At 48.5% G+C, this 68,574-nt stretch overlaps 7 protein-coding genes and 2 pseudogenes across 11 annotated transcripts; 5 read left to right on the top strand and 4 right to left on the bottom strand.

The window, feature by feature from the left end:
• Positions 1 to 17,460: 17,460 nt before the first annotated feature.
• LOC109939264 (3-ketoacyl-CoA synthase 11-like) lies at positions 17,461 to 18,138 on the bottom strand (annotated as a pseudogene).
• A 65-nt stretch (positions 18,139 to 18,203) lies between these two features.
• LOC103639473 (amino acid transporter AVT1C-like) lies at positions 18,204 to 19,799 on the bottom strand. Its single transcript, XM_020544801.1, has 5 exons — positions 19,760 to 19,799; positions 18,812 to 18,948; positions 18,525 to 18,687; positions 18,395 to 18,438; positions 18,204 to 18,290 (listed from the first exon to the last, which is right to left on the bottom strand). Exons 1-5 carry the CDS (start codon positions 19,797 to 19,799, stop codon positions 18,213 to 18,215), a joined length of 462 nt encoding a protein of 153 aa, XP_020400390.1. The 3' UTR covers positions 18,204 to 18,212.
• A 1,647-nt stretch (positions 19,800 to 21,446) lies between these two features.
• Positions 21,447 to 29,774, top strand: LOC103639472 (UPF0496 protein 1). 2 transcript variants are annotated; one of them, XM_020544014.3, is made up of 3 exons: positions 21,447 to 22,003; positions 25,129 to 25,859; positions 28,237 to 28,594. In XM_020544014.3, the coding sequence occupies exons 1-2, from the start codon at positions 21,566 to 21,568 to the stop codon at positions 25,831 to 25,833; spliced, it is 1,143 nt and encodes a 380-aa protein (XP_020399603.1). In that variant the 5' UTR covers positions 21,447 to 21,565; the 3' UTR covers positions 25,834 to 25,859; positions 28,237 to 28,594. The 2 variants fall into 2 exon arrangements, 1 of the variants encoding a protein (XP_020399603.1); XR_004852855.1 differs by lacking the exon at positions 21,447 to 22,003 and adding an exon at positions 28,886 to 29,774 and having other exon boundaries at positions 25,109 to 25,859; positions 28,237 to 28,412.
• Positions 23,954 to 24,984, bottom strand: LOC103639471 (uncharacterized). Its single transcript, XM_008662221.3, has 2 exons — positions 24,583 to 24,984; positions 23,954 to 24,494 (listed from the first exon to the last, which is right to left on the bottom strand). Exons 1-2 carry the CDS (start codon positions 24,820 to 24,822, stop codon positions 24,150 to 24,152), a joined length of 585 nt encoding a protein of 194 aa, XP_008660443.1. The 5' UTR covers positions 24,823 to 24,984; the 3' UTR covers positions 23,954 to 24,149.
• Positions 29,775 to 31,404: 1,630 nt separating the features above from the next.
• Positions 31,405 to 32,936, bottom strand: LOC100272662 (uncharacterized). Of its 3 annotated transcripts, none has more exons than XM_023300956.1 (3): positions 32,645 to 32,936; positions 32,074 to 32,359; positions 31,405 to 31,967 (listed from the first exon to the last, which is right to left on the bottom strand). In XM_023300956.1, the coding sequence occupies exons 2-3, from the start codon at positions 32,339 to 32,341 to the stop codon at positions 31,813 to 31,815; spliced, it is 423 nt and encodes a 140-aa protein (XP_023156724.1). In that variant the 5' UTR covers positions 32,342 to 32,359; positions 32,645 to 32,936; the 3' UTR covers positions 31,405 to 31,812. The 3 variants fall into 3 exon arrangements, with proteins under 3 accessions (XP_023156724.1, XP_023156725.1, NP_001340471.1); XM_023300957.2 differs by having other exon boundaries at positions 32,074 to 32,369; positions 32,645 to 32,856; NM_001353542.1 differs by having other exon boundaries at positions 31,406 to 31,967; positions 32,074 to 32,362; positions 32,645 to 32,765.
• An 812-nt stretch (positions 32,937 to 33,748) lies between these two features.
• On the top strand, positions 33,749 to 36,444 carry LOC103639470 (probable dual-specificity RNA methyltransferase RlmN; annotated as a pseudogene).
• Positions 36,445 to 46,747: 10,303 nt separating this feature from the next.
• LOC100282353 (uncharacterized) lies at positions 46,748 to 52,020 on the top strand. The gene is given in 2 exon segments (NM_001155265.1): positions 46,748 to 47,090; positions 51,629 to 52,020. Coding segments are annotated over 2 exon segments (396 nt in total). The 5' UTR covers positions 46,748 to 46,871; the 3' UTR covers positions 51,806 to 52,020.
• Positions 52,021 to 55,017: 2,997 nt separating this feature from the next.
• On the top strand, positions 55,018 to 56,418 carry LOC100274154 (uncharacterized). Its single transcript, NM_001365818.1, has 3 exons — positions 55,018 to 55,284; positions 55,665 to 55,825; positions 55,977 to 56,418. Exons 1-3 carry the CDS (start codon positions 55,116 to 55,118, stop codon positions 56,166 to 56,168), a joined length of 522 nt encoding a protein of 173 aa, NP_001352747.1. The 5' UTR covers positions 55,018 to 55,115; the 3' UTR covers positions 56,169 to 56,418.
• A 1,753-nt stretch (positions 56,419 to 58,171) lies between these two features.
• Positions 58,172 to 64,397, top strand: LOC103639468 (cysteine-rich and transmembrane domain-containing protein WIH2). 2 transcript variants are annotated; one of them, XM_020544195.3, is made up of 3 exons: positions 58,172 to 58,531; positions 58,605 to 58,866; positions 59,232 to 64,397. In XM_020544195.3, exons 1-3 carry the CDS (start codon positions 58,300 to 58,302, stop codon positions 59,284 to 59,286), a joined length of 549 nt encoding a protein of 182 aa, XP_020399784.2. In that variant the 5' UTR covers positions 58,172 to 58,299; the 3' UTR covers positions 59,287 to 64,397. The 2 variants fall into 2 exon arrangements, with proteins under 2 accessions (XP_020399784.2, XP_023156809.1); XM_023301041.1 differs by lacking the exon at positions 59,232 to 64,397 and having other exon boundaries at positions 58,605 to 59,168.
• The last annotated feature ends 4,177 nt before the right edge of the window (positions 64,398 to 68,574 follow it).

Below are 68,574 nucleotides of genomic sequence, written 5' to 3'. Positions count from 1 at the left end.
TGTCGAAATTTTTGTTAATTTTTTTTTTACTTCCATGCTATGTATTGTCATGCCTTTAAAAGCCATGTTCAAATTTAGGCTAAACCGTATCAACATTTTTTCAAAAATCAGGGGCGAACCTAGGGCTTTATTGGAATTTTGTAAATTTTTTAGTAAAACATTGTTAAAGTTAAAAAAAATTGTATCATATAATAAGCTGACCTAGTGACTTCAACACTATTCTTGGCTAAATTCGTCAATGCCACAAATATGTACATTCAATATATAGTCTAAATCAAGCTAGTGTATCGTTGACGCTCCGACGATGCTGGATCCTCTATCCATTTTAATATTTTAAACAATAAATTTAATAAAACTAAAATATGGATAATGCATTTGAGAGCGTGATTACTACATCCATACAAAGATTAAAAGTAAAATACATATCTAATATAGATATAAGTATTATGTATAAAGAACGAGATATAAAAGACATTGTTGTAAAGGAAGAAGATATAAAGGAGACGGTAAACGACGAATATAGAAAATGAACTATGGTTTCTATATATGTTATATCTTTTCTCTACTACCTCCTTAGTTGCAATTTATAATTCGTTTGACCTTTTTCTCTAAGTTTGATCGGATTGTCTTATTAAAAAGATTTATAATTATTATTATTTTTACTATGACATCGTTTAATATGTAATATACTTTAAGTGTGTCTTTGAATTTTCATTTTTCAAAAATAATCATAAGACGAGTCGTTCAAACTTGGTAAAAAAAGTCAAACGAATTAGATAATAAAACGAGAGGAGTACTATAAAACTTCGGTTTCAACGATTGTCCTGCGCCATCACTTTTACAAGAAAACCTCTAGTATTTGTTAGAAATCAATTTGTAGTTTCTACAAGTGTCGGCGTTTCGAGACCGGGGGGTCCCTCGGGCCGACGAGTGAGTGTCGCCGCGTGCCCCAGCCCAGATGGGTCGAGCGCGTGGGCGAGCGCGAAGGGGGGAAGGAGTGTGGCGGCCGGAGACCGGCGTGAGAGAGGTGGGAATCCCGCGGCCTTCGTGTTCGTCCAGCGCCCGGGTCGGGTGCGCTTGCAGTAGGGGGTTACAAGCGTCCAGGCGGGAGAGGGAAGCGAGCGGCCCCAAGAGAGCGCCTGTCCCGTCCTCGTCCCCGCGCGGCCAACCCTCTCTAAGAGGGCCCTGGTTCTTCCTTTTATAGGCGTAAGGAGAGGATCCAGGTGTACAATGGGGGTGTAGCAGAGTGCTACGTGTCTAGCGGGGGAGAGCTAGCGCCCTAAGTACATGCCGATGTGGCAGCCGGAGAGATTTTGGCACCCAGCTGGTGTGATGTCGTGGCCGTCGGAGGAGCGACGGAGCCTGGCGGAGGGACAGCTGTCGGAGCGGTTGAGTCCTTGCCGACGTCCTCCTGCTTCCGTAAGAGAGCTGAGAGCCGCCGTCGTCACAGAGCATGCGGGGCGCCATCATTGCCTATCTGACGGAGCTAGCCAGATGGGACACCGGTCTTGTTCTCTGCGGCCCGAGTCAGCTCGGGGTAGGGTGATGATGGCGCTTCCTGTTGACGTGGCTGGCCTGCGCCCTAGGTTGGGCGACGTGGAGGTTCCTCCGAAGCCGAGGTCGAGTCTGTCTTCCATGGCCGAGGCCGAGTCCGAGCCCCTGGGTCGGGCGAGGCGGAGAACGTTCGGCAGTGGCCAGGGCGGAGTCCGAGCCCTGGGGTCGGGCGAAGCGGAGTTCGTCGTCTTCTGGGGCTGAGCCCGAGTCCGAGCCCTGGGTCGGGCGGAGCGGAGTTCGTCGTCTTCTGGGGCTGAGCCCGAGTTCGAGCCCTAGGGTCGGGCGGAGCGGAGTTCGTCGTCTTCCGGGACTTAGCCCGAGTCCGAGCCCTGGGTCGGGCGGAGCGGAGTTCGCCGTCTTCCGGGACTTAGCCCGAGTCCGAGCCCTGGGTCAGGCGGAGCGGAGTTCGCCGTCTTCCGGGACCTAGCCCGAGTCCGAGCCCTGGGTCGGGCGGAGCGGATTTCGCCGTCTTCCGGGACCTAGCCCGAGTCCGAGCCCTAGGTCGGGCGGAGCGGAGCTTCCTATGGTGCCTTTGGCAGGGCCTGACTGCCTGTCAGTCTCATTCTGTCAAGGGGCACTGCAGTCGGAGCGGCGCAGGCGGCGCTGTCCTTCTGTCAGGCCGGTCAGTGGAGCGGTGAAGTGACGGCGGTCACTTCGGCTCTGCCGGGGGGCGTGCGTCAGGATAAAGGTGTCAGGCCACCTTTGCGTTAAATGCTCCTGCGATTCGGTCGGTCGGTGCGGCGATTTGGTCAGGGTTGCTTCTTAGCGAAGGCAGGGCCTCGGGCGAGCCGGAGATGTGTCCGCCGTTGGAGGGGGGCCTCGGGCGAGACGGAAATCCTCCGGGGTCAACTGCCCTTGTCCGAGGCTAGGCTCGGGCGAGGCATGATCGAGTCGCTCGAATGGACTGATCCCTGACTTAATCGCACCCATCAGGCCTTTGCAGCTTTATGCTGATGGGGGTTACCAGCTGAGAATTAGGAGTCGAGAGGGTACCCCTAATTATGGTCCCCGACAGTAGCCCCCGAGCCTCGAAGGGAGTGTTAGCACTCGCTTGGAGGCTTTCGTCGCACTTTTTTGCAAGGGGACCAGCCTTTCTCGGTTGCATTTTGTTCCGGTGGGTGCGCACGAGCGCACCCGCCGGGTGTAGCCCCCGAGGCCTCGGAGGAGTGGTTTCACTCCTTCGAGGTCTTAATGCCTTGCGTAATGTTTCGGGTGGTCTGGTTGTTCCCTCATGCGAACTGGCCGTAGCCCGGATGTACGGTCGGGGCCCAAGTTCTCGGGCTAGTATGTTGATGCTGTCAACGGTTCGGCCGGAGCCGGGTTTGCGAGAGCAGCCCCCGAGCCTCTGCACAGGGCGAGAGGGCGATCAGGGACAGACTCAGCTTTTTTACATACGCCCCTGCGTCGCCTTTCCGCAAGGAGGAGGGGGGAAAGCGCCATGTTGCCCTCGATGGGCGCCGAACATGGTGTCTCCGGTGAGCTGCAAGCGGGTAATCCGAGTGGACGTCCGTGCCCCGGTCGTTAGGGGTCGGCTAGGGGCCCAGAGGCACGCCCAAAAGTACCTGCGGGTGATCTGCCGGACCCGGTCCCCTGGCGACGGGGTCCGAGGGCTCGATGCCTCCCTCTGATGGGATTCCGTTACAAGATCGCTCCCGCTGGTCTCGGAAATGTCCTAGGGTACCTCGGGAGCGCAGCCTGAGCCTTGGTTATGTATCGAACGTACCCCTGGTCATCCCTCGCTCGGCGTCTGAGGCGGCTGTGAACCCTTCGGGGGCCAGCCTTCGAACCCCTGATCAGTAATGGGCGCGGAGCCCGGGTAGCCTGAGGCGGCCGTGGAACCCTTCGGGGGGCCGGCCTTCGAACCTCTGACCAGTAGTGGGTGTATGGCCCACACGATCTGAGGCGGCTGTTGAAACCCTTCGGGGGGCCAGCCTTCGAACCTCTGATCAGTAAGGAGGCTCGGAGCCTGGTTCCTTCACGGGGAAGGATCTTTTTCGGGGTATCCCCTTTCCCGGTCCCTGTTGCAAGAGATAGAGAAAGAGGAAAAAAGGAAAAAGATACGAAATCAAACGACGTGGCGTACCTTTTTTGGCGCGGTTATTACGGCGAAGGCGAAGCGTCGCCCACTGCTCCTGCCGGAAGCGCCGCCTGTCCTGCCGCGGAGTTAATGCGACGGGGCGAGCTGTTGGCGGGGCGGCTGTTGTGCGTGCGCGAGCCATTCGAGGAACGGTTCACGGGCGCGTTGTCTTCACGCCGCGAGAGGGGGTTCTCTTGCTGCCCCCGGATGGGACGTGAGCTTGGCTGACGACGTGACCGCTGCTCCCGCCCGCCTGCTACCGTCATTACCGCCGACCCACTTTTGGCTGCATTGACCGCCGCGTCGGGCGGGCGCTGCTGGGTCCTGCGCTGGGTCGCCTCGAGTCGCGGTGGTGGCGCAAGTGGCGGTGCAGTTGCTTGCATGCAGCATCCGGCGCGCCGGTTGCGTGACGCGTGGGCCTGGGCCTCCATGCTGGCGTGTCGGGAGTCGGAGAAGCGCGTCCACTTGGCGCGGTTGCATGCCGCCTGCATGGCTGCCCGCCTCTTTCGCCCGTTGGTCTGGGCAAAAGTGGAGGGTCACTTGTAACCGCTGGGCGGTTGTGTGCACCACGCGCGGTGGTTTGGCTTCTTCTGCTCTGAGCCAGTTTGCATGACATGCGGGACCCAGCCCCCGCGCCGCAGGGGAGGGCCTTGGAGCGTGTTGGAGAAGACTCAGCCCGTGACGGCTGGGGGCGCAAGTAGGGAGAGTTGCCTTTAAAAGGAGGGCGACCCCTTTCGGAAGGCGACCATGTCTTCTTGCTCCCTTATGCATCGCGTCTTTCCACCTTCCAAGCCCCCGGATGGGGGATACCCGCTGTCTTTTCGCCTCATCGTTGGAGGAACGCAACTCCGTGGGAGTTGGTACCTTTCAGCCATCGTTCGGCTTCAAGGATTTTCATCAGCCAGCCCGGCTGTACCCCCCCCCCCCCGCCGGCGGTCACCCGAGACGGTGTCCACCAGCTCCTGGGTGGGGAGAAGCAAGCGGGGCTGCGATCTTGGTCCCACCCTCAGCTTCAAGGATGTTCATCATCCTCGCTGGGGTGGGGGCCGGGCTGAGCCGGAGCTCTACCTCCCGCGCGGGTTCGCGGGTCACCCTCTCCTGCGGCGTTCGAGGGAGAGGGCGCTCGCTGACCCCGCGGGCGGCCCGGACTTCGACAACGCGGGGCTGGTCGACGGCGGGCATCGTCACCCCCAGCGTGTCGAGCTCGTCGGCTTGGCTCCCGGCGGCCCCTCCTGTCGGAGGGCGGCTGCCGCGCCGTGTGCACGGGAGGACCGCCCAAGATGCTGCGCGCTGCTAGGGCGGCGTTCGTGTTCTGGGGTGGTCCTGCCTTTGCACCGGGATGGCGCCTTCACACGGAGGCCGGTGCCCCACTCGTCCGGGAGGATTTGAGTGGGGATCTGCCGGAGGGCTGATGGCCCCTGCCGTCGGTGCCGAGGCGGAGGCGGCTCGAGAAGTCCCCGTTGCCGACGGGATCACCGCCACCATCCGCGCTTCGGGCCTCCGGTTCTTTGTACTTGTCCTCGCCCCTCGAGCGTCGGCGTGGGCGAGGGCAAGATTGCAGCAGCGCCCACCCTGAGGCCTGCGCTACTGCAGCTCGGCCATCCGGAGCGGGGGTCGTTGTCGTCGTAGTCAGAGCGGGCGGCGGCGAGCCGCTCGTCAGTCTTCTGTTGCTCCGCAGGCCCACCCCTATCGAGTGGGGTTGTTCGTACCTGCGGAGGGGGAACCGGAGTTCCGTTTGTAATGGCACTTTGAATGCCAGTGTTTTTGTTCATTATGGCTGTCGAGGCCTGAACATGTATGTAATTTTGGCACGGAGCCGTGTTTTTTCCTCATTTTCGAGCACTAAGACTCGCATGTTGATTATCTGAACCGCTTCACCAAGCATGAGTCGCCCCGTGTCAAGGTGACGAGTGAGGTATCCGTATCCCGGAGGCGTGGGAGTCCCTCGGCTCGGTCGGCCTTGTTATCTGAGGCTCCTCTAGCTTAGTTAAAGGGACCCCTTGGCCGCTCTTCGACGAGCCGAGGCCAGGGGTAGCGATATCAGCATGAACAGAGGCGGAGTTGGCTCGAAAATGAAACCTGGTTGGCCGGAGCCTAGCCGGGTTGTCCGTTAGCGGGACTGACGCGGGAGTTGGCCAGCCGAGGCCTCGGGTCGGGCTGGCGCCCTTGGGAGATGGTTGGCCGAGGCCCCAGGGGTAACCGGCCGAGCCGCCTGCTCGGGCCGGATTCCCGGGGAAGTCCCTAGCAGCGATTGTCCGGGCGTGGCAATGACGTCGTCCTCCAGAGTGGGGATCCCTGGACCGCGTCGCCGTTCGAGGCTAGGTCGGACCTCGCTGAAGGTGTCGTCGATGCCGAGGGTGCTACTGCCCCCTTCCAGCGTCAAGACCCGAGCCTGCAGGATCAGAGTGTCTTGTAGCGTGTGCCTTCTGCGGCCGCCGAGGCCAGAATACACACCCTCGCTGTGTTGTAAAGTTGCGTCTCCTTTCCTCTTGTTTCGAGTATCTGGACTTTTTTGTCGGTAGTAGGGATGTTTGTGCGAGCGAGAGTTGCTTCTCGCGGAAGGTGATGAGTGAGGTATCCGTATCCCGGAGGCGTGGGAGTCCCTCGGCTCGGTCGGCCTTGTCGTTTACGCGCACTTTCACCCGTCCATGAAGCCCTGTCACCGACTCAGTCGAGAAGGCTCGAAGGATCGCTTCGGCAGAAGAGCTTCCGATCGTGAAGACTTGTTCGGTCCGCGGAATCACTTTATCCGAACGCGTGTTACTTATCGCAGAAGGTGATGAGTGAGGTATCCGTATCCCGGAGGCGTAGGAGTCCCTCGGCTCGGTCAGCCTTGGCTGCTTACGTGTACTCCGTCGTTTTTAGGATCCACTTTTCGAAGTAGTCAGAAAGCATGAAAGATATTCTGGCAGAAGAGATCTTTTTTCGAGGAAAATTTCAACGCAGAGGGGGTGCCCCCCCTTTTAGCCCCCGAGGGAGGGTCGGGCTTTGCCGAGGCGAGGCCGACCCTTCCTTGATGACTAAACTTTGCGTGGGTGCGAGGTATATGAACAACTTGAAAACATCTTAAGGGTAGAAACGACGTAGCTGTTGGATGTTCCAAGCGTTGTCGTAGACCTCGCCTTGACTGTTGGCCAGCTTGTACGTTCCGGGCTTCAGAACTTTGGCGATGACGAATGGCCCCTCCCAGGGGGGCGTGAGCTTGTGCCTCCCTCGGGCGTCTTGCCGCAGCCGAAGCACCAGGTCGCCCACCTGGAGGTCTCGGGGCCGGACCCCTCGGGCGTGGTAGCGTCGCAGGGACTGCTGGTACCGCGCCGAGTGTAGTAAGGCCTTGTCCCGAGCCTCTTCCAGCTGGTCCAGCGAGTCTTCTCGGCTAGCTTGGTTGCTTTGATCGCTGTAGGCCCTCGTCCTCGGGGAGCCGTATTCCAGGTCAGTGGGTAAGACGGCCTCGGCCCCGTAGACCAGGAAGAACAGCGTGAAACCCGTGGCTCGGCTCGGCGTTGTCCTCAGGCTCCAGACCACCGAGGGGAGTTCCTTCATCCATCGCTTGCCGAACTTGTTGAGGTCGTTGTAAATCCGAGGCTTGAGCCCTTGTAGAATCATGCCGTTGGCACGCTCTACTTGCCCATTCAACATGGGATGAGCCACGGCGGCCCAGTCCACCCGGATGTGGTGATCCTCGCAGAAGTCCAAGAATTTTCTGCCGGTGAACTGGGTACCGTTGTCGGTGATGATGGAGTTCGGGACCCCGAAGCGATGGATGATGTTGGTGAAGAACGTCACCGCCTGCTCGGACCTGATGCTGTTCAGAGGTTGGACCTCGACCCACTTGGAGGATTTGTCGATGGCGACCAGCAGGTGCGTGTAGCCCCCGGGCGCCTTCTGCAAGGGGCCGACGAGGTCCAGACCCCACACAGCAAAGGGCCAGGTGATGGGTATCGTCTGCAGAGCCTGAGCGGGCAGGTGGGTCTGCTTCGCATAGAATTGACTCCCTTCGCAGGTGCGGACAATTCTAGTGGCGTCAGCCACCGCCGTTGGCCAGTAGAAGACTTGCCGGAAAGCATTCCCGACAAGGGCTCGAGGCGCTGCGTGATGGCCGCAAGCCCCCGAGTGTATCTCTTGCAAGAGTTCCTGACCTTCGGCGACGGAGATGCGTCGCTGGAGGATGCCCGAGGGGCTGCGGTGGTAGAGCTCCTTCTCATCTCCCAGCAAGACGAACGTCTTGGCGCGTCGCGCTACTCGCCGAGCCTCGGCTCGGTCGAGGGGTAGCTCTCCTTGGCGGAGATATTGCAGGTACGGGGTCTGCCAATTTCGATCAGGCGTGGCCCCGCTCCGCTCCTCCTCGATGTGCAGTGCCTCGCCCTCGGAGGCCGAGGTTACCTCGGGCTGCACCGAGGGCGCCTCGGGCCGAGCTGAGGGTGCCTCGGGCTGTGCCGAGGGTACCTCGGGCTGGATCGAGGGCGCCTCAGGCTCGGGCGAGTCGTCGATCTTGACAGAGGGTTGATGCAGATCCCGGGAGAAGACGTCCGGGGGAACCGTTGTTCGCCCCGAGGCTATTTTTGCCAGCTCGTCCGCAGTCTCGTTGTAGCGCCGAGCGATGTGGTTAAGCTCGAGCCCGTAGAACTTGTCTTCCACGCGCCAAACCTCATCGCAGTAGGCCTCCATCTTCGGGTCGCGGCAGTGGGAGTTCTTCATGACTTGGTCGATGACGAGCTGCGAGTCACCGCGGGCGTCGAGGCGCCTGACCCCTAGCTCGATGGCGATCCGCAACCCGTTGACCAGAGCCTCGTACTCAGCCACATTGTTGGACGCCGGGAAATGGAGGCATAGCACATAGCGTAGGTGTTTCCCGAGGGGCGAGATGAAGAGTAGGCCCGCGCCGGCTCCCGTCTTCATCAGCGACCCGTCGAAAAACATGGTCCAGAGCTCCGGTTGGATCGGAGCCGTCGGTAGCTGGGTGTCGACCCATTCGGCTACGAAGTCCGCCAATACCTGGGACTTGATGGCCTTCCGAGGGGCGAACGAGATTGTCTCGCCCATGATTTCCACTGCCCACTTTGCGATCCTGCCTGAGGCCTCTCGGCACTGGATGATCTCCCCCAGGGGGAAGGATGACACCACAGTTACCGGATGAGACTCGAAGTAGTGTCGCAACTTCCGCCTCGTCAGGATCACTGCATACAGCAGCTTCTGAACTTGTGGGTAGCGGATCTTGGTTTCGGACAGTACCTCGCTGACGAAGTAAACTGGCCTCTGAACGGGCAATGCATGCCCCTCTTCTTGCCTCTCGACCACAATCGCGGCGCTAACCACCTGAGTGGTCGCGACGACGTAGACTAAGAGGGCTTCTCCGTCAGCTGGAGGCACCAAGATAGGCGCCTTTGTGAGGAGCGCCTTCAGGCTCCCGAGAGCTTCCTCGGCCTCAGGGGTCCAAGCGAAGCACTCGGCCTTCCTTAAGAGGCGGTACAGAGGTAGGCCTCTTTCACCGAGGCATGAGATGAAGCGGCTCAGGGTCGCGAGACATCCCATGACCCTCTGTACGCCTTTTAAGTCCTTGATGGGCCCCATGCTGGTGATGGCTGCGATCTTCTCCGGGTTGGCTTCGATGCCCCGCTCGGAGACGATGAACCCCAGGAGCATGCCCCGTGGCACCCCGAAGACACACTTCTCGGGATTGAGCTTGACGCCTTTCGCTTTGAGACATCAGAATGTCACTTCAAGGTCGGAGAGGAGGTCGGGAGCTATCCTCGTCTTGACTACGATGTCATCGACGTAGGCCTCGACCGTACGACCGATGTGTTCGCCGAACACATGGTTCATGCACCGCTGATACGTCGCGCCCGCATTCCTCAAACCGAACGGCATGGTGACATAGCAGTACATGCCGAAGGGCGTGATGAAAGAAGTCGCGAGCTGGTCGGACTCTTTCATCCTGATTTGGTGATACCCTGAGTAGGCGTCGAGGAAAGACAGGGTTTCGCACCCAGCAGTGGAATCCACGATTTGATCGATGCGAGGCAGAGGGTAGGGAACCTTCGGACATGCTTTGTTGAGACCAGTGTAGTCTACACACATCCGCCATTTCCCCCCTTTCTTTCTCACAAGCACAGGGTTGGCAAGCCATTCGGGATGGAGTACCTCTTTGATGAACCCGGCTGCCGTTAGCTTGTGGATCTCCTCGCCTATCGCTCTGCGCTTCTCCTCGTCGAATCGGCGCAGAGGCTGCTTGACGGGTCGGGCTCCGGCCCGAATATCCAGCGAGTGCTCGGTGACATCTCTTGGTATGCCGGGCATGTCCGAGGGACTCCACGCGAAGACGTCGGCGTTCGCGCGGAGAAAGTCGACGAGCACTGCTTCCTATTTGCGGTCGAGCCCGGAACCGATTCGGATCTGCTTGGAGGCGTCGCCACTGGGGTCGAGGGGGACGGCCTTAACCGTCTCGACTGGCTCGAAGTTGCCGGCATGACGCTTCACGTCTGGCACCTCTTTGGAGAGGCTTTCCAGGTCGGCGATGAGGGCCTCGGACTCGGCGAGGGCCTCGGCGTACTCTACGCACTCCACGTCGCATTCGAACGCGTGTTTGTACATGGGGCCGACGGTGATGACCCCGTTGGGGCCCGGCATCTTGAGCTTCAGGTAGGTGTAGTTGGGGACGACCATAAACTTCGCGTAGCATGGCCTCCCCAGTACCGCGTGGTAGGTTCCTCGGAACCCGACCACCTCGAACGTCAGAGTCTCCCTTCGGAAGTTGGAGGGCGTTCCGAAGCAGACGGGAAGGTCGAGTCGTCCGAGGGGCTGGACGCGCTTCCCGGGAATGATCCTGTGGAAGGGCGCAGCGCCTGCTCGGACGGAGGACAGATCGACGCGCAGGAGCCTGAGGGTCTCGGCGTAGATGATGTTGAGGCTGCTGCCCCCGTCCATAAGGACCTTGGTGAGCCTGACGTCGCCGACGATGGGGTCGACGACGAGCGGGTATTTCCCCGGGCTCGGCACGTGGTCGGGGTGGTCAGCTTGGTCGAAGGTGATGGGCTTGTCGGACCAGTCTAGGTAGACTGGCGCCGCCACCTTCACCGAGCAGACCTCCCGGCGCTCTTGCTTGCGATGCCGAGCCGAGGCATTCGCCGCATGCCCACCGTAGATCATGAAGCAGTCGCGGACCTCGGTGAACTCTCCTGCTTGGTGATCTTCCTTCTTGTCGTCGTCGCGGGCCCTGCCACCCTCCGCGGGTGGCCCGACCCTGTGGAAGTGGCGCCGAAGCATGACACACTCCTCAAGGGTGTGCTTGACGGGCCCCTGATGATAGGGGCACGGCTCCTTGAGCATCTTGTCGAAGAGGTTGGCACCTCCGGGGGGCTTCCGAGGGTTCTTGTACTCGGCGGCGGCGACAAGGTCCGCGTCGGCGGCGTCGCGTTTTGCTTGCGACTTCTTCTTGCCTTTCTTCTTGGCGCCGCGCGGAGTAGACGCCTCGGGAGCATCTTCCGATGGGCGGCCCTGGGGCTGCTTGTCCTTTCGGAAGATAGCCTCGACCGCATCCTGGCCAGAGGCGAACTTGGTGGCGATGTCCATCAGCTCGCTCGCCCTGGTGGGGGTCTTGCGACCCAACTTACTCACCAGGTCGCGGCAGGTGGTGCCGGCAAGGAACGCGCCGATGACATCCGAGTCGGTGATGTTGGGCAGCTCGGTGCGCTGCTTCGAGAACCGCCGGATGTAGTCCCGGAGAGACTCTCTTGGCTGCTGCCGGCAGCTTCGGAGGTCCCAGGAATTCCCGGGGCGCACGTACGTGCCCTGGAAATTGCCGGCGAAGGCTTGGACCAGGTCATCCCAATTGGAGATTTGCCCCGGAGGCAGGTGCTCCAACCAGGCGCGAGCGGTGTCGGAGAGGAACAAGGGGAGGTTGCAGATGATGAGGTCGTCGTCGTCCGTTCCACCCAGTTGGCAGGCCAGGCGGTAGTCCGTGAGCCACAGTTCCGGTCTCGTTTCCCCCGAGTACTTTGTGATAGTAGTCGGGGGTCGGAACCGGGTCGGGAACGGTGCCCGTCGGATGGCCCGGCTGAAGGCCTGCGGACCGGGTGGTTCGGGCGAGGGACTCCGATCCTCCCCGCTATCGCCGCCGCCGAGTACAAGAACGCCTGGGGTGGTAACCTCGGCGCACCCTCTCGTCGAGGTGGGCCCGACGGTCGCGATGATGGTGCTCGTTGCCGAGGTGGCCCGGGGCTGCAGGCGCGGTGTTGCGCGTGCGCCCGATGTAGACCGAGGCTTCCCGCATGAATCGGGAAGTTGCGACATGAGGTCCCGAGGGGTATCCCTGCCTTCGGGAGGCAGAGTTCTCGGCCCGTCGGACCACAGCGCCTTCCAGGAGATTCTTGAGCTCTCCCTGGATCCGCCGACCCTCGGTGGTTTATGGCTCCGGCATCGCGCGGAGAAGCATCGCTGCTGCAGCCAGGTTCTGACCGACCCCACTGGATGCGGGTGGCGGCCTGACCCTGACGTCGTCGGCGACGCGGTGCTAGAGACCCTGGGGCAGGTGACGTATTTCTCCGGCCGGGGGTTGGCCCGCCCATGCCTGCCCGACGTCCCGGCGGATCGGCTCAAGCGCTCCTGCTCCCTCGTCGAGTCTGGCCTGCGCCCCTCGGACTTGCTCGAGCTGTGGGTCGTGACCCCCCGCCGGAACGGGGACCACAACTAGCTCCCGTGGGATGTCAGCGCGAGGCACCGGCCTAGGGAGATCACCGTCCTCCGGCATGCCGAGATGATTGCCTTCGGAGGGATCCCCTAGATCGACGTGGAAACATTCGCGACTTGGGCCGCAGTCCTCGTCGTCGAGGCTGCGGCTACCGTCGGAACAGTCGGAGAGGCAGTAGTCACATGCGGTCATAAAGTCCCGCATGGCACTGGGGTTGCCAAATCCAGAGAAATCCCAACAGATGTTGGGGTCGTCATCTTCCTCGGACCCAGAGGGCCCGTAGGTCGAGACATCCGTCAGCCGGTCCCAAGGCGACCGCATGCGAAACCCCAGAGGGTTTGATCTCGCCTCCACGAGAGCGCCCACCAAAGCAAGGTCGCTAGGCGGGTTGAGGCTGAGTCCAAATGACGTAGGATGGGAATCAGTCGGTATCTTTCGGTCGACGAGCAACGACATAGTCACGTCGGGGACTGATTGCACCGTCGTCTCAGGTACGAGGGCGACGTCCTGCAAGCTCTCCGCGAGCGCACTGGCGTCGTCCGCTTGCTCGGGATTGGCGTGTCGCGGGGAGACGGCGCTCGCCTTCGTCTCAAACGCGAGGTCGACGCCCGACGCGCCCCCCGTTGGGGCGCTAGGGACGTCGACTCGCTCGACAGCCGACGAGGCGCGGCCTCCCGCTTGGCCTTGGTTGCCCCGCCTCCTCCTCCGTTGGCGGGGGAGAGGACGGGGCGAGCTCGAATGTTGTTCTTCTACCACGCGGGGAAGACGTCGTCGATTCCGCCGCCGGCGGGCGGGCTGTCGGTCGCCATTGTCGTTGTCGCGCGGCGGTGGGAGGAGTATCATGTCGTAGCTGCCGTCGAATGACATGAACTCAAGACTCCTGAAACGGAGCACCGTCCCGGGTCGGAGAGGTTGCTAGAGACTGCCCATCTGGAGCTTGACGGGAAGCTATTCGTCAACACGCAGCAGGCCCCTACCTGGCGCGCCAACTGTCGGCGTTTCGAGACCAGGGGGTCCCTCGGGCCGACGAGTGAGTGTCGCCGCGTGCCCCAGCCCAGATGGGTCGAGCGCGTGGGCGAGCGCGAAGGGGGGAAGGAGCGTGGCGGCCGGAGACCGGCGTGAGAGAGGTGGGAATCCCGCGGCCTTCGTGTTCGTCCAACGCCCAGGTCGGGTGCGCTTGCAGTAGGGGGTTACAAGCGTCCACGCGGGAGAGGGAAGCGAGCGGCCCCAAGAGAGCGCCTGTCCCGTCCTCGTCCCCGCGCGGCCAACCCTCTCTAAGAGGGCCCTGGTTCTTCCTTTTATAGGCGTAAGGAGAGGATCCAGGTGTACAATGGGGGTGTAGCAGAGTGCTACATGTCTAGCGGGGGAGAGCTAGCGCCCTAAGTACATGCCAATGTGGCAGCCGGAGAGATTTTGGCACCCAGCTGGTGTGATGTCGTGGCCGTCGGAGGAGCGACGGAGCCTGGCGGAGGGACAGCTGTCGGAGCGGTTGAGTCCTTGCTGACGTCCTCCTGCTTCCGTAAGAGAGCTGAGAGCCGCCGTCGTCACAGAGCATGCGGGGCGCCATCATTGCCTATCTGGCGGAGCTAGCCAGATGGGACACCGGTCTTGTTCTCTGCGGCCCGAGTCAGCTCGGGGTAGGGTGATGATGGCGCTTCCTGTTGACGTGGCTGGCCTGCGCCCTAGGTTGGGCGACGTGGAGGTTCCTCCGAAGCCGAGGTCGAGTCTGTCTTCCATGGCCGAGGCCGAGTCCGAGCCCCTGGGTCGGGCGAGGCGGAGAACGTTCGGCAGAGGCCAGGGCGGAGTCCGAGCCCTGGGGTCGGGCGAAGCGGAGTTCGTCGTCTTCTGGGGCTGAGCCCGAGTCCGAGCCCTGGGTCGGGCGGAGCGGAGTTCGTCGTCTTCTGGGCCTGAGCCCGAGTCCGAGCCCTAGGGTCGGGGGGGGGGGGGGGGGGGGCGGAGTTCGTCGTCTTCCGGGACTTAGCCCGAGTCCGAGCCCTGGGTCGGGCGGAGCGGAGTTCGCCGTCTTCCGGGACTTAGCCCGAGTCCGAGCCCTGGGTCGGGCGGAGCGGAGTTCGTCGTCTTCCGGGACTTAGCCCGAGTCCGAGCCCTGGGTCGGGCGGAGCGGAGTTCGCCATCTTCCGGGACCTAGCCCGAGTCCGAGCCCTGGGTCGGGCGGAGCGGAGCTTCCTATGGTGCCTTTGGCAGGGCCTGACTGCCTGTCAGACTCATTCTGTCAAGGGGCACTGCAGTCGGAGCGGCGCAGGCGGCGCTGTCCTTCTGTCAGGCCGGTCAGTGGAGCGGTGAAGTGACGGCGGTCACTTCGGCTCTGCCGGGGGGCGTGCGTCAGGATAAAGGTGTCAGGCCTCCTTTGCGTTAAATGCTCCTGCGATTCGGTCGGTCGGTGCGGCGATTTGGTCAGGGTTGCTTCTTAGCGAAGGCAGGGCCTCGGGCGAGCCGGAGATGTGTCCGCCGTTGGAGGGGGGCCTCGGGCGAGACGGAAATCCTCCGGGGTCAGCTACCCTTATCCGAGGCTAGGCTCGGGCGAGGCATGATCGAGTCGCTCGAATGGACTGATCTCTGACTTAATCGCACCCATCAGACCTTTGCAGCTTTATGCTGATGGGGGTTACCAGCTGAGAATTAGGAGTCGAGAGGGTACTCCTAATTATGGTCCCCGACAACAAGCGCGCTCAAAGTCATATATATGTTTTTATCCCCTATGTTTCGTCTTACAACCAGATAAGATAGCCTTATAATGTGTAACTAATCATGCAACCACAACAAACATACCCATAAAAGTCAGAACCATTTTTATACTACAAAGAAGAAGCTATAAATAGTAGCTTCGCTTGCGCTGTCACTTTGATACTAGGACTCTAAGATAATTCGTTCTGTCAAATGAATGCCTTCAGCTCTACTAAAAACTGTTTTTCAAAGGAAAACCCCAGAAATAAAGTTATTTTGTGTAAGTCAGACATCTACTAACTCAGTGTTTTAAATAGCGGGATACGGAGTTTATTCCCACTCTTCTCAAATTTATAAATATTAGAATATATCTGACTAAATAGCATAACTTTTCACCGGTACAAAAAAATAGAAATATCGGCCGACGGCCGCTAATGTGCCAAATACTGTAACGCGTTTGCCTTGGAATAAACCAACCACCACAGTTGGATTGGATCCCCACCGACGCCTCTATTTGAACTAGTACGATGCCCGTGCGATGCGACGGCATCCAATCAGGCACACGTTAATCTTTCAATTATTCATACTTGCATATCACATGAAAGTTTGGAAGCTCTATTTACATGTTGCTTTCAGTATAATCAAAATGAGCAAGGAGAACTACGTAGTCGGACATTAGGAGCATTTGAGCGAAAATTATTAGGATAACGAGAGGTGCAAAAAAAACTAAATCTTTGTTTCTTATACGCTAAAAAATTGTACAATTTTGAAGCCCTACAATTTTTACTTTTCTTTTGAAACATCATACACCTTCCGAAATAAAAATGGCAACAAGTCTGTTTTATTGTGTGGCACCAAAACCAAAGAGAAACATGTTACTTGAGCCTATGATAATGAATGCAGTAACACTCAACACGGAATCAATATGATAAAATATATTGCTATGCAAAAACGCTAATTGTTATTCTATAATTTTGTTAGTGCAAAAACATCTTGTGCTTTGTCATAAAAATAAACAATGATAAATATGTAGTGAATATTAATAACATCTCAATAAAGCACATTGATTCCATAAAAAGATAGTTCATTATATAAGATTTAACAAGAAATTTAATGTCAGTGACCCTGGTTCACTAATAATTATTCAAACTACCAATAATAACATACACGATATTCTAGGATCCCATGATTTATATCACCACGCGTCACCTTGATGCATGCAAAGGATGGTGAGAGAGTAGCCTGTGATGACGCTGAAGCAGATCCGCGGGCGCTTCTCCTGGTTGGTAGGAGGAATGGACCAAGTCAACAAATTGTCGTTCAAGATTGAGTTCAGCCGAGATTTATTCATGTTTGTATTGCTTCCACGTAGTGACCTGCTTGCTGTTGTGTGACTGAGGAGATTTTTGCCATCATAAAACACCGCGCGTTCGACTTCGTCGAAACGGAGGCGTTTCCGAGGGATTCGACGATATGGAAATACACCGGACGTGGAGTCGACGAAATGGACTCAAAAACTTGATTAGCCGCTGCAGATAACCAATAAGCCTCCTCCGTCCGACTTAGTGGTCGTCCGTCAGCTCGCCGTGAGCTTTTCTGCCAGCCGCCCGCTCTCTCCTTCTCCCTCTCTTTTCTGCTGCTCGTAGGCCCGGTTGTGCGCCATTGGCAAAAATCTCCTCCAAGCTAGTGTCCAACTGCCTGTTCCGAATGGGCGGCGCCGTGGTGCTGCTCTCGAACCGGTGGTCCGACCGGCGGCGGGCCAAGTACGAGCTGGTGCACACGGTGTCACTACATTAATTTCTAGTTCAGTTTTAAGTTAACACCTTGCCTAATCATGCGGTTTTAGGATATTCAGAGACGAAACGATGAGCTGCTGAGCATTAGAGAACACCCAGAGACAAACACAACAAGCTGGTGTGTGAGCAGACTGCAAACCAAAAGGGGGAAAAACAAGTACTGCTATGAAAAAGAAAAGGCAAGAATCCACTCCGAACAGAAGATAGTGGACGTAGCAGAAAAAATAGATCAGATCCGAGGAAGAGAAGCATATGACTCACCATCTAGCAGAAATAATGTGTGCATATATCATATTCGACAGATAGCAAGTTGCATTAGCTGAGAGCTATAGGGCAAGGTCAAATTAGTTGCTAATTTACTCAGTTCTGGCCTTTGCTTATCAAGATAGGTGAGGTAGAACAGAGGGTACTTGTTGACTTGGGAGGAAAATTTCTGATCTCAAGTGCTTACTTTTCCTTGCATCAAATGAGTTTCTAAATTGCTAATTTAATCACATATATATTCCCTAATTGCTGAAGGGCCAACAAATCGTTCAGATGGTTCATTTGTGGAAGAACAGTGATCAACATCAGCCGAGCCATCGACAGATAGTGAGATAGTAGAACTGTCAGAACACCGAGCAGTCAACTATATAGATAGGCCAGGAGCGAGTGCCATACAGAAACAACATGAACAGATGTATAATTCAAGCTTAGAGAAGTCGATCGCCTTTCCTATCTCCTACAACTATATAGTAATGAACTATGAAAAATTCCAACCAGATCTTCTATCAAACAATTGCAAGCTCCATCATTCACGCAAGCAATGCATTTCAGTCGCTTGAAACCTTAGAGACCTTGGGAACATCCACGGGAAACCTGTCGATCTCGTCCATCCATGGGTTCGTCTCCTCTGCCGGGTTCACCGACCGGAGCGCCCTCCACACGGCGCTGTTGCACTTGAACCCTGACTCGAACGCGATCTGCCACACCCAGTGGCAGCGCCGGATGCTCCCCTCGGCCTCGTTGTAGGCCAGCTTGTACCAGAGCGAGCTGCTGGACGTGTTCCCGAACCGGTGAAGCGTCATCCGCGACGGCTCCATGTGCCAGTCCGTGAGCGCCAGGTTGCTCTCCAGCTCGTCCAGCACGGCGCGGCCGCTGGCGTGGATGCAGAAGTGCTTGAACGCCAGTTTGAAGTCCGGGATGTACGGCTTCACCTTCTTCATTGTGAGCAGCTTCTTGGCGACCAGTGTCGCCATGAACAGCAGCTACTCCGACAACGGCAGCACCAGCGGGCCCAGCGTCCTTATGTTCGTCTTGAGCGCGTCGCCCGCCACCGCCATCAGGTCCCTCGACAGCGACACGCCCAGGATGATCTGCAAAGAAAATGACCATAGATACTCAGGTTCCAATCCTGTATTTGTTGGTGCGCGCGTTTCTAGTTGGTGGTTACCTCCCACAAGGGCACTGCGCCCTTCTTGATGGAGAGGTAGCATGCGCATGGGAGTATCAAGGCCTGTATAAATCATCATCAAGCACATTTTTTATCAACTTGTTTCAACTGGCCAAAGTAGAGAAATCCACCGCAGAAGTGTAGGTGAAATGTTCTCCAGAACCTACCACGAGCATTGTGAACACGGATCCAAGCAGCGCCATCACCAGGGCTGAGAAATTTGAAAACATCTTAAAATTTGAAAATGGGGGGGAGGATCATTCAGTTAAACCGAGAAAGACTACTACTACTACTCACCAAAGTAAGGGAAAAACAGAGCCACCGCAACGGTTGAGAGGACGAGGAATGTCCTAACGAGCATTCCGACCAGGTAACTCTGCATCTTCTTTGGTAGGGCTTCCTCTATCGACAATGCGACCGACGTCATCGTCAGTGCATACTTTGTGTAAGGATTCACAACCTAGAACCAGAAAGAAAAAAATGCAAAAAACAAAACAAAAACAAAACAAGCAATGCAATTAGCATCTCGTCGTCTTCATTCTGAACGCGATGGTAGAACGGTAAAGTGTGGTTTTCCCTCGCACCGTCAAACAAATGGCAATCTTGGATGGGATGTACTGCTGTGGCAAGTTGAGAGTGAACTGTGACATGGTGGACTCGCCGAACATCAGGAACCCTGAGACAGCAACTCCGGCGTACACAAGCGTTACCACCGTGAAAGCTGAAAACTGGGCACTTAACATGAGTGATTTTGTCGATGTTTTGCGGATCAAACAAGTGTTAGCATATACGAGATGCTAACTATTTATGCTAATACTTGCGTCAGAGAGGCAAACATTGTATATGTCAAACCAATATGTTTTATTCACAGAATACATGACACGCAATCCATATAGCATTGGACTGTGCAGAACCACATCTCTTACGCGATTGAAACAAACAGCTAGATTAAGGGTTGGTCCGCTACCAACAGACTGGCCATACAGAACAATGTCTTCTTCCCTGGTTCCATAAACATCCACAAGGCACTTGTATGTAGCCTCTATGTTAGCGAAGGTATTAGCTTCACTTGGTTGAAGATGGATTTCTAGAGAAAGGTTGTGTCAGCACTGTGATTCCTAAAAAGGGTTAACTGCTAAAAATCCCCTGAATCAAATCCACTGGACCATAAATCAGTTTCAATGCCTCTTTGATAACAAGAAAGGATAATGTTGTGAGGCGCCCCACGACTGAAGGTGATAGGGTAAGAGCATTAGTTTCAGAAAGTACAGATAAATACATTGCCTGATGACTGCCCATAACCAGAGTAATCATACCTGCAAAGAATGATTGAATTTTTCTAAGACAGGCAAATTCAATCATCAAGAACAGACAACAATGAATTTGTTAGAGCTATTTACATGGCTCAACAATAATGAAAAAATAGACAGCCTGAACAACGTATTTTCATGGCTCAACATCTTTCCATTAGAAACCCTAGAGCTCAATTCGATTCAATTCAGGGAGCAGAACATAGCAGAAGAAAGACATACCTCCATGTGTCCTGGCTGGCGACGACTGCTCTAGCTCCATCCGGATGCTGGAGTTATACCTTATACGACAGTATAACAAGTTACTCCAAATCAGCTTACCTACTGACCACCAGAGCTACAACTTGAAACACGTACAGAAAAAAACAAATTCCTAAATTGAAGTAGATGCAAAACTGTGGATAGAGCTTTGCATTCGAAATGTTGGCTGGAGTATTGAAGCTTGATGTTTTCTCAGTGGAGATAATTGCTCCTTCATCAGCACTATCATCTAAATCATGGATATCATGCTCCAAACTATTTCACAACAATTTTATCATACTACAGCAGGGTGTCGAGCATGGCGCGTGCGGTGGCCTCGTTGCTTCGCGCTAGGCCGCACCACGCTTGCGTATTGGAGGCTGCCAGCTACAGCCACTCCTCTAGCTCCACAACATGCAGTCGGGCTCGGGCCGCCTCTAGCTCCGCCTCCTTCTCCCGCAGCGCGCACGTGGCACCAGTGCCTCGCAGGCTCGCAATGCCGGCGCTCGCACCGCCTCGTGTCCACCTCCACGTCCTGATACCGCAGCTCTGTCGCTCCAGCGTGTCCGTTGTCAACAACGGGCGAAGAAGGGCGACACCAGGGATGCCCACTCCCAGAGATCCCTCCCTGCACAGGAAGTCGAGACCACCACGTCGCCCTCGCTCTTCCCATTGTCGGAAGAAGAGATCTATTTTGGGGCCTCTCGTGGCAGGCGAGGGGACGGGAGCCGGCGAAGTTCGGCGCGAGGCGGAGCTGGGGGACACGGGTATGGGGGGTGCGACGGGTAGGGCGGGGGTGCACGGGCATAGGCTGCGGGGCGTGGAGGGCGACCCGCTGCTGCAGGACATCCTCATGTACTGGGGAGTACGCTGACGGGGTCGAGCATGGAGCCCGCGGGGTTCACGGGATCGGAGGCGAAGGTCCGCTCCCATTTGCTGATCTTGGGCTGGCTCTGCACCTCCCGGTCGCACGCCAGCTGCTTCGGGGACAGCACCTGCTCCGAGCAGCTGGAGTAGTCCGCGTGCAGCCGCGGCATCGAGTCCGACGGCCGGTCGTAGTACGCCGCCAGCTCCGGGAACGCCGGGGGTAGCCCGCCCGCCGCCACGAACGGCTTCTGCTCCGGCGGGGAGCTCACCGCCACCGTGGCGAACACAGGCTTGTGGTCGCCGCCGGCGCCTTCTCCAGCCCGCCGCCCTTCTTGTTGTAGATTGGGGCGAATCGCGCGCGTGCGTACAGGTGTCTGTGGCGTTTGCGGCTGGGGTGGGGTTCGCGAGGGCACGACGCACGGGGGTTTCTCTGCGGTTGTTCCTCAGGCGCGGCGCTGGATTCGCGGGTGGAGGCGGGTTCTGCGGGAGGCGCGGCGGCTGATTCACGGCTGGGCACGCGCGGGACCCGCGGGGTGCAGGGGCGGGAGGTAGGGGATGGCGGGTGCAAGGGATCGGGAGCGGCATGGCGGCTAGGCGCGCGCGGGATCCTCGGAGGTAGACGATGGCGGCGCGGGACCCGCGGGGGGCAGGGATGGGAGGTATGGGATGGATTCGCGGGTGCAGCGGATCGGGAGGGGTCGCGCGGGGGAGGAGGCGGCGGGGGCACGAGGGGCTGTGGACGCCCTCCTTACGTTCTTAATAGGAGTAGAGATATCCACGCGCGTGGGAGGGGAGCGCTGCTCGTGGTGGTTTGATCCGCCCTAGTTGCGAAGGCGCCTCTTGATTTGGCTCTAAATACATCGTTTCTTGATCTCATCATTCCGAAGGGGGAAATCTTCTTTTTTGTCCCTGATTTGGGCAATGGGGAACAGTAGTAGCAGCAGCGGGAGCAGCAGTAAGCGTCCGGGGCCGTCGGAGCCGGCGCTGCCGGCGGCAGCGGAAGAGCTGAGCGCATACGAGGCAGCGTGCCGGTCGGATCCGGAGCTGCGCACGTTCGACACGACGCTGCAGCGGCGCACCAGGCGCGCCATCTCGACGCTGGCAGTGGGCGTTGAGGTGCGGTCGATGTCGCTGGACTCGCTTCGCGAGGTCACCGGCTGCCTCCTCGACATGAACCAGGAGGTGGTGCGCACCATCCTCGACTGCAAAGAGGACATCTGGAAGAGCCCCGAGCTGTTCGACCTCGTCAAGGACTACTTGGAGAGCAGCCTACAGACCCTCGATTTCTGTACCGCACTCGAAAAGTGCCTCAAGCGTGCCCGCGACTCCCAGCTGCCCCTCCGCATCGCGCTCCAGCGAGTTTTTTGGGATTATGATCCTCCCGTCGGACGGCTTCGCTCTCTTGGTATCCCGCAGCGCTCTATCCCCAGTTTGGGATGCTCGTGTGCCAGCACTCGCCGCATTGGTACCATTGCCGGTGAAGACTCCATTAACAGTGTACGCCGGCTCCTAACAGTGCGGGCCCATTTGAACTGTGCTCCATCGGACTAATTTACCCCTGTCTTCGTCCTCTTCTCGCCCGTGACTCTGCGCCTCGCGCCCCGCTCCAGTTTCCTCCTCACCGTTCGGTGACCGACATTGAGGAGCGGATGAGGGGCTAGACTCGCCGGTCGCGAGAGGAGGAAGAGGCTTAGTAGTCGCCGTGCCTCCATGGATGAAGACTCATTCGCACCCCCCTCGTCGACATCCATTCACTCTGGTCCAGCAGGAGCACTCGGTAGCGCAGCCGAGCACCATGAGATCCGAGCCGATGCTTCTATGCTCAGGCTGCTTCCTCCACCAGCAGATCATTTCTTTGCTAATTCATCAATTGATGTTATTTCAGATGTAAGTTTGTGGCTTCAGTGTTTTGTAGATATCAGTTGTGGCTTCAGTGTTTTGTAGATTTCAGATGTATTTGAACATGTTTTCTAACTGCATGTAGTTGTTCCTTTCATTTGTTGTAGGATGTAGCAATTGATTGGGGCACCATACAAGTTGAGGAAAATTGGGAAGAAGAAGGAGCACAGGATGTTGCTTCAGAGCTAGTGTTGTATGACAGGTTGGGATTATTGGATGAAGATAATCGCGAAACAAGTGCAAGGCAAGATGCTTGTAGATCTAGAGCATTTAATGTTCGTGGCAGATCCGATGATGTTGATGATGAAATAGTTGTGGTACATTGTGGGGATTCTATACCAGAAGAGCGAATTTTAGTTTGTGACAGGTCAAATCCTATTATGAAGGTTGGCAGTTTGTACAAGGATATGAAAGAGTTCAGACTTGCTATGAGGCAATACGCGATTAACAATGAGTTTCGAGACGTTGGATTGGAATATTTTGTTGATGATTACTTTTCAGTGGAGTCATTTAAAAAAGCTTATGGTAGGATCCTAGAGCCCCTGGGTGATAAATCTATGTGGCCCAAGGTGCCCATAGCAGATGAGGTAGGTGCACCACTAGGGAAACGTCCTGTTGGTCGTCAAAGGAAGAATAGAATTAAAAGTTGTCTCGAAGGTGGAAGTGCAAAGAAGAAACCCTCCAGCAATGAAAATGACACTGAAAGGAAGATACTAAGAGGAAAAATCAAGTGTCCAAATTGTGGTCAATTAGGCCACAGAAAAGCAAGCCCAAAATGCCCCCTAAATGGAACTAAAAAGAGGCAAGCCACAAGCTTAACCTTAGTAATCTGTTTTATATGTTACTTATACTAACATGTTTTCATTGTTTTTGTGTAGAAAACGCAAACCAAGGAAGAATTCCACAAAACAATGGTTTCCCAAAGAATTAGTCCAACCAAACATCCTGTCAGATATGGTGATTGGGACTGAGTCAATTCAACAAACAGTCAGTTCAGACTACATCCCCAGTGCAGACTTGGAGGTCGGCCCTTCATCGCCTCCAAGAATTATTAGAAGAGTTATACGCAAGATTACACCGAAGAAGAAAACTGCAGACTTGGAGATCGGCCCTTCATCGCCTCCATGAACTATGTGGTTCAGTGGAGTCGCTTCAGTGTATGCCCAAGTGTATGAACTATGTTCTTTAGTGTATGCCCAAGTGTATGAACTATGTTCTTTAGTGTATGCCCAAGTGTATGAACTATGTTCTTCAGTGTATGAACTATGTCCTTCAGTGTATGAACCTGGGCACAATGTTTAAAAATGGTGCAGTCCCTGTTTAAAAATGCAGACAACACCTTCATTTCGGCCAAAAGGCACCAGTATAAAAATACAGACAACACCATCAGTTCGGCCAAAATGCAGACAATAGGATACCATAGTCTTCCATAGATAACAGCAACAAAGTTATACATAGATGGCTCAGGTCTGCCAAGGCCTTACATAACAACAGACTAAGTTAATGTCTAGCCACACACATACATAATTCATCATAGCACACAAATACTTGATCATAACCCAACACATACTTCATCATGTAGTGCCTAAACACTAACCCCGAAAATCTACTTCATTTGACGATCCAGAATCTCTTCCCAGCTAACATCTTCCAGTGACCAATGCCTCATCAAGTCAGGTTCATGGTCTGAATCTGAATCATCGTTGTAGCAATACTCCGACAAGGGTGGCGAAGAATTGTCGTGCACAAGTTGATAACGAATTGATGCTTTATCAAGTGATTGCGCAAGCTCATGTACACGCCACATTAATTGGTTCACTAGCAATTCTTCACCGGAATCAGGTTGACTAACAAGATGGTCAGTGGCCAGTGACTTCAAATTCATTGAAACTTGTTGCATCTCGTTAATGGCGTCGTGAAGGCAATTAAGGACCTCTTGGTACCGGTAAGACTGCAAAACAAAATTATATAACCGATTACTACTACACACAATCAAAAAATCCCAGAGATGAACCAATATAGTTGAAAGATGTTGTTACCAGCACACTTGCAGGAGGTAAAGGAACCATGGTGGCATCACGAGTGGACGACGACTGAGGCTGCTGGGTACCACTGTTGTTGAGGGCGTAAGGAGAACAGACCTGAACGACGGCGGCAGATGCAGACGGATTGGGGATGGGCGAAACGGAGAGACGATCGAAGGCGGTGGCCACCTCAGCTGTAGGATCGTCCGCCGGATCGACCTCGAGGACCTGGCGATTCTTCCCCTGAAACGCCATTGCAGTGCTGAAGCTGCATTCAATGGCGGCGGCGGTGGACAAAAACAGGGAGAAGTTAGGGTTTGTTCGAACGTCGAGGGGAGCGGGGAGCTGAGTAATGAATGTGAGGGTAGCGATGTCTTTTTACTGTCGGCGTGCGCTGTTAGGAGCCGGCGTATGCTGTTAATGGAGTCTTCACCGGCAATGGTACCAATGCGGCGAGTGCTGGCACACGGGCATCCCAAACTGTCGATGGCGCGCTGCGGGATACCAAGAGAGCGAAGCCGTCCGACGGGTGAATCATAATAGCAAAAAACTCCGCTCCAGCGCTTCGACGACGAGAAAGACAGCGACGCCGCCGCCGCTCCCTCCGCCCGGTACGTGCGCACGCTACACGAGCTGCGCCAGTTCAAGACTGCCGGGAACCCCTTCACGGATGAGTTCTTCGATACCTTCGACGCCGTTTACCAGCAGCAGCTGGACATGCTGAAGAAGCTGCAGCAGCGCCAGCACCGGCTCGACAAGAAGGTCAAGACCATCCAGGCGTGGCGCCGGGTGTCAAGCATCATCTTCGCGACCACGTTCGCGGCCGTGCTCATCTGCTCGATTGTTGCCGCGGTCATCGCTGCCCCGCCTGTCGCTGCGGCATTGGCCGCGGCTGCTGCAGTCCCGCTGGGATCCATGGGGAAGTGGTTTGATTCGTTGCTGAAAGGGTGTCAGGACGCGGTCAACAGACAGGAGGGGGTGGTGAGCGAAATGCAGTTTGGCACATTGATTGCCATCAAGGATTTGGAGAATATCAAAGTCCTCATCAAACGGGTGGAGGAGGAAATCAGCTCAATGATAGACTGCGTAGAGTTTGCAGAGCGGGATGAGGAGGCGGTGAAATTTGGGGTGGAGGAGATCAAGAAGAAGCTGGAAAGCTTCATGAAGAGTGTCGAGGATCTAGGAGAGCAAGCAGACCGATGTACCCGGCATATCCATAGGGCAAGGACCCTTGTTCTGGGAAGGATCATCCGACATCCAAACTGAAAAAAAAAACAAAAGGGAAATGCAAGGTATGTATGTCTTAATAATGTTGTGATGGAGTGTACATAAGAGATGCACCTTTAGGAAAGTATGAAAGAATCAAATCGATTTCATTATCATTTGATTCATGGTATCTGTACGTAAGTTCCATACTTGATTATCTCTTTTCCCCCTTGTTACTGTGCAAGATTATTGTTGGCGTTACTGCAATTTCCCCCTCACCTGTTTTGTTTTCACGAGCAATTCAATTCTAGCGATAAATAAACTCTACTGCTACTAGTAGATGCAATATATTAGTCATGACCATGATCCACGGGGGTCATCTTAGCACTAGTCGTGCTGTTGAACTTAACTTCCACTTTCCTTTAAGTGTTCCGATGTCCAAATGTCTGGAGTTCCATGACAACGAAAAACAAACTGTCGTTATCTAGTCTTCATGGTTGTTGTGTTCCAGAGGTGTAGATGGTGTATCTGCTGTTTCCTCAAGTCATCTGTGCTTCTAAGTGAAGTGAAATTTTCAATTCAAATATTTGACTATACAAGAGAACATCTCAGTATTGACCTTTTTTTCTTTAATGTATAACAGTTAGTAAGATCCTCAACCATCCAACCTGTAATGACTGTATCTTCAACAATGCAACCCCAACTCTGGCTGCTGCTAAATTCAATTTCAGAGGAAATACTTTTTCCCAAATTAGTGAATGGCTAGATAGCTTCCAATGAAATATGTTTACTTCTCTTTTTCCTTCCTTCTTTTTGTACATAACTTTTTGTTACAGTAGTACATACATAATCAGTAGGGGCGCAAACCCCTCATGTTCCATCAGAAAAAGGAATATACGATCCTAAACTTTAGCAATTCATCGTCTGAACTTTTTCTTTTTATTGAATACCCATTTTTTTGCGTCCCTGAAATATTTGCACATGTTGCCTGCATTATTCTGGGTCATCCAAACTTCTAGTTTCTCTCAGTTCGCCTGTATATTTGTTTCTTTACAGAATGCTGTCATTATTTATAGAGCAGTAGAAGTATCTTCACTAATTCCTAAGGGAGAAAATTATTTTTTTCAATTGAACAAACCCAAGCTTTATTTTGACCATGCAACTCCAAAACCAAAAATCTCACTATCAATACCGGACAAATTTGACCATTTAGTTAGTCTCAAAGGTGGTCTGCTGTACGTTATAAAAAAATTACAGCTAGTCTATTTTAAATCCAAAATTGAAACCAATACATTTTTTCCTGAAAATGTAATATGGCTATTGGTGCTAGATTTGGAGTTTTTTTTTTATAATAGAAACAAAAAATGTTCCCGCCTTTTGTAGTTTCCTACATACGGCATTACAGTTTAAAAATTAATAAAACATGCATCATTAAAAAAAGAACATTCTTGAAAAGAACTTGTCCTCGAATCAAGCGTCCTTTAATCTGGCATTAGACCTCTATCTATGTTTTGCAAAGATCTCCATTGCCACGTCTTTAAGAATTGACATACCACAAGAATCTCTTGGTGTGCTTCTTGTTTCTGCAATAATCTCTAGAGTCTGAGCCAATACGTCCTCCTGAAAAGAACCTGCGAAATTGATGGTATTGATTTAAAATTAAAGATCACATCATTGCGGCACAACCAAATAGACCAAAACATTGCCGCCACTCCAATTAGTAGTTTTTTTCGATGTGTTATTCCCTTTTTAGTAGCCCAATTCTCAATTATATGATTCATATTGATGGGTCTCTCTATATTTAAAGCAAGGTAAATAATACTCCAAATATTCCTGATATGGTAACAATAAAAAAAATATGTTGGATAGTCTCATTCTGATTACAAAAACAGCATTTTATACTACCTGTCCACCCACGTTTAGCTAAATTGACTTTAGTGAGAGTAACTCCTCTCCCTAAGTACTATAAGAAAATTTTAATTTTGAGAGTAAAGTTGATAAATTATGCTACTCAACCCGCTTCACTCCTACAGTGGTTGGACTGAGAAAACTCCATTTCGATGCAGTCCCCATAAGAATTTGTCCTTCGAATGACCCAAAGGAATAGATGCGAGTAAAGTTGATAAATTATGCCACTCAACCCGCTTTACTCCTACAGTGGCCAATTACTCTAGAATAGTTGTTATAGCGGGACGAACATGGGATCATTTCGCTCTTCTTTTGACAACCCAATGATATGGGATCATCCCGTTTACCTCCATATATGGTTGTTCCTTCTATCCAATAACTCATACATGGATCACAAGTGCTGTTTTTTTATACGGTTGAGCATCATCCAAAACTGTCACAGGCTATTGGATAAATTCAAAAAGTTTGCATCACCTTTGTCTTAATTATACAATTTCTCGTGAAACCATTGATCCATAAGGAAAGCTTTGAACTCATCTTCCATGGTTTTTGCAGGGATGACAGTGACGTGCATGACAGAGTGTGTGGCTGAGACGAGCGAGCAAGCAAGCAAAGTGACCAGTACTGTGTCCTAAAGCAACAAGTAATGCTCGTGAACTTATGTGAAGAAGGATTCATATAACTGTCAACTACCCAAATCTCTACTGTTTATGGCTAAGGCCACCAGAGTGGTTCGTTTCTGATTACCATTCTTTTTATAGTCGGTTACTTGCTTTTAAGTTATCATTTAAATAAACTATGAGTTAAATAAAGTAAGGGTGTTTACTTATATCCCTGTATGTCTCGGTGGGTAATTGCCGTGGTAACTGCTGTGAGTTTGGAATTAATAAAGCCTTGTTCAATTATTCCTACACCATATGGATTGGATATAATTAAAAAAATTAGTAGAGATTTTGACTTGCTATGTATTTTAAATCCACCTAGGGCTCGTTTGTTTGTTTAGGATTAAAAACATGCACGTTTCTGTTCCTGGGCTAAATAAAGTGGATCCAGGTGATTCACTGAAACTGAAACCTGGTCAATAATAGGTCCGTATCTGGACTGGAATCAATACAAAACTACAGAATTAGGCCTGTTCGTTTCAGCCTGAAATGAAGACATTTGCAGCATCTGTACTCGATAGTACTAACAAGCTGTTGTACAGCAACTCGACGACGATGAATGAAGCTGTACAACAACTCGACGATGATGAATGAAGCTATACAGTGAGAATGTATACACAATGTTTGACAGAGCCACCTCATTCACAATGTCATATACTGCTGTACAGCTACAGATGATGACTTTAGCTATTCAACTCGACAACAAAGCAGCTTGTTTGACAGCAATTCACAAGTCATATACACAATGTTTGTCAAGTTCTTAGCCATACACAATGTCGCCAACCATCAAAATAACCTAAAATTCCATAGATAATCATGTCAGAGGTACAGTGAACTGTTTAGCTCACAATTAGACATCCAACGGTAACAACAGTGTTGGCGCCGATTTGGTCACCAAAACACTAAAATGAACCGTCTGGTGGTATTGACACCTTTAGATAATGCAGGATCAAATAAAGTTGAAAACCTTTAGTATTGACACCTGTTGGGGGCCTTCGGCTTCCGAAGGTCCTCAAAAAACATGATTTAACAGTGTTTCTAGAGTGTAATGTGTGAACAGGTACCTTCGGACTTATGTCAAAGAGGGAGAACCTCAAAAGATACGAAGGTTGGCAGTGCCGAAGCTGTGAAGCAGGAAAGCTTCGGCATGTTCGCAGAAAAGGGAACCGACTTAAAGATGAAAAGGCCATTTAGACCTCGATAGATTGCTATGGAATTATCACCAAATGTAAAGGGCATGTATGTAATTTTGTATGGGTTGTATTCCGTGCCTATAAATAGGTGAACAGTACCCCCGTACTGTTCACGCTGACTTGGCATTTGCTTTTGCGTCACGCTTGTGCTTTTTATCTTCTCTCAGGACCGAAGGTACATTTGTAATCTAAAATCATTTCTATTTTTCCATGTCAATAAAATAGAAATGATTCTATGATGATGCTTATATTATATTTCATGCTTTATATGAATCCTTCGTCATTACTTGTTATGTTCACGAAGGTATGTCTCTTATGACCTTCGTCCGAAGCTCATTATTTCCCGAAGGGACATAATGCTTCGAAGGACGAAGGACTTTAACACTTAACACTTTTTATGTTGCCTTGTTCTTAACTCTTAGCATTTGAGAACAAGTCCCCAACAACACCTTTAGATAATGTAGAGTCAAATAAAGTTGAAGACCTTTAGAGCACTGAGTCACCTCTATGATGGCTACCACCTATTTGGGACCAAACAACAACGAACCCTAGTGACTTCTCGTGATGAGCAATACCTTGGTTCGGCTCCGCGAGGTGAACGGTGGTGGCGGTCCGCGATGGGTCGTCGGGTCGCCTGACGGTGCTCCCTACGGCGGCACGGCCTATCCGCAGCTCTGGGCCGGACGATTCGTAACCTGGCGATAGAAGCAGCTTCTTCCTTGCGTGTTGTTCGAAAGGTCCACGCTCTGGGTCGGACGGTCCACGATGGTGTAGGGTCATCTTCTTCTCCTCGTAGGACCTAGATCCCACCCTTGGTAGAGAGACCTTAGGGTGCTCCGGGTCAGCGGGTCACCCGAGACGTCCCTAAACAACATAGAGTCGTCTAGGAATTAAGAGATCAATTCGACAAAACAGATCTTTAGTGAAGTAGACGAAGTAGATTTTGTCCCTCAGGAGGGATAAGATCCTAGGATCGTCTTGGGGTCGTGAGGCCATTAAAGACGGATCTAGACGACGTAGATTCGAATAGGGATGGAGGTGGATATGCAGAAGACTACAACTAAAGCTAGCTACGTTACATTTACTCCTAGGACAAAAAATGTAAATAAAGTAAATATATTCGATTGGAATGTGTTTGAGTGTTCTCAATCGACCATACCCTTTATATTTATAGGGGATGAAATCTAGATATTTTCTTAGACGATAACCAATAGATTCTACGTGATTAGATGGATAATCGCGCACGAGATAAGAATAATCGTTCGAGTTAATCTGCTCGCGGGCGACACTCTTGGTAAAGACAAGAGGCAATTTTCCATTCATCCGACGTGTCCTTTTAGTGACTCAAAATATACCCCGGCCCGGCTGAACGAAGCGGCAAGGCAGGAACTGATGTTCACGTAATGGCTCATTAGCACACAACATAACAATGTCATCATTGCTACTTTGGTAATTAAGGACACATGACTTACATCAGTTTGGAAATTAGCTTTGCTCTCTGTTTTAAACGAGGTTGAGGTTGCCTCAACCTTTGAAACAAAAGACAGCGCCCAACGTCGAAGAGTGCGTGCCTTATAACTGAAGACTGACAGTGTAGGATTAAACTTATCCACAATATTTGAGGTGTTGAGGGGCTCTCCCATATCAGCAACTAGATAAACTCAAGCGCGTGAGATCATCCATCCATCCAACTAAGGGCTTGTTCGGTTTCATCTCAATCCATGTGGATTGGAGGGGATTGGGTGGGTTTAAATCCATAGAAGTCAAAATGTCTACTAAAATTTTCCAATCCCGTCCAATCCATATGGCGTAGGAATAACCGAACAAGCCCTAACTGGATAGTAATGATACATAGCAGCACATCAGTGTGGACCGGTGAATTCACCAAGAAGAGCTAGTTGTAACATTTAGACTGCCGGCCGGCCATTGTACATCATACATTTGCTTACAGAAGAAGTGCATCCTTAATTATGACACTGGGATGGGATTCCACCTTCACCATTTTTATGGGGTTTCCCTAGACTAGACACACTGGATGACTGAACACGACTTAGAGAGCAGCAGTAAACTTACAGCTGCATTTTGTTATATTTTTTGGTCATTTTTTTTTTTTACTTGCTTGCTATACAAAAGGAACTTCTACAGTTGAGCCACACTATCCACTAGCTCGAACCACCGTTACTTCGACTTGAAAGAGCAGACCACGACAGCGGCGGCAGCCAGGAGCAAGGCTGCAAGAGGGGCAGCAGCCTTCCTGATGAGTTCCCCCAGCGAACCTAGCGAGGCTGGTGGATCACGCGGGGAGCGTTGCTCTTGGGGCTGCCGGCGTACTTGGTCGGCTTCTCGGCGTTCCTGGGTTTCTCCCGGAACCCCCGCGGGGCGTCGCCGCCGCCCTTCGGGGAGGTCATGTTCAGCGCCTTGAGCACCGAATCTGGTGGAGAAAAACGCACCAACGTGAGCTCACTATGATTCGTCCTTCAGGCAGATCTAAAATCGAGGGGAGAGTAAGAGAGAGAGAGAGAGAGAGACATCAGTACCTGTCTTAAGGGCGGCGGCGACGGGGCCCTGCTCGAGCTGGTCGTCGTAGAAGAGGTCCTCGTCGTCGGGGAGGAGGCCGGCCGCGTCGATCTGCTCGGCCATCTCGTCCAGGTGGGCGCGCTCGCGGGACCAGTGGTCGCGGAACCAGGCAGTGGTGGTGATGAGGTCCCACCACTGCGGCGAGAAGTCCTCCACCTGCAGCAGCGCCGCCGGGATGAAGAGCGGCGCGTCCGGGTTCAGCGACGACGAAACCGCCACGGCGCTCATAGTTCAACCCTTCCTTTCCTGCTGATTACTACAGCAAATCAGATCACGAGACAGCGGGAGACCGAGCCAATAAAAAACAAGCCCCCCCCCTCGATTTTGGCTCTCGGCACAGGAAAACCAAAAGGAATCCACGAGGTCCCGTGGTGGTCTGGTGGATGGAAGGATTCGACCACCAGGGGAAGGAAAAACCACAGATCTAGAACCGCACGGATCGTGATAGGTGACGTGACGATCTAGGCGCGAAAGCGACGCAAGGCTACAGATCGCAGCTAGCAGGGCGGATGGTTCGTTCACGGCGCTCACCTTCCGGTCCGCGAATGGATGGATGTATCTGATCTGCCTGCTGGAGTTGGGGAGCGAGCGAGGGGATGGACTGGCCGGGGCCGCGGGGGCAGCCGGCAACGAGCAGTGAGTGAGCTTCTGGTGCCCAGTGGACTCGGCGAGGACTCGCATTTATAGGAGGGACGGCACGCGGAGCCAGGCCCAGCGACCGAGCGAACCTTCCTCCCTGCTGCTGCTGGGCCGGACCGGAAAACGTGTCGGCGTAGGGCAGTTTCCGGGCTGTGCTGGTCCGGTCCGTGCGCGTCGGTGTGCATCGGTCATTCGGTTGTGTGAGCAAGCACAACCCAAGTTCTTCAATTGAAAAGGAAAGAAAGAAGGGTGCACAGCCCTCCCTGTCAGTCATCTCCAAATCCGAGGGTCACTTTAGAAGAAATTATTATGATATTAGAGTATTCTCTCCTTATTACATTAGAAGTTAAATATTTTTGGATTTAATAAAATAATTATCTGAATATAATAACTATATTTAGATTAAAACAGTAAAATATAATATCATAATGATCATATCAATAGACACAAATAATAATAATCTCTACTACTTCTTATGTATTTAAGGGGTGTTTGGTTTTTAGGGACTAATGTTTAGTCCCTACATTTTATTCCATTTTTGTTCTAAAATTGCTAAATATAGAAACTAAAACTTTATTTTAGTTTCTATATTTAGCAATTTATATACTAAAAAGGAATAAAATGAAGGGACTAAACATTAGTCCCTAGAAACCAAACACCCCCTTAGTGTAGGCGTCCATAGTTCTGTGTGTTCTGCCATCGCGCGCTCCGCCCGCGATTTCCCTCCCCGCGCCCGCAGTCCCCGTCGCCTTCCTCGCGGCCGCAGGCGAGCACAGCTGTCGCGTCCGCAGTCCCCGCGCCAGCAACGCCCGCAGAATCTGCCGCGCCAGCAACGCCCGCAAAATCGCCAACGCCCGCAGTCCCCAAATCGGCCGCGCCCTCAAAGCTCCGCGCCAGCAACTCCTGCAAATCCGTCGCGCCAGCAACGCCCGCAAAATCCCGCGGATGGAAGGTTGTGCATGGCCCGCTCGACCACACCCCTGCCCCACCCTGCGCATGCCCGCCAGAATCGCCGCAGGCACTCTCTACCCCGACGCCCGCCACCTGAACCCTAGAAGCCCCACCCGCTTCCTTGCCGCCCCCAAACGCAGCGGATCCGGTCGCCGCCACGGTGGGCGGATCCGGTCGGAGATCCTGCCGCCCCAAACGCAGCGGATCCGGTTGCGGCCACGGCGGGCGGATCCGGTCGGAGATCCTGCCCCCCCCCAAACGCAGCGGATCCGGTCGCGGGCACGGCGGGCGGATCCGGTCGGAGATCCTGCCGCCCCCAAACGCAGCGGATCCGGTCAGCAGTTAACAGAGACTCAAGCTCCTCTCTCCTCTTCTCTAGCTCCTGAAATACCATGGTTCAACAAATGAGAAATGAACAACAATGTTCAGTATCGACGGAGCACAGAAACTGAGAAGAACAGGTTTGGAAATACACTGGTCAAGAGATAATTACCTAGCTCTAACCAACATAAAAACAATGGTTTGTATTTCCTTTTTTTTCTTTTCTTTTGCATATGATAAACTATACCTTGGTATCTTAACTCTTAAGGCTATCTTCAGCAGATTACTCACACCCCCTATTTTAAACTATACTCTGCAAATAGTGTCAAACAATATCACATATAGTTTCGCGTCACCTATTTTACACTACCCGCTGGCCGCTGGACACAGTCTAACAAACGTTGTTGCGTTAAAAAAACTGTTATCAAACACTATTCTGCTCTTCGAAATGTGAGGTTTCTATATTTCTAATACACTGCACTAAGTTTTCCCTGAACAATAAACAGGGATCACAGCAAGTACAAGGGCTACAGAAAATGATGTATTGCAAACTGGGAACACCACCAGGGGGTCAGGAAACATACAAGCCACACCTCAGGATCCGATGCTATCACTACTAGAGTAGGAGGAACCAACAAGTACTGACCTCCAGATCCTTGGCTGCTTGCTCCTGTGATGTTGCTTTATGCTGCCTAGAACGTTTTAAAACACCAAGACATACCCTACATGTTGAAATTAAAGGTTTTTAGCGCACGTGGAAGATGAATGATACAGTGTATAAAATGGTATACTACAATCAAATGGTCATAATCATACTTTTCTTTCCAAAAACGAGAGAGAGAGAGAGAGAGGATTTTTTTGCTACGACAGGCATGCCTGGTCAGGAACAGTGGTACTATTAGATGTCGTAACCATTTTAATACTTGTAAGAGAGATTCCACTCCATACTTGAAGCATTCAACTGGTCCATCATGCTATATCTCTACTACTCCTTAAGAGAGAGAGAGAGAGAGAGAGAGAGAGGAAGGAGGTGCTCGCCGGGGGAGGTGTTCGTAACTAGGCTACATTCCTCTCATCCTGTTAATTTGATGCGACAATTTACCATGAGTATCTCTCCATATAAGCTATAACTTTAACAAGTGCGTGGATTTCATGCTGTTAGGAACTAAAATTGGGCAAAGGATGATGACAATATCTACAGTTGGTGTTCCAAATACAATAAAAATGCTAGCATCTCACAAGCTTCAGTCAACGCTGGCAGTCAGGTATGTTATTACGAATTTGAATATCACATACCATTAGCACTGGCAGTCAGTCACCATGCTATATTGCAGGCCTCTTTTTTTGCTTGTGAAGATCCTCCGGTCACAAAACCTGAGCCCTATTTTAGCTTGTAATTTGTTAATACACTTAAGTATGATATCTGGCCACCACAATATAATTGGTTCAAGGCTTTGATTGCATAACTTCTGGTTGAGCAGCAACACATAATAAGGAACCGAGAAGCAGATGCAGCATTCCCCCCCTGTAATTTGTTGCTGACAAGTCTGTCGTATTTGAAATCAGTCTGCATGCCCCAAATCAGAAGCTGTGGGAGACGATTGTTCCTAGCACCAAGTCTTACCCCTTAGGAGCACTAATGGATGACTGCAAGAGTTACTTCCTTGAAATTGGGTGAAGCTTAGCATTCGAGTACACTCTGCTAGGTATCAGATGATTCTATCTGTTTCAGGAGAAAATATTACTCAGCGACATTACTAACATGGCTAGAGTGGATTTCGTGGCCAGCTGGGATTAACGATGAAAAGGAGCACGCCGAAGAGCTAGCAGAACTACTTCGTATGTGTGGAGGTGGTTACCATGTGAACCTGATTCCCTATAACCCAATTGAAGGCTCCGAGTACAAGAGACCTTACAGAAAAGTGGTATGTGTGCTTTATGTCCTATAATAAACAAATATAAACTATTATTTCGTAACCAGTTACTGATCTTATTTACACTATTATACTGCAAATTAGGTCCAAGCCTTTGTTGATGCTTTAGAAGCACGCAAGATAACCATCAGCGTTCGACGGACCTGTGGGCTTGACGCTAACGCAGCCTGTGGGCAGCTGAGGAATGAGTTTCAGAAGAATCCACTACTTGAGATTGAACTGTCACCCTCCACAGAGCGGACCCTCGTAACTGCTTAATTCAAACACCTATCAGGTTGATGCAGCATGTTCAAGCATACGGAATTGTCATTTAATTTATGGGGACATTAGGTGTTGTAAAGTGACAGCAAGTTATGCATAACGCTAGAGAATTTTGGAACGTTCTGTCCGTGCCCATCTGATGTCATGAGTGGCAATTACGGAATTACCACACTTGTCTCAGATATTATAAACCCATCTTTGTTACAGAAAGTCACCAGAAATGAACTCCTACTTTCCATGATCTGTTGCATTCACAACATTGACACTGGCCTTTTAAACTGAACGCTTATGATTCATGAAGCTACTTTGTTTCTGTTTGGAGACCCTGGGCAAACAACATCATATCTTCTCCCTCTGCTGGTGGAGCTGCTGCAGAGACGAGGGATGAGAAGCACAGCAGGAGCAGGTCTGAGGTCTCTCCTCATCATCCATATTTTTTAAGAAGTCCAAGTACTAGCAAAATTATGCCGGTGATGCCACGCCATGAAACCAGGCTTGCCCAGCTCCGGTCCAGTTCGTTTCTTGCCGTGAGGTTTTTTTGACCGTGGGCAAGAGGTGGTGGAAGCGGGTGGGGTGGGTACTGCTGGTGCTGGGCAGGCAGGCGTTTGCTTGGGAGAACGGCCTTGCTGCCGGTGCCGGTCGGCGGGCGGGCGGCAAACCAAACCTGCCTGCCACACATACCGCGCACCGTTGGGCATCGACGACCGCCACGATCGCTTTCTTCCGTGCCCAGTGCTGTGGCGGTGCTTTCATTCGGCGAGCCAAAAAAAAGAGGCACGTCTGCAACAAAAGGCTAGAGCTGCTAACTGTTGATGGTACTGGTGCCTTCGACTCCAAGTGCCCGTTGTGTTCTTCGGATCGCATCCGATCGGGGGAGTGATAATTGGAAGGCACGCGATCGACAAGCAAGTCAGCGACCTCAGCAGCAGGAGGCATCACCGCATCATGAATGTCAGCACGAATCACCAAGAGAGTTTCGTGGAAGTCACCATGAGATATCCTGGCTTCATGTATAACAATCTTATTAGGTCCATCATCCTTTCCTGTTCTGAGCAAGTTGAAGTAAGCATTATTTGTCTGTTTGACCAACGTCATCAATATTGTGATAAATTTCTGTTTTGTTTATCTACTACAGCTCAAGACTGTGACTAAATTTCAACGGATTAAGGTGGATAGCGTCAGATTTAAAGATGAGAAACTTCAGGATACCTCGTATTGGGCTAACATTACCGTTCCCATGGCACCGTTACCATTCCATGTTTCTAATGCACTGAGGGTCTGAGGCCACACTTCTGTATGTGTCTACCGCCAAGACACCTTGAGCTACACATGTGATTTGTTATTATCTTGAAAGCGTAATTGTGCCAATACTATAACCTTAATATGCTTGCTTGATCTATATTTTTTCTGCCATCAAGAATGAGGCAATTAGATAAGGATATTTGTTAGCTTTCTCAGTATTGTCTGAGTCTTTAAGCGTAGCAGTAAAAGTTTTGGCACACCATTGTTTTAGTTATTATGATCTGAACAACCTGTTTTATATAGGGAGCTCGTGGCAAATGCATCCTCACAACAGGACGATGGAGCTCAAGGCGTCAAGTGGTGGCTCACTCGGACTTGCGCTCCTCTGCAAGGCACTGTTCCCCATGAGGGTTCCCATTACCATTGCGCTTGCATCACCTGTCACTAGGGCTCTGAGCTATTAGAGGCTCGTCAATTTATGTAAATTTATGTTTCGTTACAATGCACGGGCACATACCTATAAGATATTAAGATCGAAGATAATATATATATCGTTTGTTTTCAAGTATTACCTAACACTGTCTAGATGTACATAAGTTACCATGATATTATGTCTCTGTTGCAACGCACGGGCACTCACCTAGTATTTTCTATAAAGCTTGATAGATATGTAAGGGGTTAGCTCGTGAGTCCGTATATATATTAGAAAAAAAACCCTAGATATTATTAGATTTTATATTCATCTCTTATGTGCCACTAAATGACATCTAGAAAATATTTTTTGTGTGTATGACATTTGGATCAGTGATACACAACGGATTAATATAATTTCTGATGACATATAAATAATTTTAATCTACAAAACAAAGCCTATATACGGATTTGTTAGAATATATGGATTCATTCTATAAAATTTTGAGAAAATCCATGTTTTGGAGATGAAGCTGAGGCAGGAAGCGCATTTAGGTTCAATGTTACCCAGAGATGGGACCTCAACATCATTGATATATAAAGTCGCTTGCATCCTTGAATTTAATTATCATTTTCTTAGCCAAGGTGAATTTAAAGAAAACAAGATGTATGGTTGTAGGGCGGAAAGAGATTAAGCCTACGTTGGTTGAGAAGTGGAGGAGAATATAGCGGTTTCATTTTATTTTCTGGTTATCTGGTTTTCAAAAAAAGGAGCTGAGCGGCTTTTGGACTCTCTCTATATAAATTTACCATAAATAGTTAAAATGTTCTCGTTCCATAAAAACGATCGGATGCGAGCGCTCTCCCGATCGCGAGCGCTCTCCTTCCTCTCCTCCCTCTATACTAATGTGGCTATAAAACTAGAAGTGAAGTTCTTTTCTTTTCAGCTTGTAGATCAACCTGCCATAGCTCCACTTTCAAAGGCATTGTGATCCAAAATATAAACTCTTGATCTTTTCTAATTCTGATTTGACGTGCACTATTGTTGATTCACCTGTGAGTTGCATCAAGTTTTTTTTCTTGTAACAAACCTTTTTGGTAGATTTATATGTGCTTGTACTCAAATTCAATGCATGATATCTTGTATTATAACTTTATGTTTGTTATTTTCTACCGTAGCTCAAGATGGTTGTTGATTGTTGCCCTGTTTTGGTTACTTCAGGCCGTAACAACCGTGTCTAGTATATAGATAAGGAAGAAGATTGATGAATCATGCAAAAGTGGAGACCCTCGTATATTTCCGTTTGACTATAAACACAATGATGATGATAACCAGATATGAAGAAGTTGGTTCGTGTGATTGACACCCATCTCACCTAATTTGATGGGTTGTTTTCCTGCCTGACCAGTGACGATCACTTGCAAGCACTGGACGAGCCGTGATGGGCCCGCCGTCCCATCACGTCAATCATAGATTAGGGCGTGATATTCAGAATTTCAGACGATAACGTGATCATTATCATCCACAGGAGCTACGTGGCGAACAAAGTGGGCCAACGTTGAGACGTCCATCATGGAGGAGAGGACAATACATCGAGAGGAAAACATACTACAATGTACTCCCGCCGTCATGTAATGTTACACATTCCAAAAATAATAATAAGTTGAAGGGAATACTTACCAGAAAATTTCTACTCAAATTATGATTTTCTCATTAAAAAACTTTGCCAGAAAAATAGTCATGATCAACACGCCTTACATTTTAACATAAATGTTAGAAAGTCATCAAACATTGTATTTTAAGACGGATAGAGTGTTGTTTCCCTAAATTTACCAAGACCGGCAAAATCCCTACAAAACTAATCTCACATGCATCAAACAAAGTTCACAGGTCAAAAAAAATACATATAAATAGATAATAATCGGACGTCTATGAAATCTAAGATAAGTAGTGACCATAACGATACAACCGACCCCTAAAGGCAACACCTCTAGGTAACAAGACTTATATAGCTCCCTTATCGAAGCAGACATAAGAGTCGCATCAGTTATCACCTTGAGATGATGTTCCTTTGTCGTCGTTAGATGAAGAATATACATTCTTGCATTTGAGCAATCCCTCTTTTTTATTAGAGGCCCAAGACTAAGAAGTGATGGTGATGGAGTAGGTGGGTATGATAGCTCCATCATCAACGACTAAGCTTTTGGGAGGCTCTCGTCACACACACTAGTGGGTCCAGGTACCACAAATGAAGCTCCAACCATGACAATAGTTAGCGGTGGAAATATGGAAAGCACTAATGCTGGCATTTGCAAGGATCAAGATGACTAAGAGAGGTATAAATTGGGTTAATATAAATTTTCTTGCAGTAATCAAATCCTACCAATGATCTATTTCACTCCTCGTGTCTAAGGTTGATTTTGGAGTGAAAGCTCATCAAAATCCAACATTCGGTTCAACGACAAACTAATAATGCTCCATTTGGAATGTCGTAACTCATTCATCCAAAGTGTAATTGAGGTAAACAAGCATTTGATGAAAAGCTTGTTCGATGAGATTTCAAATAGACATGTCCTATATCAATATCACATTGGCAAGGTCCTTAAATCATCAAATTAGTTTACTACTGTTTTCTATTGGGTGCTACAATGTCATCATGGACTTGCCATACAACCTTGGGACATTGACCTAAATTGGAGCATGTTAAAAAATATGGAGAACACTTTAAAGATGTCCAAGTATGTCCCACCTTGGCCACCACCTTTAAAGGTTAGCAAGGGTTTCCAATCCAAGTTCCACAATGGAAAAATAATCTAGGGTTAAAGAAATTCAAGATTGAGTTATCTGCGAGCGAGGGATGAAGCAGTAGTACGGACTAGAGGCAACCGTCACAGCCACCTTCATTGCAACTTCTAATCAATATAGATCGTAATGAAAAGCAAGGGTATATGTTTGATTCGCCCCATGGTGGCAGCTTTCCCTTTCCTTTAGAAGAAAAACCTTTATGAATGCTCGCCCTGGACCAAGGATGGCTATAGGCGGATCGCCCAACCGATCATAATCATAGGTTCAACCACACCATAAAAGTGTTTATACATTTGGAAGACTTACTACACTTGTAAGCCCAATATATGTCAAGTTTATGTCCTTATTATAATATAGGACCATTTTACAGTAAAATAGACGCCTCAAACATATATGCGCTCCATTTTATATGATCCACCTATGGATGGGAAGATAATTTCATAATGTAACCAATGGATCTTGTTGCACATTGCAAATTTTTCAGAATTAACATGAATCGTTGAAACAAGTTGGCATCTATAGTGTATTAAGGTAATATACCATCTTTTGGGTTGTTCGAGCCTTGTAACATGTCGAGACTCTTATGAACATAAATATAGGTTCTTGTATGCCCCATTGAGAGCACCTAGAGGGGGGGGTGAATAGGTGATCCTGTAAAACTTGAAAGCTTAAGCCACAAAAACTTGGTTAAGCGTTAGCACAGTAAATGCCAAGTGGCTAGAGAGGAGTCTTAGCAAAACACAATAACCACAGGAGAACAATCACAGAGATGACACAATGGTTTATCCCGTGGTTCGGCCAAGACCAACGCTTGCCTACTCCACGTTGTGGCGTCCCAACGGACGAGGGTTGCAATCAACCCCTCTTAAGCGGTCCAAAGACCCACTTGAATACCACGGTGTTTTGCTTGCTTTTTCTCAATCCCGTTTGCGAGGAATCTCCACAACTTGGAGCCTCTCGCCCTTACACTTGAAATTCACAAAGAAGCACGGAGCAAGGGAGGGATTAGCAACGCACTCAAGACAAGAAATCACAGCAACACCACGCACACAAGTCGCAACGAGAGCTCACAACACAACTCAAAGAGTTCACTACTCCACTAGAGCTCTAATTGCTATTACAAAGAATCAAAGGCGAGGAATTGATGTCTTTGTGCTTAGGAATGTTGTAGGAATACTTGTTCTACTCCTCCATGCGCCTAGGGGTCCTTTTTATAGCCCCAAGGCAGCTAGGAGCCGTTGAGAGCAATCTGGGAAGGCAATTCTTGCCTTCTGCCGTCTGGCGCAACGGACAGTCCGGTGCACACCGGACACTGTCCGGTGCCCGATTTCTTTCCTTAACTGGCGCAGCCGACCGTTGGCAGCCAGAGAGCCGTTGGCGCACCGGACAGTTCGGTGCCCCCTTCTAGCTGTTGGCTCGGCCACGTGTCCCGCGCAGATCGCGCGGGCGACCGTTGGTCCGTCCGACCGTTGGCTCACCGGACAGTCCGGTGCACACCGGACAGTCCGGTGAATTATAGCCGTACGTCGCCGGTGAATTCCCGAGAGCGGCCAGTTCGCCCGAGCTAGTCTGGCGCACCGGACACTGTCCGGTGCACCACCGGACAGTCCGGTGCTCCCAGACTGAGCAGAGTCTTGGCTGCTCGAGCCAAGACAATTCCAATTCGATTTTTCCTGTTTCCAGCACTTAGACACAATACATTAGTCTCTAAAACAATGTACTAAGTCTGAGAAACATACCTTTATCCTTGATTTGTACTTTGCCCACCATTTTACACTTAGGCACTTGTGTTGGACACTAAATCACCAAAATACTTAGAAATGGCCCAAGGGCACATTTCCCTTTCACCCATAGATCATATAATCAACCAGAATTTAGGTTTTGCTTTAGATCATTTCGTCTTTAAACCGTCACCATTATTAGTTTGTAAAACCTCGTATTCAAGTGATTAATCATACATTTGTGATTGCCAAGACTAATGAGAATGGTAGATGCAGACTTGCTTCTATGAAAGCATCAATGAGACACTAACCTTACAAATAACAAACATCAACTGGATGTGATCATCATTTATGAAAGCACCAATGAGACACTAACCTTACACTAATCAACATCTTATGTCTAAAGGTGATGGAACACCAACATGTTTGATAATTAAGGCAGGGCCATGAAGTAGGCTTTGAGAAGGACCAATGACCATAGGAGACTTAACCATTTCTCAAGGCCGAGCAATGATGATATTGAATCCTTAAAAGGTAAAAACATGCAATTAGATAGATTTCTCCAAGACCACGCCAACTCAAGATGAAACATCACACCTTGTGATTTTCTAGCTGGACTGCAAACGTTAGGGCTTCCTCGAGCTTTATGGACGAGAGAGTGGAGAAACAATACCACCTCGAATCAGTATAAACAAGAGTGGAGAATTACCTAGCACCATTAAAAGAACCACATCAATCTCCTATATGAAAATATTAATCAATGTGAGGTTGTAAGTAGTGGATTTGTCCTACAAGAATTGGATGAACCCAAATAAATCATCGGATATCGATATGTGAACATTAGCTATCCATAGCCAAAGAATGTCCCCATTGGCAATCACCAACTGGATGCGAGTTGGGGGACATGTTGAGAATGTACCATATAATAAATTTATGTCTCAATCATTTTTATATGAGACAACCCTACCAATGGTCTACTTCACTCCTCGTGTCTAAGGTTGATTTTGGAGTGAAAGCTCATCAAAATCCAACATTCGGTTCAACGACAAACTAATAATGCTCCATTTGGAATGTCGTAACTCATTCATCCAAAGTGTAATTGAGGTAAACAAGCATTTGATGAAAAGCTTGTTCGATGAGATTTCAAATAGACATGTCCTATATCAATATCACATTGGCAAGGTCCTTAAATCATCAAATTAGTTTACTACTGTTTTCTATTGGGTGCTACAATGTCATCATGGACTTGCCATACAACCTTGGGACATTGACCTAAATTGGAGCATGTTAAAAAATATGGAGAACACTTTAAAGATGTCCAAGTATGTCCCCACCTTGGCCACCACCTTTAAAGGTTAGCAAGGGTTTCCAATCCAAGTTCCACAATGGAAAAATAATCTAGGGTTAAAGAAATTCAAGATTGAGTTATCTGCGAGCGAGGGATGAAGCAGTAGTACGGACTAGAGGCAACCGTCACAGCCACCTTCACTGCAACTTCTAATCAATATAGATCGTAATGAAAAGCAAGGGTATATGTTTGATTCGCCCCATGGTGGCAGCTTTCCCTTTCCTTTAGAAGAAAAACCTTTGTGAATGCTCGCCCTGGACCAAGGATGGCTATAGGCGGATCGCCCAACCGATCATAATCATAGGTTCAACCACACCATAAAAGTGTTTATACATTTGGAAGACTTACTACACTTGTAAGCCCAATATATGTCAAGTTTATGTCCTTATTATAATATAGGACCATTTTACAGTAAAATAGACGCCTCAAACATATATGCGCTCCATTTTATATGATCCACCTATGGATGGGAAGATAATTTCATAATGTAACCAATGGATCTTGTTGCACATTGCAAATTTTTCAGAATTAACATGAATCGTTGAAACAAGTTGGCATCTATAGTGTATTAAGGTAATATACCATCTTTTGGGTTGTTCGAGCCTTGTAACATGTCGAGACTCTTATGAACATAAATATAGGTTCTTGTATGCCCCATTGAGAGCACCTAGAGGGGGGGGGGTGAATAGGTGATCCTGTAAAACTTGAAAACTTAAGCCACAAAAACTTGGTTAAGCGTTAGCACAGTAAATGCCAAGTGGCTAGAGAGGAGTCTTAGCAAAACACAATAACCACAGGAGAACAATCACAGAGATGACACAGTGGTTTATCCCGTGGTTCGGCCAAGACCAACGCTTGCCTACTCCACGTTGTGGCGTCCCAACGGACGAGGGTTGCAATCAACCCCTCTCAAGCGGTCCAAAGACCCACTTGAATACCACAGTGTTTTGCTTGCTTTTTCTCAATCCCGTTTGCGAGGAATCTCCACAACTTGGAGCCTCTCGCCCTTACACTTGAAATTCATAAAGAAGCACGGAGCAAGGGAGGGATTAGAAACGCACTCAAGACAAGAAATCACAGCAACACCACGCACACAAGTCGCAACGAGAGCTCACAACACAACTCAAAGAGTTCACTACTCCACTAGAGCTCTAAATGCTATTGCAAAGAATCAAAGGCGCGGAATTGATGTCTTTGTGCTTAGGAATGTTGTAGGAATACTTGTTCTACTCCTCCATGCGCCTAGGGGTCCCTTTTATAGCCCCAAGGCAGCTAGGAGCCGTTGAGAGCAATCTGGGAAGGCAATTCTTGCCTTCTGCCGTCTGGCGCACCGGACAGTCCGGTGCACACCGGACACTGTCCGGTGCCCGATTTCTTTCCTTAACTGGCGCAGCCGACCGTTGGCAGCCAGAGAGCCGTTGGCGCACCGGACATGTCCGGTGCACACCGGACAGTCCGGTGCCCCCTTCTAGCTGTTGGTTCGGCCACGTGTCCCGCGCAGATCGCGCGGGCGACCGTTGGTCTGGCCGACCGTTGGCTCACCGGACAGTCCGGTGCACACCGGACAGTCCGGTGAATTATAGCCGTACGTCGCCGGTGAATTCCCGAGAGCGGCCAGTTCGCCCGAGCTAGTCTGGCGCACCGGACACTGTCCGGTGCACCACCGGACAGTCCGGTGCTCCCAGACTGAGCAGAGTCTTGGCTGCTCGAGCCAAGACAATTCCAATTCGATTTTTCCTGTTTCCAGCACTTAGACACAATACATTAGTCTCTAAAACAATGTACTAAGTCTGAGAAACATACCTTTATCCTTGATTTGTACTTTGCCCACCATTTTACACTTAGGCACTTGTGTTGGACACTAAATCACCAAAATACTTAGAAATGGCCCAAGGGCACATTTCCCTTTCACCCATAGATCATATAATCAACCAGAATTTAGGTTTTGCTTTAGATCATTTCGTCTTTAAACTGTCACCATTATTAGTTTGTAAAACCTCGTATTCAAGTGATTAATCATACATTTGTGATTGCCAAGACTAATGAGAATGGTAGATGCAGACTTGCTTCTATGAAAGCATCAATGAGACACTAACCTTACAAATAACAAACATCAACTGGATGTGATCATCATTTATGAAAGCACCAATGAGACACTAACCTTACACTAATCAACATCTTATGTCTAAAGGTGATGGAACACCAACATGTTTGATAATTAAGGCAGGGCCATGAAGTAGGCTTTGAGAAGGACCAATGACCATAGGAGACTTAACCATTTCTCAAGCCCGAGCAATGATGATATTGAATCCTTAAAAGGTAAAAACATGCAATTAGATAGATTTCTCCAAGACCACGCCAACTCAAGATGAAACATCACACCTTTGTGATTTTCTAGCTGGACTGCAAACGTTAGGGCTTCCTCGAGCTTTATGGACGAGAGAGTGGAGAAACAATACCACCTCGAATCAGTATAAACAAGAGTGGAGAATTACCTAGCACCATTAAAAGAACCACATCAATCTCCTATATGAAAATATTAATCAATGTGAGGTTGTAAGTAGTGGATTTGTCCTACAAGAATTGGATGAACTCAAATAAATCATCGGATATCGATATGTGAACATTAGCTATCCATAGCCAAAGAATGGCCCCATTGGCAATCACCAACTGGATGCGAGTTGGGGGACATGTTGAGAATGTACCATATAATAAATTTATGTCTCAATCATTTTTATATGAGACCTATATTTACATCAATCATACAAAGCGTTATACTTGTGGTATATTTTACTCTTTTTTATTTAAAATGAAGCTGGAGTCCAATCAATCTCTGTGAAGACATATCAAGGAAAACAAAGAAAGAACAAAAACATAAGTTTGTTTTCTTTCGAGGAGAACAAAAACATGAAACGAGAAGACAAATGAACAGTTTGACGGGCCGGCCCTGACAAACCTGGGCCAAGAATAAATAGGCCCATAGACTTGTATATAGGGTCTAAAGTGACTGAAAAGTCCCGCATGTTCTCCTGCCTCCGCTCCGCCGCCGCAACAACCATTTCCTTCTCTAGCCGCCGCCTCCGATCCCCTCCCGAGGCTACAGAACCAGTTCATCCAGGCGCGAATGGCGGCGGCGAGGAGCCTGCTTCTGAGGCACCTCCGCTTGGCGGCGGCCCCGTCAGCGGCGTCCGTGAGGCCGACGGCGTCGTTGCATGAGGCCCTGTGGGGGCAGCGGTGGATGTCTTCGGAGGATGCCAAGGGCTCTTTCCTGGACAAGAGCGAGGTCACTGAACGCATCATCAAGGTCGTCAAGAGCTTCCCGAAGATCGATGACCCCTCCAAGGTATAAACATTGCTGTCACACTCTCCCTACCGTTGGCTAGCTGGGACAAGAGGTGTTTGATGAGATCAAACCGACAATCGAATGGAATCCATGCAATAGCTTCTCTCCGAGAAACAAATGTTGTATATAAACCTAGACGGAGCTGATTGTTGGATCTATTAGCAGTGTGCAATAATGATAACTTGATAAACATTTCTATGTGTTCGATTAAATTTCGAAGAGTGGTTTCAGTGTGGCAAAACGTGTGCAAGTTGTGCTGTTGTTACTAGTGTTACTTCAACTTGAGTTTGTTCATTAGTGTGCTATGCAGTACGGATACAGATAGACGTATCAGTATCGGAAGGATACACATATGTGGATATGGCATTTATTCAGAAAAATGATGCACCTATACATTTTATTTTTTTAATAAATAAATAAGAATGCAAATTAAAATTGTAAAAGTCAAATTGGAGGGTCCATCTATTTGATGCACTTGCGCCGCACTACCCAAATTTGGAGATGCCATCTATTCAATGCAAGCAATCAAGCATGGGAAACACTAATCATGAAGGCTGAAGGAGATGTGAGGAACACACAAAGTCAAGCAAGCAGAACTGCAGAAGTTGAGTAGATCAAATATGAAAAAGTGATGTGCTCATGGAAGATCGTCGACAGCTTGCTTTGCTGCTGAATCGTCCTCTTCCATGCACCCACCCCTGCATCGTGGGAAACTGGAAACTTGCCGCTGCCATGGCAGACTAGTGGGTGCTCCCCATCACGGTGCTCCTGGCGCAACGGTTCAGAGAGAAGTTGATTGATGGAGCAGAGGGGGCAAGAGCTTCTCTCTAGAGGCCGGCGAGCCGTGCCGCACCTCCTGTGCAGCGCACGTGTGCGCAGCAGGCGGCGTGAGAGGGTGGGGGCTCGTCGCCAGCTGGCGGCGGCGGTAGCTGGTAAGTGGTGACACATCTCTAGAGCTGGAAGCAAGCGCGTGTATGCGCAGGAGGCGGGCACTGTGCAACCATGCCAGGCCTTGGGGTTAGGTATGGGAGATAAGGGAGTACTTGTTGGGCTAGGCTGTATTCCATAGGCTGATACATATCAGGTCACATACTCTATATTTCCTAATCTAAACAAAACTCGGGTACTCGCAGGATATGTATACAACCCGTATCGGTGGTGTATGCGTATCAAATACGTATCTGATACGCGATACAACACCTTCCTGACGTATCTGTGCTACAGAGTTAGCATGGATAGTTCATCGTTGGTACACTTTAGCCAATAGCCTAATACTTAGGGCAATTGCCTAATTTGTTAAGAAATGTTTTATTTTCTTACTCAAATGAAATTTAGAAATGACTACTAATGGAATGGCATGTTTTTCTTGTGAAAACATGCATTAATGTAACATTGGGAGTTTTCTATATAGTTTTTGTTTAAGTTTATTTGTTTATTTGGGATTTTTTACGGTCAAGATTTTCATGGGTAAATCAAGCGGAACACTACTAGGTGCTGATTTGTTCAGTGTAAACAGTTGCTTGGATAGTTTCAAGAGATCAAGGCCCTGTTCGGCATCCAGAAGCGTTTTGGATTCTTGCGAGAATCGGTAGAATCACTGCCAAACAGGTTTGATGAGAAACATTTCACTCGAGAATCACTAGAAACATTTCTCATTTTTATGCCTAGCAAGGAGAAACACCTGCTAGCTGGTTTCGCGTGATTCTGATTATTGGCCCCCCTTCTGTATAAGCAACCACAATTTTTTAGTTAGTTCTTTTTAAGTGAAATAAGTTAAAATAGGCTGTATTTAGGTTATTCACCCATAAAAAGTTCTGTTTTTAAGAACATTTTTATTTACATGTTTTTTTTATAAATATATATTTTTTGAATCAGAATCTAGTCTACCAGCCAAACGGTTTTACGAAGTGATTCTGATTCATCACCAATAAACATTTCTTGAGACAATCTGGATCTGAAATGTTTCTGTGAGAGTTTGAATCCCTACCAAACGCACCCTAAATTGATTAGGAATTAGCATAGCTATATTGAGATTCAGCATCAAGAAACCAAATGAAGAAATCACTAAACAAACACAAGTGTCTACAAGTGAAACCAGTTAGCAGGCTTAAACTTACATAGACTAACATAAGAGCATCTCCAAGAGCCTCTCTTAAACTTATTCTCTAAATCATCATTTGGAGAGCCATTTGAATAAAAACCACGCTCTATATCTTTTCACTCTCTAACAACTTTGCTATATCTCTTGCACACTCTAGAGAGCCAACCCCGCTGTCCATCATTGGCTGGCAAGAAATTTGGAATAGAGAATGTCCGTATTTGGATATCTAATTTAAGAAGTTGGAGTTTTTTTTCACCAAAATATCTATTCCTATGAATTAGGAAGGATATAAATAGGTTCTTGGAGTTGCTCTAAAGTCTGACTAACCTTAGTGGCTATGGATTAGGCAGTTGGTTCAGTTATGGACAGTATTCTCTTATACTTCTGAACAAGCACTTGAGCTGAGGACTTACAAATTTAAGGGGATTGAAATTAAAACTAGATTTTTTTTACTATAATTAGGATGAAGCTAGCTACCGCATGAGAGCTTCTCTTCTTTGTTTTCAAATCTCACTATTCTCTGCTTGCCTACTGGCAGGGTAGCACTTGTGAGAACATGAGAAATCAAGCATTTAAATTAACTCAGGCTGTCAGGCTTTCAAGTTGCTGAGCATATCGATATTCTCAATATTTGTAGGTGCTCTAGCTACTTAGCTAGTGTGAAGACATGAACGCCAGCACTTAATATTAATAGTTTCATCATGATATGAGCATATCGATATTCTCAATATACTGTATTTTTAGCCTTTTTTCATACAATGTAGAAGATATTATACAAATAAGAAGCATTCATTTACATGCATATAAAATAGCACATAGTACAATGTAGTAAGGAGTGACAACCTTTCGTTCTTTATTTCTTTTTAAAGAACCTCAGTCGAATTATTCCAGGTTACAGCAATACCCGTGGTGTCTATTTAATAGTTCTACATTAGCTATTTGTTACAGAAGTGTCTAATCACCATCTTATGCCTGCATTGGTGTAGTTCATGCATAACATCATCAATATATCCATTCATGTAGTTGGCCAAGCTCATCAGGGAAATCATGAGATGCAGCATTTGTTACCTTCGTCTTGTGTTCCTGTCTTCCTGATGCTCATTTGTTGCGATCAATGCATTGCCATGGATATGAAGTTTCTGCTGTTGCTTTTGTTGGCATTGTTGCCTACTCAGTTTTGCACAACTGGTCCTTGGAGTTTCAGTCTGCCCATTCATTTGGTTATATGCCTCTGCACGTGGCAAGAAAACCACATTTCCTCTTTTGCTCTGTTTTCCTGGTCGCAAAACAGTTAGTTGCTGCTTTGCCAGAGCAAATCTTGGCAGATTAATGGCTCCTTTCATTACTCTGTCGTTGCACAGAAGTATCCATGTTTTCATTATCTTGGTGTTGTCACTGCCGTTAGCGATGTGAATTTATTTTCGCAGCCTATAGAGTATAGACTTGTCGCTTGGGGGGGGGGGGGGGGGGGGGTTGCTGTCTGTACTCCATTGTGACGTTGAGGATTCTTGCAAGATGCGAGGCAAGTTAGATTCTACCATAATCTAACTTATATATAATTTAGGAGATAATGATGCGAGGCAAGTTCCATTGTGTGTTCCTTAATTCTTAGCTGATTATGTAGTGATAGTAAGTAGGGTCTAAACTAGTTTTTTCTGAGATTATCTCTGTTCTCATAAATTTATTTGTACTGCAATTCAAAACTCATATTTTTCTTGTTTCCGTCTTCCTGAAAAAATATTTTTGCAACATTGGATTGCAAAATTATTGAAAATTAATTTTAGGCTATTACTGATCTATAGTATGTTTTCAGGATTTATTCCATACTTTGAAGTAAATTGACGAGCACAACTATATGAATTTCAGGATTTTAAAAATTTAAAAATAACGAATCTTTATGGGCTTCAAAGTTTTTGTCTGGGTCATGTAGTTGATCCACATGAACAGTTACTGAATTATCTAGGTCGTGTAGCTATAACACAGCACTGTAATTCCATAGATAGGTTAATGTTATCAGTGAGGGTAAGCTTTAGACAGACACTACTCCAGAAATTGGTGGTCTTAGTTTAGAAGTTGGTGCTCCATGCATGGTAACTACGGAAAATCAGCAAGAATAAGTTAGAACTGAGAATTGTTTATAACAGCCCTAACTCATTTCTGTCAGCAATCTAGTTTGCTGCCTGTTATTGTACTTATGCGTGACACTGACAGAACAAGAAAACCTGTGCACGGAAAAAAAACTGCTCAGGTTTTGAGCTGCTAGCAGGTTTCCATCTTGCTTCAGTCATATTACTCCTGTTACCTTTTTCTTTTCTCTAATCCGTAAATTTCTAATGAGTAAATGCTGTTGAGACATGAGTGTTTGGTTACATTTTTACCTGCAAGCTTAAACGTTTGATGACAAATCATCAGTCAGTTTGTTCCCATTGGCCTGTAGGTGACACCAGATGCCCATTTCAAGAATGATCTTGGCCTAGACAGTTTGGATGCAGTGGAGGTTGTCATGGCCCTGGAAGAGGAATTCAGATTCGAGATACCTGACAATGAAGCTGACAAGATTGACTCCGTCAAAGTTGCAGTTGACTTCATTGCCTCACACCCGCAAGCGAAATGATAAAGATGCGTTGCCTGGTATAGCAAAGCTATATCGTCATTAATCTCTGTTTATGAAGAAAGTTCAGTTTGAAGATGTACACTACCGTGCCCATTTGGATACTTCTGCTGATGCTACTGTCCTTTTTGGAACGAATTTTGCTACTGTGGATTGTCTGCACTAAATAAAATGTTTGAACCTGAGAAGGAACTTGGATGCCGTTTGGTTCACGAAATGTAACGTAAATGGTAATGGTAATGATTGACACTCGAATATCGACAGTAACAAATTTGAATAAGACGATATCCATTTATAGTGTGGTATCGATTACGGTTGGACTTAAACAAACACGATTTTATATAACGAGTCGATTCATTATAGGATCTTGTGACTCGATTCGTTATAACTCATTATATAACGAGTCGGCTCGGCTCATTATACTACAGAGCTAGAAGTGTAGCTTGACTCGTATCATTACATGGCTTGAGCTAGCTCCATTGGCTCGTGAGACAGTCATAAAAAACAAGGACATCAATAATTTAACATTACAAGACCAATATCAACTTCAAATTAATCTATTAATAAATAATAATATAGTTATTATAAGCATCGTAGATCAAATGATCCATTCATCATCTAAATTACCATAGATGAAACATCCATACAAAATATCAATATATAGGAAGCAGGGTGTAATCCTATAAGTTAATCCATCATCCAACATCAAATATGTTGCATTGTAAGTGGCACCAGCCAACAATGCAACAAGTGAGCAATCACATCCAATATCCATGTTATATGCAAATACAACTATGCAAGCAAAAGCAACCACACCCATCTACATGTCCACATGCCCTAATATAGTGATACTAGCTTGTGACCTTACACATCAGTCATTCACAATCATATGTTACTATTCAGTCTTAGACTCATGCGTCATGGACTCATGATCACACTCGTAGTCTAACCGGGAGTCAATTTGTTGCGGCGGCTGGTGAGGATGTGGAAACTGAAGATTTTAGGTTTCTTTGACCATTTGTTCTTTTTGGACTCCATGGGCTACTCGGTTGAGTTGATTTGGCAGTGGGTCAATAGCCATGGTCATAGGTCATGGTCTCTAGGAATGGTGGTTTGGCTTGCCTATCTCATGAGCTAGCTCGTGAGCTGGCTCGAGCTAGCTTGTTAGCAATCTGAGCTTAGTTGTTGGCTTGACTTGTTACAAAACACTAACGAACCCAGCTAGGTCGAGTCGAGCCACTAATGAGACGATCCAAGCGAGTTATTGAGCTTCTAGTTTTTTTTGTCTATTCCTACTTTCACTTCATGTTTAGCTCTGACATCATTTGGGTGATGAACAACATGGATGAGAACCATGGCTATGTTGTCTCGTCTGGCTTGTCGATGACATTGAAGATCGCGATGAGCTGACCTGCCTCATTAGTGGTCGTGAAGAGAGGGAAACACATGTTGACGAGATCCACCATGACACAACCGAGCAACCATGTGTCAACGAGGGCATCCTAGTCGGACTTCCCCCAACAATATCTTGACTGTTGCTTCTGCACTTGAGACTGTCTCTACTACGTACTTAGCCTGAATGGAAGCTAAGATCTAGACTCTTGTTGGCTCTACTTGTGCTCCTGGTTGTGGTACTGAGCTGGATTCAAAGGCCTTCGAGTCATGGTCTTGAGAGCATTCATGGAATTGACATGTAATCCTCATCAAAGTTGTCTATAATGTCGTAGTGTTGAGCATATAGACTAGCGAGCTCTGTCCACTCGATAGCCATGATGGTCTCGTCTTGCTCATTAATAGAATCCGTGTTTGTCAGTCTGGCTGCTTGGTGTGCATGTCGCAAATCCCGCTCCTTTGTTGTCCATCTATCACAGAAGTCATCTCGCAGATGGGAAACTAAATAAGGGACTCAACCAACTCCTTGATAGACTAGGTACTCTATGTGCCAATCTCCCTCATTTAAGTAGGTAATAGATCGAGTGGTCATAGAGCGACTACACGAGATCAGATACCCTTTACTATGGTGTCCTCTGTATCAAGATGACAACATCAAAGGTATTGAACTCATATTGTGAGACCAAAGCACATACTACTATAGGATTTTCAAATCCTCCTTATATCCACGTTTCGCTAGTAGGGTCCTCCTCATAACGTCATTTAGGATATGGCACATAGGTGTGAATTCATAATGTGCAATGAGACCCATCTGGAACGGTAGTATGAAAAAAGATGCAACATGTGTTGCACTTAAAAACTCTATTGTGAGGGCGTCTCGGTGGGTCTGTTGTGCTATATAGCATAAATTGTGTTGGCGGGTAGTAAACTTTGTAAGTCTAAGCCTCTCCTTTAGTAGCACTCGCATAGAGTGTCACACAACTTCTGAAGTTAAGTTGAAAGTGTTTGCGGTTTAGATACATTCTAAGAGAAGCATATAATTCATGAACCTAAGACTCGATGTATAATCTTGGCCATTTTAAGAGATCTATCAAACATGTAGATGATTCTGATAAGGAAAAATCTCCTTCTATAGCAATAACATCATATTTGTATGAGCCACACGAAAAGCTATATGAATAGTACTAATTAGTGGCGCTACTACAATGCTACAAGTTTTGAAATATAACATTATGATTTGTGGAATGTAACCGAATATTGTGGAAGGATTTCAACACATATTGTTTTTTACATTGAGTTTTGGCTTCATTTTTATGGACTTACATACTACAGAGACGTTTGGTATGGCTCTGTTTCTTCCTAGAGCAGCTTCGCTACAAAACTCCAAGGAGAAACAAACGAGTTACTCTGAAGATCTCTAAAGATCTATATGTGGCTTCAAAACTCTTGCAACTTTAGAATTGAAGTATTTAGGTGGCTATTGACAGCTCATCTTTCAAGTTTTGCTCTGGGAAGATCCACGCCGACAAAAAAGGAAAAAAAAAATCTACGTATCCACCACGTGTCACGTGCTCCCGTTATATTACGAGACCGCGCAGGCCGGACAGCTACCGTGCAACGTCGGCAGTCGGCATCATCATGCTTGACTCGCCGCTCGCGTTGCGCGCCAACCACCCTATAAAACGTTCGGCGCCGCTAGCGCCCACGGTTCAGTCGCCCACCTCGCTTGCCCGGCTCCCCCTCCTCTCCCGGCTCCCGCCACAGAAAAAGACACGAGGAGCGCGCGTGCTCGCCTCGGCAGGCACGCATTTCAATGGGCAACTGCCAGGCGGCGGAGGCGGAGGCGGCGACGGTGCTGATCCAGCACCCCGGCGGCGGCGGCACGGAGCGCGCTTACTGGGCGCTCTCTGCAGAGACCGTCATGGCGGCCAATCCGGGCCACTACGTCGCGGCCGTCATCACCACCGCGCAGCCGGACGCGGGAGACGGAGCAGCCTCTTCTGCTGCCGCGCCCGTGAAGCACCTCAAGCTGCTCCGCCCCGACGACACGCTCCTGCTCGGCCGCGTCTACCGCCTCGTCAGCTTCGAAGGTACTGTGCGTGCGTCGTGCCCTGGACTGGCGCCGAACGGGCTCATACGTTACGTTGCTGGCCGTGTTAGGCCCGGCCGTCATCTTGCTGCGCGCGCATCAGGTCCTTGCGTGTTCTTGCACGGAGCTACGGATAAAGATGAATTGTGTGTCTTGTTCGGTTTGAATGGCCGTATGTTACCCGGCGCCTTTCTGAACTTTCTTGGCGCGCGCGGCGCGTCAGTATTTGGACATGAATGGCTGAATGCCACAGTTTCACCATCGTTTCCAAACAGTTCTTTCCCTCTCTGCCTTCCTTTTTCTCATGTCGATGTCGCTTTTGCCGTCGATCCGACTGATGAACACGAATGAACCCGTGCGTGGGTGTGTCTGCATGAGCAGAGGTGCTGAGGGAGTTCGCGTCGAACAAGCGGCAGGTGAAGCTGAGCCGCGTGACGGTAAGGGCCAAGGACGAAGACGAGGACGTGAAGCCGGCGTCGAAGCATCGCCGCGCCAGTGGCGACGTCGGAGAGCGCAAGGAATCCGAGAGGTCACTCGCCAAGGTACGCCGGGCCCCTCCACGGTCTTCCGTTTGCAGCCTCCAACCACTGATCTCGCCGCGATCACGTCCCCCGTGCCGCGTTTGACAAGCCGCCGCCGCCGCCCCGTGTAGTTACTTACGCCGCGCATTCACTCCCGTTGCTATCGGTCCAGGTCCTGCGCCAGACGGAGGAGCTGGAGCCGGAGGCAGACCCGTCGTCGGGCCCCAGCGCCAAGCACAGGCAAGCCGACACCGACACGCCAGCCGACCTGGAGGCCCTCCTGCCGCACAGGGCGCTGCTCGGCCACCGAGCCGCCCGGCAATGGAGGCCCGCGCTGCAGAGCATCGCAGAAGGCGGAGGGTGAGTGGCCGGGATAGCTCCGTGCAAAGTCAGTCGCTATTTGCGAGGTAGACAGCGTATTGTAAAAATAAGTTTACACTGGCAACATTGTGTATGTCGACGTGTATAACATTGTTTTGTAATGTGTCTACGTAGAAGAGTTTGAAAAATAGAGTGATATAAGGCGTATGATATGGATTCGATGGTGTGTTTGTAAGGTGGCAGGCGAGTAGTGGCATACGCCATCGCATAAAATCTCTAGTCTATTTCTTGCGAGCTCAGTCATCACTCATCACCATGGACGTTTATGGTTCGATTTGACGTGGTTTTCGAGCGTAATAAAAGAAGCACATGCATTAGTCGTCGTTGCTTCGAGTCGAAATGCATGCCATAATAATGCAGCTACACGATGTTAACGTGCCCGATCGAGACGGGGCCTTTTTTTTTTTTGTTGTTTTTGCGTTATTTGAAACCTGAATTCTGAATCGTCCCTGTCGGTTGGCGCGTCCGGAGTGCAACTCAGCTTCTGTGACTTCCGTAATGCAGTCGACAACCCAACAAACTTTGATAAAAGATATATACTTGATACCAATACTTATTACACCAAATCAATATTACTAAATCAATTGTAGAATATATTTTATACTAAATTTATAGAAAGATGATAATGTTAATATACAATTACATCTTTTTGAGAAACCCAGAGAGTACCACTGGGCATAAAATCCGAGCCCAAAACCCAAAGCTCGAAATTCCCGAGACCGTAGCCGTTTAGCCTGAATCTCAGTACCCAAATAATTCACGCGGGTAACAAAACTTAACACCCGATTTTAATTCGGTCCTAATTGGGTATCACGTTACGGTACCCGAAATACCCGTTTGGTCCAAATTGTTTCCTGTTCGACTGCTCGCCTTACTGCTACAACGTTGCCTTGTTATTGCTGTGTGCTGCACCTGCACTGCTGCCTTGCTGTTGCTGCGTGTTGCCTGTTGTGCGTGTGAGACCGTGAGTGTGGACAGTGAATCAACTTGGTCAGTGACGTGTGACTGTGTAGACCGTGAGCTGTGGTCAGTGATCAATGATGCTAGGTTGCTTTGATGTGAGTGATGCTATGTGAAAAAAATTAAATTAATGCTTATTGGGTAGGTTTGCTTCCTGGTTTTCATTGTCTATTTACATTAAATATTATTGTTTGCTGCCGGAACGTACAAAGCTAACCACAGTGAAGCAATGTAGCGGATAAGCTTGTAGTTCAAAATTGGGTAGAACGGGCTACCCAAACCCGAACTCAAAAAATTCGGGTACCCGAAAATTTGGTTACCCAGTATATAAAGCTTGTGTTCGGGTACCGTTTCAAGATACCCGAAATTTAAAAAGCCCGAAAAGCCTGTCCCAAAATTTCGGGCCAACCCGAATGCCTAGGTCTACCAGAGAGTCTTACCTTGTGATTGGTATGTTGCCCACATCCGTCTAGGCTGAGCGCGTGTATTGACCAAGAAGCAGCCGCTGTTTGATTAACTACATAGAGCCAGGCTGAGGCTGCATCCGTAGATGCAGCATAGGTAAAAAATATATTGCTTTGCTGCATACGCTTCGGCGTTCAGTTTCTAGCGGGCCATCCTCGCTAGAGCCAGGCGCTTCTCGTCCGCCTATCAATCAGCCGGTTAACCTCTGAATGCACGTGCAAAGTCATACTAGATCTCTTGCCGCGTGATTAGATGCCCAACTGAGTACGGCGTAGGTCCTCTGCGTACCGTTGACTGTGCATGTCTGGTGATTAGTAGGCTGCACCTGTCGATCCTGGTCTGCACGGGCGGATGCAGCCTAGACGTTTTTTTTTGCCCGTACACCTACATGCGTGGAGACGTGGGAAGGGAGGTTATCTGTCCATTCAGGCTGGGAAGGGAGGTTCTCTGTCCATCCACGCTGCAGCGAGCCCGGTGTCATCGAGCCTAGCTACCAATCACGCCAATTAATGATTTCCCGAGCAGTTCACAGGTATCCTTTGCTTGCAGCTGTGACCTGAACGGACCCAGGGTTCGGCCCGCTGCTGTCCGCTGATGCATGAAGTGCCCAACGCAGCGAGCCGTCGAAGCCTGCCAGGAATAGCTATAGGTTGGCTCTTGCGTCCACAAAAACGATCGACAAAACTGGCATGATCCTCCTTCCTCTGTCGTTCCCTCGGCACCCTCACGCGTTCCCCCTCTCTATTCTTCTCGAAATCCAACGCGAACACCACCAACACCACCATCGCCCCTGCGATTCCTATCCCAATCCCGCCGTCGCTCCGGCGGGGACGATGAGCTACTACAATCCCCACGGCCATGGCGGCGCGCCCCCGTCTTCGCCGTGCCCCTCCCCGTCTCCGCCCCCGCCGCCGCCCCAAGGTGACTCCTCCGACCTCATGTTCCTCTCGAGATGCCGACGTGCCTTTCAATCTGACCTGACCTGACCTATCAGGGTACCCAATGGACCCGTACGCGGAGCGCGGGATGGAGCACCACCACCACCACCAGTACGGGCCGCCTCCGCCGCAGCCGATGTACGCGTCGCCGTACGGGCAGCCGCCGCCGCCGCCGATGTACCAGCAGCCGTACGGACAGCCGGTGTACGCGTCGCCGTACGGACAGCCGCCGCCGCCACCGGCGATGTACCCGCCGCCGTACGCGCAGCCGCCGCCGCCGCCACCACGGAAGACCGGCGCGTCGTTCGCGGAAGGATGGTACGTACGTACGTGCCCGAAAGAAACCGCCGTGCGCGCTCCTGCTGTTGGGCCGTTGACACGTCCGCGGGCTGTCAATGTCATTGAGAGGCCAAGCCATGCGTGCAGACATCAGACGGACCGAAAGAAAGGTCGCAACGGCTGCCAGACCTTTGTCGCTAGCCGCATGCCGCCATGATCAGCCCACTGTGAGCAGGTTTTCCATGCCTGTTACTCGTGCAGAGAAGGAAATTTAACTCGTGGTGATTAGTTATGAACTATTACCATGATGATAATAACGTTATCGATGGAGTATTAGTGTCGCTACAATTTCGTATCCTGCCAGCCGTAGTGTTGTGAAAAAAGATATATTTTGCCGGTGGCAGCTGTGCAGGGTTTGCCGCAATCTGTTGCTGCTGCCTCATGGACGCATGCTTCTGATCGTGTGGTCGACCACAAGCCCAAGAAACGACGTCTTCCTCCTGGCCTGGGTCAGGGTGCCCATCAGCGAGGAGATCAACCACCGCGTTGAGCAGCTGGTGGTAGCCTGGCGCCGTTTGCATCTCTGCACCGGGAACGAAGCTGGAGTTGCACGTAAAGCTGACAAAAGAAGCAACCATGATCGACTAACGGCTGTTTTTCTACATGAGGTGGTTTATCGTTAGTATATTCTATAAATTTTGTGAAATGAACCTATTCCTCATATTATTATATTAATAATTATTAGTCTATAAAGAATAACATAATAATGGATCAACTTATTATATTCTATTACACAAACCAAACAAAAAAAAGAAATGAGAAGATAATTGATCACCTTATTCCTCAAACCACACGTTGTAATTGTGTTGAGATCCTAGTCACGCAGCTGCTAGCCATGAACAGAAGCGTTGTAATTGTGCTGTAGATTTTTCGTGTACATAGTGATATATTGATCCGTGCATAAAGGACTGCAGCAGTGATGCCCATGCATGATGTTTCTGTTGAGCAATGTGTGTTCCATTCTACTCCTAGCTACTAGTCCTATCCGACTCCACTTTTTAGTGTACGTGATCATATGTTTGCAGTCCATTATCCAACATGCTCACTGATGCGATTAATATATTTATTCTTTAAGTGTTCAATAATTATCTAATATGTTGTTACCTCATTTATTTATTGAGTAAGAACCTACATGATAGAATATGGATTTATAGTCCTTCAGTTTATAGAATAACTAGTTAGATACTCGTGTGTTGCGACGACACACAAAACATTTAACAAAATGTTAACACATAATGATTACAATACCATTATGAGGTCTAGTAAGAGCATTACCATGCTCAAAATCTGCAATGAGTTTCGACTCACATGAGGGTCCGGATGTATTAGGGCTTGTCTGGGATAAAGGGTAATGAAGGGGCTAGAATCCCTCACTATTCAAAATTGAGTAGCGATGTATTCTAGCCCCCTCAATCCACTCTATTATCTTTGATTCTAAACAAGCCCTTGTGGTTTTTGCCACATCCAGCGCTAGGGTAGCTGTCCAGAACTGTAGAGAGAAATCACGATTATCATAATGAGGGTGCAAAAAGTGCACTGCAAAGTTGAGCTCACCCCTTCATTTTTCCAATGTTTTCACAACACAATCTAGAGGTACCTGGCGCCATGGACTAAGTCCTTCCCTTGAAGTTTAATTCTGCACTGGAAAAGGTCTTGACATCACATCATTAAATGTCACTTGAATCATGCATTATGAATCCTTACATTAATTAGAAAAAGTGGGAATTTAGCACCAACCCCAGTACGTTGGTCAACTCAGTTGGAGTGAGGGTGCAACTGATCAGAGCTCCACTGCATGCAGCAGAAGCGATTACTTAGACATATGGCCTACCAACCTCATAGTCTCTGTTTGGAATAAGAATGTAAAATAAGGACACTTATTGTGTCATTTCCTTGAGTGAAGAATCAAGAAAGCAGAAGCCAAATGCCGGTGTTTAAGTGATAGGAACAGAGATGGATACTCAAAGAAAAAGTATTATGATATGGTGATGCAGGTAACAACTGACATGCTAGTGAACATGATACAGTTAATTGGTCCATCTGCTATATTACCGTCGAAGCAAAGTACAGGTTCCATGTGCCCCCAACTTTAAAGTAGATGGCATCATGGAAACATATAGGTACCATTTAAAATTGTGTAAGCTGACAAGGAAGACGACACGAGGAGTAAGTTGTGATTAGTCCGAAAAATTATATGCAGTTAATATATCCTTATCTTCAATAGGTATTGCACGCATCACCTAACAAAATCACTATTCTGTTGAGACATAAGAACAAAAAAATGAACAGAACAATGGTTTGTAGGGAGTCAATCAGCATAAAAACGGAAAACGAGCATAAGGTTGTTGTATGTTTTTCCCATGGAAAAGCTGTTAGCTCAGCATCAATTATCTAAGAAAACCACCAACATAGAGAAAAGATGAAGAAAGCTACCAACAAAACAAAACATAAATAAGAGATACAAGATGTAGGAGTTTGTTAATGAAGAGATAAGGTTGATGGAGAGCACACATATTGAAGTACAATGGAAGCTTCTTCTCCAGCTCTAGTTTAAGATTTGTTTCAGACTACAAATATTGTTGTAACACATGGAATATGTTTGTCTTTTGCCATGAAAAGGAACATTTATATAAATTAATGAAATGGCATGTATGTTCCAAACACATGGTTCCTGGATATTTAAATATAGACATGAGTATATTTATATTTTTATTCTATAGAGACGAAATGGAACTACATAATTGGCTAAACATATTGAATTGTAGGATTACTTCTTATGTCTTCTTTATTCAAGTGCACTTTCTAATTTGCCATGAAGAACCCTTCCCTAATATGTGACCAAGAGGCTACTTCTTTTATCATGAGTGTTCCTACCTGCGAGACTATATGCAGAAACACCCACAGATGTTCTATCGATCATGTTAAGGTATAGCTATAATATCTATTGTGTTCTAGTTAAAAGGATAATTGGATTGGGTTTTTGAAGGATTTTAGTTTCAGTTTGGAGTTGCAAAACGGATTCAATTACAAATGTGTTTGTTCAATTATATAGAAAAATGTTTGTACCAGAAGTAATATACGAAATTCTGTAAACCTACAGATGCAAAATGCGAGAGATGATCTGAATAAATTATAAAAACGTTTTGATTAACTGTAATTATCATACTTCACACCATGCAAATTGTTTGAAACTAACTGTTTGAAGGAGAAGCGAGTGGTATGTGTTGGATCTTTTATGGGCTTGGCCCATTTATTGAATAAACTCTATGGTGTGTAATGATGGAGAATACCAATAGCACCACATTGGAAGTCCAAGGGTCTTTTGCCTTGACTTATATGGTGGGATTTATTCCACTTAACTTGAGAAGTCAAGAAATGGACAAGGGTGTGCCACACGCGCGCGCGCGCCGCCGCCACCGCCGGCCGGGCCGAGCGTGGCGAGGCGAGGCGAGGCTGCCGAGTGACCCTGTCTCTTCGTCAGCCAGCCGAGTGACCCTTCTCCTTCAGCTGCCGACTCATGGCGTGACTCGGCTAGAGCTGGCCGACTCTTGGCGTGACTCGGCGACCTTTCTCCTTTAGCTTCCCTCTGCGAGAGGTTAAATAGAGGAGCACCCATGTCACTCGGTACACGCGAGAACACTCTGCGCGCACAGAGAAGCGAGAGGGCAGGTGCCTCCGAAGCCGGTGTCGTTCGAGACCTTGCACGAGGGATCGACAATTAGGTTTTTGGGGAGCGTCTACGCGACTGCCCAAAACATCTCCAACATGACAAAAGAAGCTGGCCAAGGATCTGGATCATCAGAGCGCATCGGAGGGTATGATCGTTTTATTTATTTCCTGTTTTGTGTTCTGGATATTTTATATGTTTCATATATTCATCTATGTTGTTTCATATTTAGGAATGATTTTATCTCATCTGTTCTGTCTTATTGTAATATGATAGATCTGTCTGTTTTAATTTTACAGCCATGCTGTTTGTGTTTCTATCTGTTTATTTTCAATCGTCCAGTCAGTTTACATGTTTATCGTATTTATATGATTTATATAATTCATATGCTTTATGTTCTCATGATCCATATTGTTATGGATATATTTGATGTCATGATTAATTATCTTTTATATGTCATCATCATAATATTAATTTATGGAATTAAAATGATACGAAAAATGCCTATAAGTCTAACAATCCAAAAACCTAATGTTAGGCATTTTTCTATCAGAGGTTTTGCTGCTGTGCTAAAGCCTGATCCTTTTGATGGTAAAAACTTTTTGATATGGAAAGCTAAGATGGAATTGTGGCTAACTGCAATGTCTTGTTTTCATGCCGCTGAGGGCAAGCCTGCCAACTTACCTCCTGAGGATGAGGCTAAGTTTAAGGCTGAAGACAACCTCTTTCGAGGTGCAGTGATTAGCGCACTTGACATAAAATTCCAGAAAAGCTATATCATCCTTTCCACGGGGAAAGAGCTGTGGGATGCTCTTGTTGGAAAGTTTGGAGTTACTGACGCTGGTAGCGAGCTGTATCTCATGGAGCAGCTGTATGACTACAAGATGGTTGAGAACCGATCTGTAGTGGAACAGGCTCATGAGTTTCAGGCACTAGCTAAGGAACTCGAACTTTTTCCTTGTCCTTTGCCTGATAAGTTTGTGGCTGGCGGTATAATCGCCAAGTTGCCACCTTCTTGGAAGGACTTTGCTACCTCTCTCAAACATAAGAGACAAGAGTTCAATGTGGAAGAGCTCATTGATACTCTTGATGTTGAGGAAAGAGCTAGAACAAAAGACAATGGAAAAGGTGTGGAGACCTCTACTGCTAATGTGGTGCAGAAGAGAAACTTCCGCAAGTTTAACAAGAAGAAAAACCAGAATAAACCAGAGAACGCGAATAAACTTGTTCAAACAGCACAGTTTAAAAAGAAGAACAACAATAACAAGGGAAAGGGAGGATGCTTTGTCTGTGGCAGTGATCAACATTGGGCAAGAGAGTGTCCTGATCGCAAGTTCACTCAAGACAAGAAATCAGGTAATGTTGTAACCACTGAAACTGAAGGAGGAACATATGGGTATGGTAATTCTTTACCATTTGTTCTCTCAGTTTGTAATTCACCTGAGTGGTGGATGGACAGTGGTGCAAATATTCATGTGTGTGCTGATGCCTCTATGTTCTCCTCCTATCAGGTCGGGAGGTCTGGCGCCTTGTTGATGGGAAATGGGTCGCGTGCTCATGTTCTTGGTGTTGGTACGGTCATTCTGAAGTTTACTTCGGGAAAGACGGTGCCATTGAAGAGCGTGCAGCATGTGCCCTCTATCAAGAAGAATCTCGTTAGCGCTTCTATGCTATGTCGAGATGGATACAAAGTTGTTCTTGAGTCTAATAAATGTGTTGTGTCGAAACATGGTACTTTTGTTGGTAAAGGATATGACTGCGGAGGCTTGTTCCGCTTATCACTGCATGATGTGTGTAATAAACTGGTGAATTCTGTTCATTTTTCTGATGAGTCAGATTTATGGCATTCACGTTTTTGTCATGCAAGTTTTGGCTGTCTTATGCGGTTAGCAAATATAAATTTAATTCCTAAATTTAACTTGGTCAAAAAGTCTAAGTGCCATGTGTGTGTTGAATCAAAACAACCCCGCAAGCCTCATAAGGCTGCTGAGGCGAGGAGTTTGGCACCTCTAGAACTTGTTCATTCTGATCTGTGCGAGATGAATGGAATTTTGACCAAAGGTGGTAAAAGATACTTTCTCACTTTTATAGATGACTCCACTAGATTTTGTTATGTGTATCTCTTAAAAACAAAAGATGAAGTGTTCAATTATTTTAAGGCCTATAAAGCTGAAGTTGAGAACCAACTTGAGAGGAAAATAAAACGTTTAAGGTCCGACCGAGGTGGAGAATATTTCTCTAATGTGTTCGATGAGTTCTGCGTGGAACATGGTATTATTCATGAGAGGACACCGCCATTCTCACCACAATCCAATGGGATTGCTGAAAGGAAAAACCGCACTCTAACAGATTTGGTGAATGCCATGTTGAGTACAGCGGGATTATCCAAGGCATGGTGAGGTGAGGCAATTTTGACAGCATGTCATGTCCTGAATAGAGTTCCAACAAAGAACAAAGAGATCACTCCATTTGAGGAATGGGAAAAGAGAAGATTAAATCTCTCATATTTGCGCACTTGGGGTTGCTTGGCTAAAGTGAATGTGCCAATCAACAAAAAGCGTAAACTTGGGCCTAAAACTGTTGATTGTGTATTCCTTGGGTACTCTTTTCACAGCACTGGGTATAGGTTCTTAATTATAAAATCCGATGTGCCTGATATGTATGTTGATACTATCATGGAATCAAGAGACGCAACATTTTTTTGAGAATGAGTTTCCCATGAAGAATACACCTAGTGATACAAGTCATGAGACTATAATTCCCCATGAGCACGAACTGTCGATTCCTATAGATCATGCTGAGGATTCTCACGTGCACATCCCTGAGGAGGATGACACTATAGTCACTCGAAAGAGCAAGAGACAGAGGATTGCAAAATCCTTTGGTAATGACTTTATAGTGTACCTTGTGGAAGACACACCAACTACCATTAGTGAGGCATATTCCTCTCCTGATGCTGACTTATGGAAGGAAGCAGTAAGGAGTGAGATGGAATCTATTATGTCTAATGGAACTTGGGAGGTCGTTGACCGTCCTTATGGTTGTCAACCTATAGGTTGCAAATGGATCTTCAAGAAAAAGCTTAGGCCTGATGGTACAATTGAGAGGTACAAGGCTAGGCTTGTGGCCAAAGGATATACCCAAAAAGAGGGTGAAGATTTCTTTGACACCTACTCACCAGTGACTCGATTGACTACAATTCGCACATTAATAGCCGTGGCAGCCTCTTATGGTCTTATCATTCATCATATGGATGTTAAGACAACTTTCCTAAATGGAGAGTTGGATGAGGAGATCTATATGGATCAGCCAGAAGGGTTCATTGCGGATGGTCAAGAGAACAAGGTGTGCAGGTTGATAAAATCATTGTATGGCCTAAAACAAGCACCTAAGCAATGGCATGAAAAGTTTGATAATACTCTTACGGCAGTTGGCTTTGTTGTAAACGAATCTGACACGTGTGTGTACTATCGGTATGGTGGGGGTGAGTCTGTTATGTTGTGTCTTTATGTTGATGACATCTTGATCTTTGGATCAAATCTCAATGTGATTGAGGAAGTTAAAAATCTTCTATCGAGCAATTTCGAGATGAAAGATTTGGGAGAGGCTGATGTCATTCTAAACATCAAGCTTGTTAGAGAAGCTGATGGTGGGGTAACTTTGTTACAATCCCATTATGTGGAAAAGGTATTGAGTCGCTTTGGTTTTAGTGACTGTGATCCTGCTCCAACACCTTATGACCCCAATGTGCTATTAAGAAAGAATCGGAGAATAGCAAGGGATCAATTGACATACTCCCAGATCATTGGCTCGCTCATGTACCTTGCAAGTGCAACAAGGCCAGACATCTCTTATGCTGTGAGTAAGCTAAGTCGGTTTGTGTCGAAACCAGGAGATGATCACTGGCGTGCTCTTGAGAGAGTGTTGCGGTATTTGAAAGGTACTATGACATACGGTATTCATTATACCGGAAACCCAAAAGTGCTGGAAGGCTATTGTGATGCCAACTAGATTTCTGATGCTGATGAGCTTTATGCCACAAGCGGATATGTGTTTCTGTTTGGAGGTGGCGCTGTTTCCTGGAAGTCTTGCAAGCAGACTATCTTAACGAAGTCTACAATGGAAGCAGAACTCGCAGCATTAGACACTGCTGGGGCTGAGGCCGAGTGGCTTCGTGATTTCCTATTGGACTTACCGGTAGTTGAAAAACCGATACCGGCTATTTCCATGAACTGTGACAACCAAACGGTGATTACAAAGGTTAACAGTTCTAGGAATAACATGAAGTCTACAAGGCATGTTAAGAGGAGATTGAAATCTGTCAGAAAGTTGAAAAACTCCGGAGTTATAACTGTGGATTATGTCCACACATCAAATAATCTGGCAGATCAATTCACTAAGGGTCTATCACGCAATGTGATAGAAAGTGCATCGAGGGAAATGGGTATGAGACCCATGTGAGATCTACTCTAGTGGTAACCTGCTCTATGTGATCGGAGATCCCGTGAAGTAGAGTGGAGAAACAAGCTAGGAGTAGATTGTGAGGAAAGATCCTTTCTTTAACTCATTTCTGATGCACATCTTTCCTATCTGTAAGGCAGGATGGTTTTTACCTTAATGTATTCCAAGAGTCTTATAAAGGTGAGATGTTGTCCTACAGAACATCTTCTGAGGAATACACCTATATGAGTCAGACTGCTAGTCACGGTCTATGGGACTTGGGTAATCCCTAAATACTCATGAAAGGCACTGAAGTGTGACTTATATGCTTCTAAACAGCGGGAATACCCTTTTGCAACCTAGTATCAGCAAAGGATTTGAGTGAATCTTATTTCGCACAAAACTGTCAATTCAAGGCATAGTCCATTGTTCAGTTGTGAATGAGTGAAACTCTTATTCTAGATGGATGTTCAACTTAACAGTCTCCATCGAAACACTGGTATATCAAAGGATTGTGATTCTGATACTTCATCATTACAAACCCTAGAGTTTGGTGGTCCGGACTTCGACAACGTGGGGCTGGTCGACGGCGGGCGTCGTCACCTCCAGCGTGTCGGGCTCGTCGGCTTGGCTCCCGGCGGCCCCTCCTGCCGGAGGGCGGCTGCCGCGCCGTGTGCACGGGAGGACCACCCAAGATGCCGCGCGCCGCTAGGGCGGCGTTCGTGTTCTGGGGTGGTCCTGCCTTTGCACCGGGATGGCGCCCTCACGCGGAGGTCGGTGCCCCACTCGCCCAGGAGGATTTGAGTGGGGATCTGCCGGGGGGCTGATGGCCCCTGCCATCGGTGTCGAGGCGGAGGCGGCTCGAGAAGTCCCCGTCACCGACGGGATCACCGCCACCATCCGCGCTTCGGGCCTCCGGTTCTTCGTACTTGTCCTCGCCCCTCGAGCGCCGGTGTGGGCGAGGGCAAGATTGCAGCAGCGCCCACCCTGAGGCCTGCGCTGCTGCGGCTCGACCATCCGGAGCGGGGGTCGTTGTCGTCGTAGTCAGAGCGGGCGGCGGCGAGCCGCTCGTCAGTCTTCTGTTGCTCCGCAGGCCCACCCCCATCGAGTGGGGTTGTTCGTACCTGCGGAGGGGGAACCAGAGTTCCGTTTGTAATGGCACTTTGAATGCCAGGGTTCTTTGTTCATTGTGGCTGTCGAGGCCTGAACATGTATGTAATTTTGGCACGGAGCCGTGTTTTTTCCTCATTTTCGAGCACTAAGACTCGCCTGTTGATTATCTGAACCGCTTCACCAAGCATGAGTCGCCCCGTGTCAAGGTGACGAGTGAGGTATCCGTATCCCGGAGGCGTAGGAATCCCTCGGCTCGATCGGCCTTGTTGTCTGAGGCCCTCTAGCTTAGTTAAAGAGAACCCTTGGCCGCTCTTCGACGAGCCGAGGCCAGGGGTAGCGATATCAGCACGAACAGAGGCGGAGTTGGCTCGAAAATGAAAACCTGGTTGGCCGGAGCCTAACCGGGTTGTCCGCCAGCGGGGCCGATGCCGGAGTTGATCAGCCGAGGCCTCGGATCGGGCTGGCGC

This window comes from Zea mays, chromosome 9 (genome assembly GCF_902167145.1).
Source record: "Zea mays cultivar B73 chromosome 9, Zm-B73-REFERENCE-NAM-5.0, whole genome shotgun sequence".
In the NCBI taxonomy this organism is placed as follows: domain Eukaryota; kingdom Viridiplantae; phylum Streptophyta; class Magnoliopsida; order Poales; family Poaceae; genus Zea; species Zea mays.
The sequence above is the reverse complement of the archived record's forward strand: the minus strand, read 5'-3'. Positions and strand labels throughout refer to the sequence as shown.

What these genes read in the sequence shown, in the direction of transcription:
- LOC103639473 (XM_020544801.1), bottom strand. Translation starts at nt 19,799, where the DNA reads ATGGAGCTAGAGCAGTCGTCGCCAGCCAGGACACATGGAG. An exon ending in AGATTGCCATTTGTTTGACG is followed by an intron (nt 18,688 to 18,811) that starts GTGCGAGGGAAA and finishes TTCTGGTTCTAG; the next exon opens with GTTGTGAATCCTTACACAAA. An exon ending in CCGTGTTCACAATGCTCGTG is followed by an intron (nt 18,291 to 18,394) that starts GTAGGTTCTGGA and finishes TGATTTATACAG; the next exon opens with GCCTTGATACTCCCATGCGC.
- LOC103639472 (XM_020544014.3), top strand. Translation starts at nt 21,566, where the DNA reads ATGGGGAACAGTAGTAGCAGCAGCGGGAGCAGCAGTAAGCGTCCGGGG. An exon ending in TCCGCATCGCGCTCCAGCGA is followed by an intron (nt 22,004 to 25,128) that starts GTTTTTTGGGAT and finishes ACTCCGCTCCAG; the next exon opens with CGCTTCGACGACGAGAAAGA.
- LOC103639471 (XM_008662221.3), bottom strand. Translation starts at nt 24,822, where the DNA reads ATGGCGTTTCAGGGGAAGAATCGCCAGGTCCTCGAGGTCGATCCGGCG. An exon ending in TACCTCCTGCAAGTGTGCTG is followed by an intron (nt 24,495 to 24,582) that starts GTAACAACATCT and finishes TTTGTTTTGCAG; the next exon opens with TCTTACCGGTACCAAGAGGT.
- LOC100272662 (XM_023300956.1), bottom strand. Translation starts at nt 32,341, where the DNA reads ATGAGCGCCGTGGCGGTTTCGTCGTCGCTGAACCCGGACGCGCCGCTC. An exon ending in CGCCGCCGCCCTTAAGACAG is followed by an intron (nt 31,968 to 32,073) that starts GTACTGATGTCT and finishes TTTCTCCACCAG; the next exon opens with ATTCGGTGCTCAAGGCGCTG.
- LOC100274154 (NM_001365818.1), top strand. Translation starts at nt 55,116, where the DNA reads ATGGCGGCCAATCCGGGCCACTACGTCGCGGCCGTCATCACCACCGCG. An exon ending in CCGCCTCGTCAGCTTCGAAG is followed by an intron (nt 55,285 to 55,664) that starts GTACTGTGCGTG and finishes CTGCATGAGCAG; the next exon opens with AGGTGCTGAGGGAGTTCGCG. An exon ending in CCGAGAGGTCACTCGCCAAG is followed by an intron (nt 55,826 to 55,976) that starts GTACGCCGGGCC and finishes CTATCGGTCCAG; the next exon opens with GTCCTGCGCCAGACGGAGGA.
- LOC103639468 (XM_023301041.1), top strand. Translation starts at nt 58,300, where the DNA reads ATGATCCTCCTTCCTCTGTCGTTCCCTCGGCACCCTCACGCGTTCCCC. An exon ending in GCCCCCGCCGCCGCCCCAAG is followed by an intron (nt 58,532 to 58,604) that starts GTGACTCCTCCG and finishes CTGACCTATCAG; the next exon opens with GGTACCCAATGGACCCGTAC.